The sequence below is a fragment of a genome, unplaced genomic scaffold, assembly GCF_019419815.1.
Source record: "Pyrus x bretschneideri cultivar Hongxiangsu unplaced genomic scaffold, Pyrus_bretschneideri_v1 Contig8, whole genome shotgun sequence".
NCBI classification, from domain to species: Eukaryota; Viridiplantae; Streptophyta; class Magnoliopsida; order Rosales; family Rosaceae; genus Pyrus; species Pyrus x bretschneideri.
Window position 1 is genome coordinate 539,291 of NW_025999820.1, and position 72,089 is coordinate 611,379.

Below are 72,089 nucleotides of genomic sequence, written 5' to 3' on the forward strand. Positions count from 1 at the left end.
TCCATGGAAACAGCTATTATAGATGAATAAAAAGAATTGAACAAATGATTGGTCTATGTTTACCTTGAATTTGACATATTCAATGAATTGACTGTGAGTAAGAATTTTATGCCATTCAAAATCAGTTGTTATGAAAATATTCTTCATAATAAAAATAATGAATTCAAAATAATGATGCAAATATAATTTGAAAATAAGTTTTATTGCAAAACTTACACTGGAACTTACAATTGATTTACTAATGATTGAGTCAACAAATAAGAAAATGACTGATGAAAAAGATATTGGTGCATGCAGGCATCCTTAACATTTGAAAATTAAAAGTGTTTACAATTTTTGATTTTTTTGGGTACAGTGTGAACTCAAAGAAAGCTTTTACAGAAATTGTGGAAATTCCAAACTTGAAACTTTCTTCCTCCAGAGTCCACTTCTTAAAGACTTGGAAAAAGGACTAAAATGATGACTTGCTTTTACTATTGATGAATGATGACTTGCTTTCACTATTGATGAACAGTGAAATTTGTTGGAATAATTACTACTTTTACTGTAAAACATGGATGATTGAATGACTCCAAGCTTTGTTAGAATCATTGATGCGAATAATTTCTGAATGCTTCACATGGTGTCTTGGAAGGAAGGCTGAATTTTCACATGGCAAATGACTTTGTTCACATGGTAACAGAAGTTTTCACATGACTCTATGCAAATGGGTCATGGGAATCTTGATAGTCGACCCACTTAGCTGATTGTGTTTTTTGGCTTGTTTAGTTAGATGGTTGCTATGAAGATGCGTCTGAAGATTCGGAGTCCGCGACTTCTTCTTCAGTATGGAGCATCGCTGCTTTTGCAAGTAATTGTTGTGCTAAATCTTCGAGCTGAGTGGCTTTATTTTTCTTTGAGCTTGACGATTTGGAAGACTTGACTGTTCCTTTAAACGAAGTGTTTGAAGATTTAGAGTTTGCGACTTCTTCTTCTTCAGTATAGAGCATCGTTGCTTTTGCAAGTAATTGTTATGCTAAATCTTCTAGCTGAGTGGCTTCATTTTTCTTTGAGCCTGGCTATTTGGAAGACTTGACTATTTCTTTGAGGGATGAAAATGGACTAATGTTTGATAATGATTGTACCGAGATGACTGGATGTGATGGCTGTGCTGGTTGTGCCGGAATGATTAGAAGTGGAGTAATTGGAAATTCGGTGAGGACCTGACTGATGGTCTTTTGATGGTTGAATTTATCCCACCACTTGACTGATCTGACTCTGTAGACTTCACTGTTTCAACTTCATAATTCCACTTCATGATCTATGAGACTTTATATTTGGCCAAGAAAATTGGGAGAAGTGTACTTCTGTAGTTGAATCGTCTTCTATCACATTTATGTTGGAAACTGGTAGAGAGGACCTGCATAAGTTCTTTTGGTAGGAGACAGGCTGTTGGGCCATGAATTGACCACCATAAATGACTAAAATCTTTTGTTTGATGGAGAAAGATGTTTTGTCAAAATTAATAAACCATAAATGACTACATAAGTGTACTTCTGTAGTTGAAACTCTTGTCAAAATTAATAAACCATAAATGACTAAAATCTTTTGTTTGATGGAGAAAGATGTTAGTCCATGCATCAATGTAATCAAAGTAATTGTACTGGTTATTGGGAATGTGGACAGACTGAGTATGAAAAGGTTTGGTTTTGTAAAGGGGAATTCCCCAATCTGATTCCATTAAGAACTGGCCAATGTAAAGAGAATGGTAAAGAATTTTGTTTCCATGGGTTTTGCTGTAGAGACGTTTGATTGTATAGACTCTGTTTCACCGAGAATGGCTTCATAATATTTCAAGGTTTTGTGTGACTCTGTGGGGTGATAATGAAAGTTGGGTGGAAAGATGGTTTTGACTAATTTTTGTGGTGCTTGTTCTTGATTGAGATTGAAAGGGATATTGAAATGATATTCACTAGGGTTTTTCTTGACATATGGTGATGTTTTGGTATAACTGACTGGTTGGGATGTTGATGATTGATATGTTGGGGTTAAATAAGGATCATATTGACTGACTAATGTTGTTTGATAATTGGGACGAAGTGATTGGTAGTTTGGCCTAAGGTTTCCTATTGTGGAACCTAAGGGAGTGAAACGGTTAGTAATGGCTAAAGCCGATGAAGAATCTGGGCTTGATTCTTGTTTGATTGGTGGTGGTGGTAGAGTGGCTGGAAGCCTCCTCTGATCAAGTCTTTTTGCTATCATTCTTCTCTTGCAGAAATTCTTTGCTTAGGAAATCAGGGATTCAATTTTGACTACCTTTGATGTATTCGATTTCAAAATAAAAAATACTTAATATAGTTTGCGATCGTGTAAAAATCTGTTTTGATGCAATGTTTTGAACATCTTTTTGTAAAACTTGTTTTTGTAGATTTGCAATCAACTCTGATTAAAACCTTCTGATTTGATAAATCATCTTTGAAATTTACTAATACATAATACTATAGATAATATTTCTTTCTTAATAGTACTATAATTACTTTGTGCTGGATTTCATACTCCTGAATGAAAATAAACAATTTGTTCAGGAGATTCGGAAGAAATTGACTGTTTGAGAATACCTTCATAACCAATTTCAGAGGCATTAATTTCAACAATTTTGAAGGAATTAGGAATTGAAATGCCAAGACAGGGCAAAGTCTTAACATGTGATTTGATTTGCTTGACTATGGAAGTATGAGTATTGAACCATGATGAGGGATTTTCTTTTAGACAATCAAACAAGAGTTTGCATTGTTGTCTAAGATGTGGATAAAATTCTGCAACATAATTTAAAGATCCTAGAAATCTATGTAATTAGGTTTTGTCAGTGATTTCATCTGGAAACTTATCTGTAAATTGAATTACTCTATCTATTGGTTGAATGCTCGATTGTTGGATATTGTATCCTAAAAACCTAATTTTGGTTTGGAATAACTTAATTTTGGTTGTTGAGACAACTAATCCATTTGACTTAATTATCCTAGCAAACATGTTTAAGTGTTTCCAATGCTCATCTGTCGATTTGGAATAAATAACAACAGTGTCAATATGAACAATTGAGAGATGACTGTATTGATTAAATATTTCGTTCATGATATTCTGAAACTCACTAGGTGCATTCTTAAGGCCGAATGACATTACCTTCCATTCATAATTGCCAAAAGGAGTTACAAATGCTGTTTTTTATTTATCATCCTCATGAATTTGAATCTGCCATAATCCAAATTTCATGTCAAATTTTGAGAAGATTACAACTTGACTAAGTCTCTTAATTAAATCTCTTTTGTTGGGAATTGGATACCGTACCCAGTCCAAGACTTCATAAAGAGGTTTGTAATTAATGACTAACCTAGGTGTTCCTCTTTCTAATTCAGCGTTTTTTCTAGATATTAAAAGCAGGACAAGACCAGGTTGATTTACTTTTCCTAAGTTCTTGAATTTCTACTTTGCAAAATTCCATAACTTCTTGACTCATTTGAATCGGTCTGGCTTTTGTTGGGATTTTCTTTTCATTAAATTCCTTATTGTATGGAAGTTTAACAATGTGTTGTTTTCTATGCCAGAAAGCATTGGGAATGTCAGAATAAATTTCATTAACAAGTTTAGTTTGAAAGTTGTCAATGGTTTGTAACAAAGATTTGTTTGTTAATTGTTCTTCGATTCTTTTGTAATTAATTTCTTCTTTTAAGAAATTAATTTGTTGTGATTTTTTTGTAACTAGATTGATGGTTTTTGAGATGCTATCTTTTTGTAATTATTTTAATTTTTTGAGATATGTTTATGTGCAAAACTCAAATGTGATTTTTTGTCCTAACATTATGGTGGTTATATGATTATGGTGTACCTTAAAAGGATATAGGAGAGCTATGAAAGGGAGACCTAAAATGACTGAGTCTGAAATTTTTTTTTTTTTTTTATCAAAACAAATAAGGTTTTAAAACAAACATTGTTTTCACAAACATGAACTTTTGGGATTTCATATTTTAATTGCATTGGTGACTAGTTTGCGGCACTAAGAATTTCTGTTGATTTATGAAAATACTTAGTGGGAATTAAACCTTCTTGAATACAACTCAAGTCTGCACTTGAGTCAATTAAGGCAATTGTTTCTAACTGGAAGTCTTCAATTATTATTTTTATTTTAGAATACCATTTCTGGATCCTAATTTTTTGTAGTAACCCTAAAACTAGCTTTTCTGTTGGATTTTCTATAAACTTGGATTCTAATTCTTGGTCTGAGGAAGAACTATTGTGCTCCATCATTATTGCTAAGGAGTGCTTGTGTTTGGATACTACTAAGATGTGAGTGAATTTGTATGTTTTCTGATTTTAAGGACTTAATTTCTTCCTTAATTTTGTTGTCTTCTCTTTGTAAATCTTTGACCGTAATTTCTTTCTTAGCCATATTAAACATTTCCAGGGGAGGAGGATGCCAAAGCCACAAAAAGGGTAGCACCACCCTTGTCGCAGTCTTCTAAGGCTCCTACGCCATCCCATTCAGGTAAAGTTGTTCCAAATTCAATTCTTCCTAACCCCATTCCACCAAATGTCCCGATTCCATGCAGGTTCATGATTTCCAAGGAAGAAGAGAGTGAAAAAGACATCTTGGAAGCCCTTCCAAAGGTGCAAAGAAATCAAGTTCCAGAATGTGTTGAATTGTCCAAAGAACTCTGTACAACAAGAAGAATGATTCAAGAGAAAGAAGTGGCTGGGGAAGTTTGATATACTCTTTGGTTTATGCTTAGTTGTAGTTGTTATTTACGAATTCACATATAATCACAAAAGAAAAAAAATCAGTTTTTGTAACATGTTTGAAGGAAGAAGCTCAACTAATGCTACAACCCTAAGAGACTTGAGCCTAAACTTTATTTGGAGAGCTATTAATCTTGATGTTTTTGTTTTCTAAATTCGTTGCATGATCTCATTATTTCTTTGCTTGGTTGTTACTTAGAATGCGTTTCATCACTATAGTTCCAAATACTAGAACTCATGCCGTTTCATTCAAAGCATAAAATTGAGTGCATAACATATAACAAGATGAAGTTGTTTAGTTAAAATTAGAGCCAAAAAGCCTTACCCTTTGCATATGTATATTGTAGGTTTAAACCCTTTGAGCCTTATTTTCCTAATTTTCTTTGTTAGCCCACATTATCCGTACCTAGCCTAGAATAGGACTATCCATACCCTTGTTCTTAAAGGATAGTGAAGCAAGTATTAGAGGGAATTCCTTTTAATCCACAATTTGCAGGAAAAAAAGTGTGGGGGAAGGTTTTTCGTTGGAATTCCATGAAGTTGTACGTTTGTGTGCCAAAGAAAGAGAAAGAGCACGGGGAAAAAAAAAAGGTGAAAAAGAAAAATAAAAGGTGAAAAGGAAAAAAAAAGAAGAAGAAGAAAAAGTTGAAGAAAAGAAAGAAAAAGAGTTGAAAATAAGTGAGAATGAACTCACAAGTATTGGTTGTTGAAGAAAGGGTTCAAAAGTTTGAATCTGGCCCTAAGTGATGAGTGAATCTTCCTTTTGTGTTTAAATTTGGTTTTTGCATTCAAAAGTGAATTCTAAGTGTTTATTTCATTACTTTGCTTACTATTGCTTTAAGAACTGTTGTTTATACTTAACCTTTCTTTGTTAGCCAATACCTTAGCCCCGTTACAACCCTTAGACTTCTATCTTGATTGTTATGTGTTTCAATATGTGGAGTTTAAAATTCGTATGCGCATATGGTATCCCTGGTTCTCACGTCTAAGTAGTGGCATTCCATTCATGAGATCATATACATGTTAATAATTCTAGAAAGTGCCTTCTTTGATTATACATATGTGAGTGCTAGTCTACATGTTTACATCAATCTTCTCACATGTACCTAGTCTAGGGAGTGTAGTCAGAAAATCTGTGTGAAAATAGAGAGTATATCCAGTGAGGAATTGAGGGATTCTTTAAGGCATGTTACTACAATCAAAATGTTGTTTTAATTGATTAAATACGAGCTAGTGAGTGATGACTACGGTTAAGTATATGCCCAAGGGTAGGGATAGCTAAAATCTGTGGGAGTAGTGATTTTTAACATGTCATGTTACATTGAAAATCCCTGAGGCAATTGTTGGAAGGTTTAGGTTATGTTTTGTTTTCTTTGTTTTGCTCGGGGACTAGCAAAAGCTAAGTGTGGGGGAATTTGATAGGAGCATATTTATGCGATTTTGTTAGCCTGTTTCTTTGCATTTAGTAAGTTAGTTTCTATTTATTATAGTGATTTAAGCTATTTTCGTGTGTTTGTAGGTTTAAATGACAAAGTTGGCAAGAAAGTGCAATTTGGAGCTATTTGGAGCAGTTTTGGCCTTAGAATGGATTGCATATGCATGGAGCAAGGTGGATGGATGAAATTGAAGATCAAAAGAGGCTAGGAATGTGCTTAATATCTGGAAGAATTAAATCAAAGACTTGGAGGATAAGGAATCAACCATGTAGAAGGAAACATTATCCAAATTACCTTATCTTATCCAAACCTTATCCAACCTTATCTTATCTTATCCTAACCTAATCTTATTCTACCTTAATTCTAGCTGCAAAGAGGACTCATTTTCACACTAAATAACCTAAATATCAGGTTCTAGAAGCCCTATTATCGTGCCCTAAGTTTATGCCACATATTTCATCCCTTTCCTTCTAGAAATCTGCCACAATACCCTTTCTAGAAGGCCTATTCCTTGTTGCAGGTTTTGAATCCCTTTCCTCCTTGGTCTCTGCTATGTAACCCTAGTCATTTTCCCTAGGATTGTGCAATCCTTTTCCCTTCAGAAATTGGAGCCGTGCTTGCCATTCAAGACGTTGGATTGTTGAAGCGTTTCTAGGTGTATTCTATCTTTGTTTTCAATGTTTAAATTTAGTTTTCTTTGTTTAATTGTGAACATGAGGAGCTAAATTCGTTTTAGCTAGAGGAGACTTTGAAACCATGATTATATTTGCAATATAAATTGATTACCTCCAGTTGTGATTTCATAAATTGTGAATGCAATTTACTTAACTGCTTGATTGATAACTTATTCTTGTATGTTGATTAAGGAGGCCTACTTAGTTTGCATGCAGAATTTGATGCTAGAATATAAGGGAGTTTCACCTAATCATTATGAACTTATATTCATAAGTAGTGGAGGTTGCTAGTCACGATCGTGTTAAGTAAATTCCTGGCAGGAGTATCATGTTGTTCATAGTTATGAATGCCTTCACAATGCTTATGATTTTCACAAAGCTTAATGATCTTTGATTGTATCTCTATTATGTTGTTCATGTAGGGAACTATTGAAGAATAATTTGGTTGCCGATGCGTATCCTATCCAATTCAATGGCCTAAGGAAAATCTGAGGGTTAATCAATGTTGTTCACGGTTAATCTGGGGCGTTGAGGTTCATGGTTTATAGGAATAATAATTGGAAATCAATTTGTGTGCAGGTGTATCATGTGTGGAGAAGGACCCTCTAGCTAGCCTATCACCCATCAATTCACCCCAATTTCGTGCCACTTAGTTTAAGTTTACAATCTACTTGTTTTTACATTAATTTCGTCCAAAGCAATCCTCCCTTTAATTAAGTATGTTAGATTAGTTAGAAACGTGTTTGAATCTGTCCAATTTAGTTTTTTGAGTCTTACTGGTCAAAAATTCGTCCAAATAACTCCTTAGAGTCTATTTTGAGTCTATTTGCTAGTATTGTGCAGTTTAGAGTCTGTTTAGTGTGTTTTAAGTTTTTAGTTTCTAGTTGAGTGTTTCTAAGTCTAGTTTTCTGTTATTGAGTCTAGTTTAGTGATTTAGAGTTTAAATTGAGTAGATTAGCATCCCTTCTAATACCCGGCCTAAAATGATCCCTACTTTCATATACTACAATTATAGGATTTTAATTTGAGTGTTAGAACATTTCAAATCAACTAGCTTAACTTCTGCATGTTCTTTTGGAAGTTTGAAAGGAGTGGCTGGCATTTGTGTTTTTGCAATTGTACTTAAAATTGTTTCTTATGGAGGGTGACTAGAAGAGACTATGGTTTTGTTTTCTTAAACCCAATTTTCTTTGGTGATGACTTCTAACTTCTTTTCACTCTCATAATATTTTTCAACGAAATCTAAGAATAATACTTCAAATATGTGCTTTTTCATGAAATTGGTCTAGTTATTGTAAATGTGCAATTTTTGTTCCTTTGTATATTTATTTCCAAAAATATTCCTTCTGGGAATATTTTTTGTTGCTTCGATGTCAGCATTGAGTTTCTTCCATTGAAATTTGAATGGTTTGTTCAGTACGAGTAATTGGTGGTTGATTTGACTTGCTTCAAAGTCGGATTCTGTTAGAGAGGTTTGTTCTCCTTGGTTCTGAGTATTGGGATGATATATTGGGTGAGTCACCTGAGAAGCTGTTTCTATTGACTTTAGTTTTATGATAATCAGGTCATTGATTAATTCTTGTTGGGTGACCTTAGTTTTATGATAATTTTTTATTGACTAAGGAATTGAATAAATCTTGGTCTCAACGCACCATATCAGTTGTTGTGGATCCAGAAGAAGAGTTCTGACTTGGTTCTAAAGATTTGTGCGACTGGGCTAACTCATGTAAGTGGACACTAGATTTTCTAGCTGGACGGTCAAAGTTGATTTTAACTATTCCGTCAAAATATTGTTCTATGTTGTCTAGGTTCACCAAACTATTTTGGATACTAACTGGCTTACTTTTATTAATCAAACACCAACTGATATCTGACCACCTAATGGTTCTAGGTATTTTAATGTTGGTATTTTCTTGATTGCAAAATTTGATGCGATACGAATGTGACACATAAATTAAACCCTATTTGTGACAATTGTAGTAATGATGTAAGTAGGGATCGTTCTAACCGGGGATTAACTAGGGGTGCTAAACACTTGACTCAAATAAATAAAACTAATCTTTAAACACTTAATTCACTTAACGAAAACTCAAAATAAGTCCACAAGACTCCAAATACTTAAAAACACAAAATAAGATAGATTAAGACTAAACAAAATATGGGGGGGGGGGGATGAGGTTTTGACGAAATTGAACTAAAATGCAAAGATTGTAATTAAGGGCAAAATGTAAATATGAATGTGATGAAAATATGGATGAATGCTAGCTAGAAGGTTCTTCTCCACACATGTTACACTTGCATACAAGATGATTTTCGGTTGGTCTTTCGATGAATTATGAAACTCAACACCCCGGGTTAATTAGGTCCGCTTAAATTAACCATCAAGTTTTCCTTAAGTTAATGAATTGAATGATTGCATGCGACAACCCAAAGCATTCCCCACAAGTTCCCTACATGAATTACATAATAGAGATACAAGCAAGAATCATTAAGCATCATGAAAACTATAAGTGTTGACGAGGCATTCGTTACTATGAATTGCATGAAACTTATGCCAAGAATTTACTTAACGCGATTGTTTATAAGCAACCTCCACTACTTGTGAATATAAGTTCATAACTATTAGGTGAAACTCACTTATATTCTAGCGTCATATTCATGCATGAAAATTAAGCGTGCACTCTCAATAAACATACATAAATAGGTTATCAATCAAATAGTTAAACAAATTGAATCCACAACTCAAGAAATTCCAACCAAAGGTAATCAATTCATATTGCAAGCGTAAACATGGTTTCGAATCACCCCCTAGCTATGGGGGGTTTAGTTCCTCATACGTACAAAACAAAGATACGTAAATTTAATCATTGAAATCAAGGAAAATAAAACACCTAAAAATTCCAACAACTCAAACTTGAATTGTATGAACGTTTAGGCCCTTCTCCTCCTATTTGTTGCGGCACAAGGTCTAAGGATAGGTTTTGGATTGGTGTTTGTATGGAGGAATGGTTGGATAGTGTTTTGGAGGGTTGGGGAGTGGTGGAAATAGAAGAGAAGAATGCTGGAAATGGAATGGGGTGCACGGCAAGCTTGTTTCAGGATGTGTTTTTGTGTTGAAGTGTGTATGAATGGAGGTGTGGAATTGAATGACAATTGAATGAATGTTTTGTGGCTGCAATGGATGCTTATTTATAGGTGGATGAATGATGAAAAGAGGGAATATGACAGCTAGGAGAAAATGTGGCTGCCATCATGAAGAGTGAAGCTGGAAATGCATGTGAAAGCTGGAAATGGGATGGGTAGCCACGGAAAAGGGTGTGGATGTGCTGGAAATGCATGTGAAGATGCTGGAATTGTAAGGCTAGGGTGAATGATGATGAATGCATGTGGATTAAAGAGGGAATATGGAAGAGTGTGGCTGCAATGATGGTGTGGAATGCTGGAAATGCATGGGAAGATGCTGGAATTGTAAGGGGGGACACGACAATGAATTGTTTTGGGTGATGGGTGCATGTGTTGGTTGAATTCTTTGTTGGGAAAGCATGTGAGGGAATGATTATGGTGAATGATGATGAATGCATGTGGAAGTGTAGCTGAAATGAAGGAGTGTGAAGGCTGGAAATGCATGGGAAGGCACGGCAAGGGATGAATTTGTGTGTGTATGGGAATTTCTGGTTCTAAGGCTTTGTTTGATTGGGCTAGGCCCTTTGTTTTATGTCCTAAAGTGCATACAAGGCTTCAATTTCGTCCAACACTTTGGCTCCAAGCATAAGCTATCCATTCTAAGCCCAATTTTGCTCCAAATTGCACCTTTTTGCTTCCTTAGCCGTATGAACCTAGAAACACACGAAAATGGCATAAAGGACTAAAATAACTAAAGAAACACAACGTAAATGCATGAGAACAGGCCAATTAAGTCGCATAAATATGCTCCTATCAGTTTGTATCAAGAATGTGTGGTCTCGAGGAGATTTAACTAAAGCTTGGAAATTTATGTTTGTTCCTATGACTTTATAGTAGACTCTAAAAATTAAAGCTAATGATTGGACTCCTTCAAGGACTACACACACATACACACACACACACACACACACACACACACACACACACACACACACACATACATACATACATACATTCATATATATATATATATATATACACATACATACATACATACATACATACACACACACACACATACACACACACATACACACACACACACACACACACACACTCAGATAGTGGCAGATATGCACTACCAAAATTTAAATAAGGGCAAAATTAGAATAACACTGTTCTTGTTGAAGAAAGTAGAGGTTCTATTATAAAACCAATTGGCAATATGGGGTGTAGCCCAACTTACTTATAAGCCAATACAAGGTCAATCCTCCAGTTAATGTGAGATTCATTCTCGACACACCCCATTTACGTGTGGCATATTTTCAAGCCTAGCATGTGGACAACACAATCAAGCGTCATGGAGCACATATGGCCATTGGGCTTCACACATGGGACAAACTGCTTTAATATCATGAAGAAAGTTGACACTTCACTAGAAAACCAATTGACAATATGAGAAGTAGCCCAAGTTTCTTTGTATGCCATAAAAAGTCCCTCATCCCACAAAAAATGACCAGCCTAAAAACACAGAAAAAGCCCAACCAAAGGTTGAGCCCAAACCAGAAAAAATCGAGAACAACCTAGAACTTTGATGCAGCCTTTTCCACACCAGAAAATCTTGTCCAGCCTGATTCCACACTTCCGACGAAACATCCCTACTCTGATCGCCTCCATCAACTGAGAACGACTTTTCAATTGTAACCACAAGCAAGCAAAAACTAGCCATGAAGCTTATGGAGATCCACATGCAATGCTGCTAAAAGGAGAGAGAGAAGGTGGTGGTGTAGATAACACTCGAATCAGTGAGAACACTCGAATTCGATACACTAACTCGATAAATCGCAATGAATCGCTATGAAAAGTGGCTTAGATCGAATTGGAAATGACCCAAAAAAAAGGATGTAAAAAGATTGTAGGGAACAGACTAGAAAAAGGGAAAACACATCAGAAAAACACAAAGGAAAAAGTAGAACAAAAAGGGAAGAAACTGCCATCAACCGTAGTCGAAGCTAGAGACTGTGACAAAAAAAATTGACGAAATTGCAACTACTCGCACAAGACAGTGAGAAAGGCTCTCAAGCAGAGAGAAAGGAGGACCTTAGGCCATTTTCAACCGAGTTGGCCAAATGGTTATAAGGAAAAACATAGCTCGTTTTGATACAAAACCTATCTCCAACGGAGAGCTGAACTAAAAAAATTTGGGACCCACAGGGCCAAAATATAGCCAAATGGTCGGATGGCTGGGCAAACATAGCCAACTAGCCCTAAAAGTTGGGCCCAGCTGTGCTGCTAATTGATGTCATGTAGCTTTTTTTTTCGAAGACGAAATTAAAAAAAAAATTTAGAATTCTAATTTATTTTTCCCTATAAATACCTAAACCATTTCTACACCATTTTTCACATCATTTTCACTCTTCTATATTGTCTTACCTCATTTTAATGTCTAAGTTGTTAACATGCAAGTAAAATTAAAATATTTAATAACATGAAACTTAAAACAACATTTAGCGACAAGTGACCCTCAAAATATGTCTGGAAACCTTATTTTAATATGATAGTTTAATTCAATTAACCGATAAAATTAAAGAACAAACTTAGAATAATAAATTATTGAGGGGGCTAAAAAAATAGCCCTACTCGGTTGGAGATTGTATATAGATCTGGCCTCGAACTGTTCATTAAAAAATAATTTCTTGCAGGGCTATAATCTGCCTGGGGGATAAACGTAGCCCCTTCGCTGGCTATAGGGCCATAGGCCTAAGGATAACCCTTTTTGACACGAAAACCATCTCCAATAGAGGTCTAGGCCAAAAAATCTTAGGACTCACCAGGCCAAAATCCAGCCATATGGCCAGCAGGTTGGCCATATGGCTAGATTTAGCCAGCCAGCTCATTCAGTTGGGTCCAGCTAGATTTTTATTTTAAGATGAAATTTAAAAAAAATATATTTAAATTCTAATTTTTTTCTATAAATATGCAAGACATTTCTACACAATCTCATATCTTTTTCAGTCTTCCATACTATCTTACCTCATTTTATTTCAATTTTTTTACATTCTATTCACCTCAAACACTCTTTTCATACACACCCCTCTCTTACCTCTTCCAACAATCTTGTCTTTAATTTTTTCAATAATTTTCAATGGCTACATCTTCAAGTAGCACTCAAAATATGTTCGGAGGCTTATTAATTTAGCGACAAGTGACACTCAAAATATGTCCGGAAATCTTATTTAATATAGTAGTTTAATTCAATTAACCAATAAAATTTGGGGTGTGCTATCTACACACCCCTTTTTACTTCCTACACACCCTCTTAATTTGCAAATATCAGATCGACTGAATTAAAGAAGATAAAAGGACAAAAATTAACAAGGGATGTGTGAGAAGTAAAAAGAGGTGTGTGGATAGCACACCCTTAAAATTAATGACCAAACTTAAAATAATAAATTATTGAGGGAGCTAAAAAAATAGCCCATTTTGGTTAGAAATGGTGTATAAATATGGTTCTAAACACATCTCCTTCATTAAAAAATAATTACTTGCAAGGTATAATCTAAATGGAGACTAAACATAGCCTATTCAGTTGGAAAAGGTCTTAAGCTTCATAGTTTTGGCCCTAGCACTTGGTGTTTCGGTGTTTGTCATTTTATGTAATGCCAAAGTTTAGTGGAGGATGTGGGATATGCTTAAAAGCAAAGATCGACAGAACAAGGTCAAGGATTAGGATGCTAATCATTTATAGTGGAAAAGGAAGTCTTTAGTGCTTTGCTATTGCTGAGGTGTGTAATCTCCAATTACCAGCTCTTTCTTTGACCAACTGTAACAACCCATTACCTACCCTACCATATATTGCCCATATCTTCACCAACCAAAATATTGTCCCCCTTACATGCTTCTCTCTAAGTCAAAGCTTTCTAACCTACTACTGAAGGGTTATCTTGGATATATAACCTACCCAAGAGAAAAAGGTTTTTTTGGATGATTTTGCATGGGAGTTTCTTCCAAATATCACCATTGTGCTCGTGTTTGGGTTAGTGGTTCATCTTTGTTCTTTTAGGTTATACTTTCATAACCGTGGGATCATTATTTTTTGAACAAACGGTATAAATCTACACTAAGGGGTGAGATAGTAAGTTAAGTCTCACAACGAGTTAGCAATAATATTGTGGTTCAAATTCGTCTTTGGCAAGAATCGAACCTAGACCTCTTACTTACAAGTAAAGAGGAATATCACCAGACCGCAGTATTAAGTAACTACTCCAATTATACACTTAAATGTTCATTGATCGACATCACACCGTGGGCACTTCAACTCTTTGATGGTTTCTTCATTGTTTTACATGTTACTTTGGTCATTCTAGAAGTCATTACAAGTTGTGCTAAAACAATCACAACTATTAATTTGTGTTCGTATCGGACATAAGTTTACATCTAGATGAAATCTTTGGAAAAGCTTTGAATTAATTTCTTAGATTCTTTCACTATCATACCAGTGGGATGTTAAAGAATATGAATTAAGGGTATGGGAGTCGAATTTTTACCTGTTCTTTATAAGTAAAAGAAAGGGTAAATTACAAAAAACTACCTCAACTATTGGTCTCACGACACTATCATACCTCATCTTTAGAATTTGGTCCAATGTTATACCTTTCGTTAGCTTGGCCTTGAATTTCTCTGTTAAATGTTGACATGGCTTGATTCGGGACCCACTTCCTATTAATAAAACTCAAACACCCATCTTCCCTGACCCCTTCCCTTACCTACAACCCAACTCCAAAACCTCGATCCCTTCTCCTTCCCCTTCCCTGCAACCCCCGACCTCTTCCCCATCCACGCCAACATCTCCCCCCCAGACCCACCTCTCCCCGTCCTTCCTGCAACCTCACTGTCCTTCAGCTCCTCCCCTCCTTCATCTCTCTGTTCCTCATGACGTCCTTTTCTCTCCACGAACACGACTGGCTCGACTTTCCAGGCTTCGAACGGGAAGTTAAGGATCTCTTTGGCGCCTCGGAGCTTGAACGTTCCTCAATTGTAAGCCTTGGTTGCTTCAATCGTCATGTCGAAGGTCCCTAACGATACCCGGGAGCCTTTGCGGTTCAGATCCCGGATCTCCGCCGCGTACTTGCCCCACAGTCTTTGTTGGGCCCTTCGGTAGTGCTTCTTTTTCTCTTCGTTCGAACTCACTTTCTGAACCGCCACCGGCTTCATGGTGGCTTAGTCCGAGTTGGCGAACTGGATACACTCAGTTTTGTTGGGAAGCGAGATTGTGAGTGCGAGCTTTCAGACCGGGTTGGCGGGTTTAGGTTGTAGAGAAGGCGGGGAGAAGTGGGTTTGGGAGGGAGATGTCGGCGTGGGTGGGGAAGGGGTCGGGGGTTGCAGGGAAGGGAAAGGAGAATGGATGGGAAGATGGGTGTTTGGGTTTATTTTATTTTTTTAAATTTTTTTTAAGGATAAATTATTATTTTTATTATTTTATTAATCTTTTAATAGAAAGTGGGAAATTCACAACCAAGCTAACGGAAGGTATAACATTGGACCAAATTCTAAAGATGAGGTATGACATTGTCAATTTTAAAAGATGAGGTATGATAGTGTCGTAAAACCAATAATTGATGTAGTTTTTTGTCATTTACTCTAAAAGAAAATATTACTAAATTGCAATGCTAATGATGTACTTGATTAAGGTAAAGCCTTCAAACTCTAATAAGTTTATGATTCTTCTACAACTTTGATCTCTTGAGTCAGCTAAGACCAAATCCATTTTTTTTGTCCAATTATGTACAATCTAATATCTATTTAATTTACTACGCCACCTTATCTATTGCATTTAGATTGAGCTCATCTAATACATTTATACGTCAATTAGGCTTCATTTTAACATGTTGCCAATAATATATTCAAGACCAACCACTACAGGGTAACTTAGTGGTTAAGGACGAATTGCTGGCTCGTATTCCACATGCAAATTTTGAGTTCAATTCATGACATTGATAAATCGCACGATGATGAGCAGGAAAAAACTGAAATGCCTTTTTAAGGAGACAAAAAAAAAAAAAAAAATATATATATATATATATATATATATATATTCAAGACCATGTCTATGCTCATTTTCATTTGAGTGCACTGGTTATTGTTCATAACTCTATTTATCATTATTGAATGGTTTTAAATTTTAAAATTTCTATTTATTAAGTATATAAAATTTAAAATTTAAAATCATAAAACGATAATAAATAGTATATCAAGGATCGTGATTAAGTGAGGTCGGTAAGAAAAAAATATTCCGTTTCCATTTGTAGCCGAAATAAAGAATGGGAACCCACTAAATCTTGTCCGTCAAAAGCACAGCAAACACACAAAGGTAACATAAAAGCTATAATGATTGCCTTCCTAAAGAGAGACGAGAGAGTAGAGGCTAGGAAACTTGCAAGACATGCAATGTCACTAAATAGTGTCTTTTCATCATTACAGCAGTGAAAGTTTGATCCCCTACATTGTACAAGATACCATCGCAATGACAACAATACCAACCTTTTCTTCTTTTTCTCTTTTTTCTTTTTCATGTAAAGCCATTCACCTACCATGTCATAAAAGTAAATATAATTTCGTTCATAATTAAAGTCTTGAAAAAAAATATTTTTAAATGAACAATGACAGATTATATTTATATATTATTTTCAACTGAAATGATCAAACATTACCTATTTAATAATTTATTAGTTTTAAATTTATAATTTAGATTTATTAGTTTTTGAACTTTTATTCATCTTCATTGGAGATGACTTTAACAACGTAAAGTATAGTGAAAGACCAGCCCAGAATTTATGCTGCCTAATCTTTATCGATGATGGGGTCATCTTGAATTCATATTTAAACCCACACACTTGTTGAAAAGTTGGAAAAGCAATGGTTTCTCGAGCCATGGAAGCAGTTGATTTCGGAAAATAATTTATGCAGACTTTTTGTTCATTTTGTACACCACCCTTTAAAATTGTCCGTTAATTTTCTTTCGGTTTATTTGAGCTATTAGTAGAGAATAAATTGGTATTGTATAAGAGGTGTACTATTTATACATAATTTTTTACTTTATACATACTTTTTGAATTTGTGGCAGTTGAATCGATTGAATTAAAGAAGATTAAACTACAGAAATTAACAGGGAATGTGTGAGAAGTAAAAAATGATATGTGGATAGCACATTCGTTGTATAAAAATTTAGGGAAAAAAAAAGCATGATAATCATTTTCCTTAATGCAAAAACATACTACTAGCAATGTTAGTGAGAAGAATATCAGTAAATTTACATTTTTTTTATTCACACATGTTTGTTTACTCCTTTAAACTTGATCTTTGGCTTAATTAATTAACTTGTTATGATTTTCTTTAGGTGTATATAGGACGAGAGTTTTATGTCTACAAAACATAAAGTGGTATATCACGTGTTATTATATAAGTAGAAAGAAGATAAACTTTCATTGTCTTTCTATTTGTATTATAACACGTAATGTATCGCTTTGTATTCCAAATACACTAAAAAAATCTCCCAATGAAAGTAACAAATGGATCACATTCCTGAATCCCTAGGGTGAGTCACATGATGGACCATATTTGTATCAATTGAACAACGTAGAAGTTATGTGCTTAATTAATATTTAGGGTTCACCATCCTCATTTCAAATCACATATGATCTACAAATCCCAACAAACACTCCCTTCTATGATTGCTTGGATTTACCAAGTGCACGTAGCCTCTTCCCAAATTGTGCATAATTAACCATAGTGCGAATATTAATGCGATCAATTTCCCTAGCACAATCGTATCATAAAGAAGAAGTTCGACTCATAACTTACTAGATTTACTTACTAGTTGCGAGATGCAGCAATCATATAATGCTTTTGGGATTTGAATTGAAAATATGCGTCAAACATTAGATAATAAAGATTCGACTGAAATTCCGTCACCTAATTTTTATGCGAGAAATGATTTTTTTTTTTAAGAGAGAAACCAAACACAAATGTAATTGACAGTCAATAACATTGAATCTACATGATTTAGTGAAATCTTTTTGTTTCATGGTGACAAAAAAATGAAGAAAATAATGGATGCAGCCAAAGTGTCAACTCTCCAACTTCTCCACCTGATCCAAAGTCCAAACATCACCATTGGTCCGTCGTTGACCAAACTACCCCGCAAGTTATGCTATTCACCGTCGCGTTTGTTACCGTTGCCGTTACCAAAATCTGAAAAGTCAGCATAACTAGGAGATCTAGCAAGGAGCATGAAAAATAAACATTTTATTATAACAAAAACAAACCCAGAAAACTGTAGCAATAGTCGTTTTGGTCAACTTCAACGAAATTCTATCAGAATGACTCATATTGGAAGGATCATTGTTACAATTGGGTTAAAGTTGATGGATCATTGTTACAATTGGATTAAAATTGAGAGATCATTTCTCTAATTGGGTTAAAATTGAGAGACCATTACTATACTTTTTTCATTTAATTTTTTATATTTGCCCTTTAATTCAGCATCACGTGACACGTGATTCATTTTGATAGAAGTTTTAATGGAGTTGACAAAAAGAATTATAACAAAATGTTTTAATAAGTCAAGAAACCAAGGATCATAAATTTTTAGTTAATTGACTATTGCTTTAATTGAAGTTAATGAACTATTGCTACAATTCTATCTGAAAATTGATGGACATTGAAATTAAACAGAAAAATTAACAAAAAATGAAATGATAATAAATAATAAAAAAGCAGTAGAGCACCAAACCACAGCACGCTCGCACATACCTTCCTTCCAAGACATTCAAAGCACTTCCACACCACAGCACGCTCTCACTCTCTCTGAATTATTTGCTTGCAGAATATTGAAACTTTCGATTCAATTTTATCTGAAATCAAGCAACCAACAAACAGAGAGAAGAGAAAAAATGCCTGAAATGGACGACGGCACGTCGAAGCCTCCACAAATCTCCGAAATGTTTCAGAAATTCGCTCTGGCTTTCAAGACCAAGACGTTCGAGTTCTTCGCCGAGGAGGAAGCCGACGACGCCGACAGCTTCGCGCTGCTCGACTCTGCCGAAGAGGTCATCACGGACCAGAAGGTCGTCGTTATTAAACCGGACACGGCGGCGGCGAACTGCAACGCTCCGGAGATAGAGTTGACGCCGGAAAAGCCGATTTCGAGCGAGACCCAGCTGAAAAAACCGGAGGTTTTGGCGGTTTCGAAACCTTTGAGCCGGACCCGGATACGACCCATGAATACCCAGATGACCCAGACTCTGATTTCGTCCATTTTTGCCACTGTTTCGTCGTTTGAAGCTTCTTACCTGCAATTGCAGACTGCCCATGTGCCCTTTGTGGAAGAAAATGTGACGGCGGCTGATCGAGCTCTCGTCTCTCACCTCCAGAGGCTCTCGGAATTCAAGCAGTTTTACAGAGATTTTTGTACGAGTTGGGATTCGAGTTCTAATTTGCCAATCGGGTCCTGCTTGGAAGCTCAGGTGCAGGAGAATCAGAGCAAGCTCAGGACTTTGGGAACAATGTCGAACAGGTTGCAGACAGAGATAGATCAAAAGGACAATGAAGTTACGGACCTGCGGAAAAAATTGGGTGAGATTCAAAAGTCTAATGTGAAATTGTCTAAGAGGTTATCCGCTACTTTGAATTCGTCTTGTGAAGTTTTGTTGTCAGTTAGAGTTTTCGATTCATTTTTGCATGATGCTTGTAGATTAACACGCAGATTTACTAAGATTTTGATAACTTTGATGGAGAAAGCTGAGTGGGATTTAGATTTGGCTGCTAATTTGGTTCATCCGGATGTTGATTATGTTAAAAGAGCGCATAATCGGTACACTTTCTTGTCATATGTTTATTTGGGAATGTTCAAAGGTTTCGATTCGAAAGGTTTTGGTTTGGATGAGGAAGAAGTTTCGTGTAATGGGCACGGTCTGGATGTGGATATGAATAATGCTTCTCTGAAGCAGTTGCTTGAGCATGCGTCGAGCAATCCAATGGAGTTGTTAAGTAGGAATCAAAATTGTAAGTTTTCCAGATTTTGTGAGAGCAAGTATCAAGAGATCATCCACCCCACTATGGAATCTTCAATCTTTAGTAATCTGGATCAAAACCAAGTTGTGTTGAGTTCATGGAGGTCTTTGAGTGTATTCTATGAATCATTCATTAGCATGGCGAGTTCCATATGGATGCTCCAAAAGTTGGCGTATTCTTTTGATCCGGCAGTTGAGATATTCCAAGTGGAAAGAGGCGTAGATTTTTCAATGGTTTATATGGAAGATGTCACTAGGAGATTGTTGTTACCAGGTAAAGCCAGGACGAAAGTTGGGTTTACAGTGGTTCCGGGTTTTAAGATTGGGAGGACAGTAATTCAATCCCAGGTATATTTAACTGGGTTAAAATGTAGAGAGTAGTTGCAAGTCAAGCTCTGCTGTTTATGATAATGATATAGGCAAGACAGGAGGTGACCAGGATTAGTGTGTTGATCTTACATGCTTGGATTGTCGGGTGGAATTCGAAATATGTAAGTTGGAGGTAAATTGAAGGATGTATCGGTTACTATGCTCAGGACGGAAACTCTGTAATATGCATACGATGAAGATGCTGTTGTCTTGTATGATACTGAACCTCTTTCCACAGATACGTGTTACCTGGTTTGTGACTTTGATTTTTCTTTGTATATGGTTTTCTACGTAGAATCAACTGTATAGAACCTTTGTCTCTCTTTTTTCGTTAATTCCGACACAAATACACTGGCAAGTTGTCAATCCAAATTCAATCCAAATTCCTAATTAGTTCTGTTATTATTGGAAAAAAAAAAAAAAAAAAAGAAATTCCTGACATTTCAACTACAATGTTATCTCACAAATACATTATCTTGTTCCCTGATGTCATTTAGGTATACTTTTGCAATGTAAATGTAAGGATAATTGTGCTTATGTTTTTCTTGTGCGTTGTCTAATGAATGTTGTGTATCCACCCTAAGCCGCAGGAGAGAAACTGACCTGATGCGGTTTCATTACCCGCTTTCTCTCTGCCTATCTCATCACGTGTTACTGGTTTCTTTGCACTTTTCTCTCTGCCTACCTCATGCAAGCGTGGTAGGACAAAGAGCAAGGGGCAATGAAACCGTGACATGCAAGTCTTTTGATTGCTTTTAAACTCTTAGTCATGGCTTAGAAAGTTGTTACCTAGACACACAATGTCCATTGGACTATTGGATAGGATTCTTAAAACCCCCTATTTGAACGATCATGGTTAAACCCTATGCCCTTCCATCAGGGTAATGGCTAAAACATTGTTCAAAAATATTTTTCAAAAAGCCTTCCTGGGACCTTATCCAAAGCAACCTCAGTTTGCACTAAACGGAAAAAAGGTCCAATTTTCCGAAGCTACATAGATAATTAAAATCACTCCTAAATTCTGACCTACCAGTCCTACAATTCCACACAATACACTTGATTAATCTAGTTCTTCCAGGTACTGGGACCAGCCTCTTTGCAGCATCCTCCTCACGGACCCTCTTCCACTTGGGGACCACCGTGGTCCAGCCCTCCTCCTCCGTTCTTTGACCTGGTTCCTCAGTTTCATTAAACTCATCCTCCTTTTGAAGATTAGCCTTAATATCCTCATCCACCACTATGTCTTCAGGAAAGACAATAGGCTCATCCTCAAAGGCTCTATCTATCATGAAGCAACCATCATCCGCATCCACCTCAAGACAAACATGCCCCTCCAGCCTCCTTATACCACAGTGAAAACACATTTTCAACAACTTTTCATAATCGACTAGGATATGGTTGTCTTCTTCATGGTTCACTGTCAGAACCCTCTTCAACAAGATCTAAGATCCACCTTAAGCAACACCTTCACAAACTTGTCTTAAGGACAAAGTGTCCAACATTTACCTTGACCGAATTTTCAGGTTTTTCTAATCCATTATGTAATGTTCATTTCAAGTTGGTAACTCATGTGCATGCATTACTTTGATATATAATTGTATGAATTATTTCTTGATTTTATAGCTGTGTGATTTAATATAGCAATTAAACCCTAATTTTTCCAACAACGTCCACCTTGTAATCTCCAAATAGTAAGAAATAACCATGTTTAGTCATCTGCCAACGCTCAGCAAATTTTCAACAATTCCATGAACTAACATAACTTCCCTTATGTACCTTTTTCCTTTCATTGTTTCAATTACCAGTGAGCCTTTTCTAATGACCTCTACAAGTATTCCAGTGCCTACTTGCACTTTAGCTTTAATATTTCTGTTTATATCCACCAGCAAATCCTCTCTAGGGGTCAAACGATTGTTGCACCCACTATCTATATACCATACATCACTCTTATTCTTTGCAGCAGTAGCATGACTTGCATAAAACAGGTTTCCTGTCTCTTCTGCCTGATTAGAAAAATTCACTTGTTGCACAGACTTGTTGAGATTGCAGTCTTTAGCAATATGGCCAAATTTACTGCACTTGTGACATTTGGGCTTTTCCCTTGTTCCAGCACTTTCCATAGTATAGCGTATCACAACTTTTATAAGGCACCTTAGCAACATTGTTACCTTGCCATTGCTTCACAGGAGCATTGGTCTTGTTAGGCCACTGCGTCCCCTTGGTTTTAAAATTCTTCTGAAACTTTGCATTACTAGCTTGATCATCAAACCTGCCAGTTTGCTTACATGCGATGTCCATGATAGAAAATGCCTTTTCTGTGTTATTCTTACTATGCCTACTCAACCTTTGTTCATATCCTTTTAGTATAGCCACAACATCCCGTGCGTCCATAGTCTCCAAATCTTTGGTGTTTTCAATCACAGAAGTTATGCTATCATAAGACTTAGGAAAATTTATCAACAATTATTGCACAACTCATTGATGACTTATTTCTTCACCGTTACCCTTCATTTGGTCAATCAAATCAAACAGTTAAACCAAGTACACATGAAGAGATTCATCCTCACCCGTACGTGTGTATTCAAATTCACATCTAAGGCCTTGTAATTTAACTAACCTCACTTGCTTATCTCCAATGAATTCTTGCTTCAAGATGTCCTTGATTAACTTGGCAGTTTCCTGATTGGCAATTCTGGAAAAATTCATCTGAAACGGCTCCTTGAATGATACCAACTGCTCTTGCATCTTTGACAGTATTCTCTCGCATCAGCTTCTTCTCCTCAGCCGAGAGATTTCCTTCCTTCAATTTCAAAACCCTTTTCAACCAAATTCTAGAATTCATGAGACCTGAAGATGGTTTTCATCTTGGTCTTACAGAAATTGAAGTTATCTCCAAAAAAAAATTGGTAGCTCGTAGCTCACTCCCACCAGATCCAGCCATGCTAGATTTGAATCTCGTCGAATCAAAGCTCGAATCAACGAACAATTGCTTCAAAAATGGGATGAGCGCGTCTTGTGCATGATGTGCGTTATTTCATAAATGGGATGAGCGCGTCATGTGCATGATGTGCGTTATGCACCTTACGTTATTAGCCATATGAGTTCCAATAATGGTTGCATGGATTTGTCCATTTGTACAATTGCTTCGTTCGTCTTCCAATTTTCTAGAAGATTTAATGATTTCCTCTGAATCAAAATGAATTGGGCATCTAAAATTCTGAAAATATTGAACCCATGTTTTTTTTTTTAGTTTTTGCAACTCGTGGGAGCTTGGATAAGTGAAATCATGATGGTTAGAGTGGTTGAAAAGGATTTGGCGAGAGAGATTAAGAAAGGAGTCGATGAGAGTTTGAGAGAAAAGATGGTATTTGTTGTTGGACATACGTATACACGCCCATTAACCTGTTTATATTGTAGTTAAATTATATGCTTAGGATTTTACTGTGTTCCCCTCCCCACCCCCACACCGCGCGCCTATCTCTATTAAATCTCTTGCAACTGATAATCTGGATGGATCGAAGTGATACCGGCAATGAAGCTAAGTGAAGTCACCTTTTTCATAGCAAACTGTATTATTGTCTTCCGCATTGAAAACCCTCCGTGGAAGCCTTTTTGTATTGAAATTTATGCTTCGCCTTCCAATTTATTTCATGTGGTTCAAGGTTGCATTAGAAATTTCTTTTCGTCTAGGTATCCTTTTAAAAGGAGGCGTGTCTCTATTAGCTTGTAGTTCTTGTTGCAAGCCAAAAAGAGGAACGTGGTTTGTGGTGTAGTCTCTTCTTCCTCTCTGGCTTTGATTGGTTTTGTCACATGTTCTTTAGCGATAATATTCAATTGCTAAAATCCTCTAAGAAAGCTTCAGTTTGAAGGGGTTCAATATGCTCCTTTTTCTACAGTTCTTTTCAGTGGAGTATAATTAAGATCTCTTTTTTTCAGCATAATAACAATCTTAAGGCGTCGATGATCTCTAGTACTGGGGAGGTTGTCATAATATCTTTGCACTCCAAGTTTTGATTACTTTATTCATGCTTGGTCTCTTCCCAATGGAGTTATTTCCGCTCTTCTTCATCTTTCGAAAAACATTCAAAAAATTTACTCCCTGGATATGGCATATGAATGATTCTTATTTTGGACACGTCCAATATTGTTTAGCTGAAGATTCTTTATCATTGTTTCTCATGTCATGCCTTATGTAGAAAATGGTTGAACAGCTTGTAATGGGCGGTTGTTGACCGACAATTTGTTGCAGCTTTGGATGTGGCATTAGCTTCATATTGAGCTTTTGTCATAGTGTTGGGAAATTTTGTGATCATCTTCTTCTACACTTCAATCAAACTGCAGCTTTACAAAAGCGGATATTCCTTCTTTTTCACAAATCTTATCCTATTGGCATTCAATTTAAGATACGTTCATGATTCTTTGGCCTCATTTTTGTTAATAGTATCAATATCACATCTGGTAATGAAGATACTTTACATGCGCTTATAAGAAATTTAGTTACTTCTCATATTGCTAATTGATTTTTTTAATGAAAAATAAATAAATTGATACTTAAACCTCTGCTCGCACTTAGGAAAGGGGAGAGCCATGGTGGGTCCTCCTCCATCCAAGAGACAAAATCAACAGAGATTGTAAAGAATTTTGTTCAGTTCTCAATTTTTTTTTTAATGTATATTTTGCAAATATGGTGCTTGGTTTTTTGTAATTTAATTTGGGGGGGTTTGCAATGAAAGAATCAAATAAAAATTTGAAATTTTTTTAGTGTTATTTCAGTTCAACCTCATTTATAAAGCATTGGAGGGAATCTTACGATATTACCTAATTTTCTAGGTTCATTGAGTGTGCTGATTTCCTACTTTTGTTTGTGCTAGGATTTTAGGTCTAAATATGATACTTGGCATTTGAGTTATTGTTTGAGCCTGAAATTCACATTTTCGGCCAATTTGAAGTCAGCCTAGAAAGGTGGCTACAAACCTAGGCCCAATAGAGAATTACTCGATCTAGTAGCAAGATGTTGATGGCTTGGTCAAGTTCCAGATGGGATAGGATTATTGGAGAGTCAAGATGGGTTTTGATAACATTCGAATAGAATTATTCTAAGGATGAAAACTTGTGGCTGACTGGACAAAGAATGAATTAGTCACATAATAAGTCTATGTTTAGAGTTCTAGTCAAAGGGGTGAGACTTGGCAATGATAGAGTTTCAACCGAGAATAATTCTGAGCAAATTCAGAGAATGTTACAAGGAATTGGAATATTATTAAAATTTTGCAACTCGGCAAACAGGACCATTAAGAATTTTTTTTTCCTCTAAGTACATGTGGATTTGCGATGTAGAAAGCCCTTTCAACTCAAAACACAAACACAAACGCTCTACACGAAATCTTCCACAACCTCGAGAAAGTTATCCTAACACCTCTGTCCACACATATTCAGTTTGGTTAAATATCACTAGGTTGACAAACCGGCAACATATTCAATTCGGTGGAACATCACTGCAGCCGTAGTACTAATCGGCTTAGGAGTACTTTCAGTTTGGTTAAACAAAACTAATTGGCCGTATAACTAATCCAAGTCTCAACCAGCGAAGAATTTTTTATTCTTTCATCGAAAGAGGTCACTTCATTAGCTTCCTTTGTAAAATAAGGTGTTCTATGAGGGGTTACTCGCAATTATATTACAGAGTTTGGCATTCAGACGGTCGAAAGACATTCACTACAAAGGCACTCATCTCCTTTGAGTATTTTTGGGCCTACAGCCTAATACTATTTGGCGTAATTATATTCTCACGAATATGGTTGAAGCAATTGAACTTGATGTAGAAGATCCTGAACTTCGCAATGAACTAAGTAACCTTGTCTTCGAGTTCTAAAACCCTAGGCCGAGAGTGTTCATTCCTCGACTGTAATCGATAAATAAAGAAGTCAGCACGTAGCCCATTTGACAACACCACCACATCTACTTTACTCTCCCGACCAACCTCGGTCGTGAATTGTCACACCAACATTCACGAAAAAGACATAGTTACTTCAATAGTTGCTCAGCCTACGCGCCACGTAAGCTTTGTAATTTTTTGGATAACATTTTGCACACTCAGTGTGACCACATTGCTAAAAATTGTGAAGTTCAAATAATGTTTCAATGTTCCAATTTGGCTCAATTCAGCTAACTGGACAAGATTAAAGTTCAACTAGAAAGGCACATGCAAAAGAGAGAAGATTTTTTATGGACATGAAGAGATGAGGAAATCCTTCTTTGAGATGTTAGAAATGAAAGCTCACATTACCTCATAAGACCAATGGATAAAAAAACATAGAACCCATTTTAATCATGGTTAGATGATGAGCACTTTCCTTTTGTTCTTGGGTATAAATCAATTCCATTTGGAGTATAGTTAGATCAAAAGGATGGGGGGACAATTTTCTGCTTTGCCCTAATCAAGCTTCGGCTCAAGAAGATTGTCAATTTGACCAAAGAAGAAGTTAGGCTGTTTATTCGCTTGGTTGAGGCGGAACAGTTGTCTAGCTTAGAAGAAAAAGATAGGTCTCCTTTTCTTTTGTTCGAAACTAAAAACTTGGTTGGTTTAGAAGAAAAAGTTTCTGAAACGAATTTAGAATTTGGCTTAGAAGCTGATTTGTCAAACATGGCCTCAGACACAAAAACCATGCCAATTGATATGATTATTGGAGATAAAGCTGCTATGAAGCGATCCTGTTCGTATGAGTTGTTCAAATTAAAAGCCTCGATCAAGTAATTATGCTCGGGAGAGGAGGCATACTAGTTCAACGCATTTGGCGGCGAAGAATCGAAAATATTTGGCCGAGTCAAGAATATTTGGAGATGATTCTTTACTCTGCTTGTAGCAAAATAAAAAAAAGTTGAAAACGTTGGTATCGAAAGATCTCAACTCGAAATCAAATGATCTTGACTCGACATCGAACGATCTTGGCTCAGAATAAAGCATTGTTGGCCTCCTCTTCATTATGGTTTGGCCATTTTTGTTTTCATTTGCGAGGAAAATAATAACTTTTATTTTCTTAACAATTCGGCTATTCATGCCGATGCATAAGAAAATCAGGGGGGCACATAGCATGTTTTCTGGCAGAAAAAAAGTGTGCAATTTTAATGGTCACCCATTTTAGTTGGTAGGCTGTTATGTGGACTAGTTAGTTACTTCGGCTGAAAAAGTTCATATTATTGTCTCGTCTAGAATCAATAAATGTCATTTGGCTGCACAAGCCGATACTCCAAGAAATATAGTTAAAGCTGCCAAACCTAGTGCAGAAGATCCTGAACTTCCCAATGAATTAAGTAACCTTGTCTTCAAGTTCTAGAACCATAGGGCAAAAGTGTTCCTTTCTCGGTCGTAATCGATAAGTTAAGAAGTTAGCAGTGGGTTTGACACCACCAACACATCTACTCTACTCGCTGCACCAATCTCTACCATGAGTTGGCACGCCTGCATTCACAAGAAAGATCTCAATAGTTACTCGGCATGCGCGCCACATAAGCTTTGTACATTTTAGGGACAACAATTATACATCATCTTACTTTGAAGAGCTAATATCGTTTTTTTTTTCTGTTTTTTTTTTTTTTTTGAGATAAATATATAAATAGCTAAAAAATTTCAAAGATGTTTGAGGCTTGGCCCATTTTTTATCAGTAGCTGCATACGTAGTTGGTGAAGCCTATATGCATAGCATGCTCATATCAAGGGCAAGCTAATTTACTAATCGCCATGAGTTTGGGTACCCAATATCCGTGTCCAGCTGCCCTATGCCCTTGGGATGGAAGCAATATACTATGGGTAGTGAAATTCACACACATTTTTACTTCTCACACATTCTTGTTAATTTTTGCTTATTAATCTTTTTCAATTTATTCAATTTAACGGCCGAAAATTGAATGATGTGTGTGAGAGGTAAAACTGGGTGTGTTGATAACACTCTATATATACCCTGTAAGATAATAAAGACACATACATCTCATTATTTTTGAAGATTCTAAGCAGAGTAAGCCTATGGTAATTAGAAGGTACAACAATATGTATAGTGCCAAAGCCTCATAACACCATCTTTCTTTTTCATTTTTAATTTGAAGCCTCATAGCACTTAGGCTTCAAATGAAACAAAAGAGAGAACAACATTGGAAAAGAAATTCGGAAATACTGGGTGTCCAACTTGATGAAGTGTATGTCTGTAATTGAAATCCAAATTTTGTCTGTTTCATAGTGGACTTGAAAATGCTTATAAACAGTAATTATAAAAATGGGTATAGATATATACTTTTTCTCTTGTTACAAGGAGGTCAGAAAAACTAAACATTTCATGTATATAACCAAAAGTGTCATTGGAGCAGGAGTTTGTAAAAGAACCTAGCTATTTCTATTGCCAATTGGTATAGGATAGATGTTCACATTCTTCATGTACTCAAAGCACGTAGTTATTTATGTGTAGAGCCTAAAAGATCACGGGGCTCTCATATCATCCAATATATGTCCACTTCTCAAGTGAGAAGATGTGTTGAAAGTATAAATTCCGTATTAAAAACTAAAGAACCTTGCAAGCACTTATAATGAACTGGATCAGTCCACCCATTTTCAGTTGGTTTTACAGTGTTCCTAAAGTTTTCGTCACTCATTAACATTTCAACATGGGTCTTTGAACAGAATTGATTCTTGAGATATATATCTTCATTAAAAACCGGTCCATTTTCAATTTTCTTATGGGGTTTTTACCATTAACATATAGATTTCAAATTCTTCAATCGACGACTAGCTAGTAATATAACCATGCACAACCCAAATTTTTAGAAATTAATAATTAGAAAGCTCAGGATATGAATAAGATTCCCTAGTACTATATAAAGTTGAGAGGCACGAAATAAGATAAACCCTGATCCTTTTAGTAGGGGAAGACACCCACATTGGCAGGAGTACTGAAAAATCCATCTTTCATGAGGACGTCATCTCCTTCCTGCAAAAACTCATTATACAAATTCATAAATTTCCAATTGAAACACCCTTCGAAACTTGTTTTTTCATGTGCATTAATTTTCGTTGCAAGTGAATGAAAGAGGCGTAATAGCACTAGTTCAGTCACTAGGGTTTCCATGTAAGAAGCTCAGATCGATTAGGGTTGAGGTATACCTGCTGGCGGATGTTAGTTTTCTTCACGGGTTGATCAGGCAGAAGTCCGAAGTGGATGTGAGGGAAGTGGGCCCACTGAGAGAAAACAAAACAAATATACCCACAAAATTAACAAGTAACAAAAACATTCAAAACCTTTAAAAGTCAAAAGAACAACACAACCACTCTCATTTGTTAAAAAGAACCCTAAATGGCTTAGCTGGCTAGTTATCTGCACATATGGTAGCTATGAAAAGTGAAACCCTAGCTGGTTAAAGTTGAAACCGAAGCTTATTAAAAGCTTACATTCTTTGCAGCAGCACTGAAGGCCTCTCTGTGGCTTATATCAGGATTTCCAGCTTTAATACGTTGTATCTCCTCCCTGCAAAATATAAACAATTTCATGGTTATGCTTCGAAAGAAAGAGTGTGTGTGTGTGTGTGTGTGTGTGTGTCTAGAGAGAGAGAGAAAGAGAGAGAGAGCTAAGTAATTACAGCATAGACATTTATATATATAGAAAGCAATTAAGTATAACTGTGTATTAGTTTATGTATAATCACTCACTTGATAAAGCGGTTGTAGGCAGATGGCACTCTCTGTCTCTTCTCCGGAGCTGGACATCCAATGTAGACATTTCGCAGAGAGACAAAAGCAGACAGATGTACATTATAATCACTTCGCTGGCCTTTGTTTTTTCTTTGTGTTTCCTTTAATAGACAAGTATGTGATACTACGTTTTAAAATTTTGTTCCTCTCATATCACCACTTCCATTAATTCTGTACATTAGAATTAAGAACAAGATAAAAGCAAGATGATCGAAGAAATATATATTTCTATATATAGTGTTCATCTGAGGGTCTCTACATGGACCCTGATCAGATTTGAAATAGTCAAAACTGTTTGAAGAATGCTAGAAAAGAAGAAATGTACGTATAGTTGTGGATCTGAAGTGAGCATTAGTAGCGGCCACTAGACTGAGAACTAAGTCTGGAACAACATGAAAGGAGAAATGCACATGAAATAAATGTGTGCTAAAGATTCTTGCCTCTCTTTCGATCTCATACACACAAAACTAATTGCTAGAGACATTGGGAACTGTTAAAGAGTAAGCCCAAACATTCAAAAGTTAGCTTGGCTTTTCTTTTGGAACTTTTTCTTGATTCGCAAAGAGTCTGCTCTTTACGAAAAAGACCTTAATCAAAGTGATAGGGATTCAGAAAGAAGGGGAAAAAGATGTTCTACTACGCTAAAAGAGACTTAAACTAAAACATGAAAAGGTAGTGGTGTGCTTATAGTACAAAAAGAAGAAAAATATCACTCACGTCTATTGACAACTACAGGAGGCTTAGGTATCTCCTGATGATGATCAAAGCCTCCTCCTCGGATTGGCATGGCTGATTCATTTGTATAATTTGGCTGGTGATTCGTGATTGTGTTTGATGGGGTGTTCCGGATCTCCTCCTGCTTTATATATATATACATGATCCCATTAGAACATCAATATTTATAATACTTTTTCCGTGAGCAAAATGAAAATATTTGAGAATTTATTTGAATAGCAGCTGCCTAACAAATTCTTACAAAATGTGAGCATGAATTATACTACTATGCAAATGTACAATTAGAACGAATCATATTTATATACATGTAATGAACCAGAAAAGAAAACCTACAAGGAGATTGTGAGGAGTGGAGAAGAAAGGATGTGGAAGGTGAAGTTGGTTATTATTATTAGGAGGCGAGAGAAGAAGGGCACGCATGTTGACGGAAAGAAGGTTGCTGCAGTGGCCACATCGAACAGTCACAGTCTTAAACAAACTGCTGCAAGGAACGCTCACCTACATACATAAACAAATATATACACTTTTTAATACATTTAAAACCCAGGAAATTGATTGTTAAAGTAAGGTAAGAGTAAGATGAGTACGTACAGCAAGGACGGTGTCACAGAAGTTGCAATGGACATAACAGAGCTGATCGGTGGGAGAGAGGAGGTGTTGTTGTTGGTCCGGTGAATTAAAGACAGTGGATGAGGTTGCAGCTGAAGACATTCTTTCTTTCTAATTTCAAATGATGATGATGATGATGATGATATTGATTTTGTGATTTGATTGATGGGATTTTGACTGATCGATCTATCAGTGGGATTTTGATGATGTGTTGTAGACAGATTTTGGATCTGATCTCACTGCTTGAGAATTGTCGATGATGAGTTACTATTAAGGAACGAGAAGAAAGAGAAAATAAAGAGAGAGATGGCACTAATTATATAGTTGGGTTGGGGACCGGGTATATGGAACATCTACAGACTTAGAGAGTGTTGTTTTATTTAAGAAGTCATTCATCACTTAGTTTTTTTTGCATGTAAGAAGTCTGTAGATCAATTCGATTATGACAAGTTTGTATAAACTTTGCATTTAGTAATTTGCATGAGATATTTTGATATAGGGTTGGATTATTACTTAACTATTGATTAACGTACTTATTTTCTATTGGTGACACATCACATGATAAACAAATGTAATCTAAAAAGGTGATCTACTTAGCATTACTCATATATTGTCGTTAGATTTATTACTCATGTTATTATTTACTATGTGGATATATATCAGCTATAGCTGATCATGTACATGTTTTTGGGTTCATACAAGTTGTTAAGCAAGTAGGCCGCTGTACCAAGATGTTTTTATTTTTCATGATCATATTTATAAAGATAAATAAATAAAAGATGAGAAAATTGTTTGGTTATCATTCCCAAAGGATGTGTGTGTGATAGAGAAAGAGACGGTGCAGAAGCGGCAGAGGTGGGGGAGAGAGGAATAGAGAAAGGGACTTGTGCATGGGAGCGATTAGCTTTGGCTCATTCATCTGTTGTTTTCACACTTAAATATTTAAGAGAGAGAGGTTGTGATCAATTCACGGCCTTTAATTTGTCTCTCCTACTCCTCGGTTCTCTACAATTCCATATATTAATTTCCATTCTATCTATCAAATCAAATCTTATATTTTTCCGTCGACTGTACATGTTGTGTTAAAGTGTTAACTCTTTGGTTACCAAGCACCTTCCTCTGCACCTATTTTAATTGGCTTTGTTTCTGTTCTCTCCTTGAAGGTCCAATCTAAGATTGCCAACTCAGAATTCGTTGGGATTGCAGTCTTCTCCTTGATATTGTTGGAATTTTATTCGGTCCACTGGGTACGTGTTCTATTTTAGAAACCGCTTTCCTCAGACTATTTATCCGTAATTTGTATAAAATTATGTCAATTTCAAAGCTAGAAAACATGCGTGGTATGATAGTGCCCTCGTACCAAATCTATAGTCAAGCAGCACTTAACAGTTCTGAAACCCTATCGCGGATGAGATTATGGGATTTGATTGAAAAATAGACAAGGATGAGAGATTATAACATGTATACATGAGGTAATAATTTGTACATTTATCATCTGACATTGTATCTAATATCTGATCTGTACATAAATGCCTCTTGGCATGGAGAAAACATTTCTACTAATGACCACCTTGGTTTTGTAAATTGTACCAATGTGCCACCTCTGTCAACTTCGAGAATTTATCATATGGCTAAATTTACCTTTTAATTTTACAAATGTTAGTTTATATAAAAACTATCAACTATTTCCAACATTTCACTTTAATAGACTTCAATACCTCCAAAGTTAATAACAACATAACCCTCAATCCAAATACTATTAGATAAAATTATCGCAATTCCATCGGTTTATAAAAGAACCTGAATTCATTTCCATGAAAACATGATGTTTGACAATACTATCGTACACCTCACAGCCTCATCCCCACCTCCCCAAGAAATCATAAATATTTTTTTGTCATGTTTATGTTTATGTTTATGTTTTTGCAATAAAAAACTAGAATTTGTTTGTTTACACACAATTATGATGGCCTTTTGATAAAAGTTAGAGCTCCTGATAATTAGAGAACGGGTGACAACATGCCGCCGTCTTTCCCAATTAGCCAAACCCTCCTTCAACTTTGCCAATATATATCCTTTTGATTTGTTAGGTTTACAGCGCATACCGAAAGTATAATACCAAAAATTAATTTATTTTTTTATTTTTTTAATTGAAAATTTCAACACAATGTGAAGGAGAAAGGATAACCACATGCCAGAGGGAAAAGGGTTGTGGTGGTGAGCGGTCCGGTGACATGTAAGCAGTCTTGTTGTGAGTTTGAATGAAAAGGATTTTTAATGATTTTAGGTGCAGTGTATTTTATTTAAATTTTTAGAGCAGTTTAGGGCAGTTTGGTCTATTTAAGCGTGTTTTTGTCTATAATTGATAGTTTTTTATAAAACCTGACATCTATGAAATTAGAGGGTAATATTTTAACTATATATGAGAAATTCTCGTCAACTTCCATCTATTATTTTGCTAAAACATTTTCTCCAGGTGAGGGCCATGTGATAGGATTTAACAGAATAATAGACAGAATTTGACGAAAGTTTCATATTGCTACAAAAGTCAAAATTAATCATGTGGTTATTAGTAAAAATGTTTTCTTCATGTAGTATGCGCAAATAGATAAAAAGTCAGGTGATAAATGTGAAAATTTCTCACACATAAACAGTAAAAGCGAACATATTATAAATAGAATATATAAATTCATAACATCACATACGAAATTTATAAAGATACTTAAATAGGTTCGAATTTATATGGACAAGATATATTAGTACCTTTTCATAGTTGTTTTTTAGGACAGTATATGGTCTTGTTTAGTCTATGTTAAACATTAGTGTAATGCAGTACTTGATACTTTGTATTGGTGCAACACACTTCATATCTTCCTTCATTTGGGTGAGATCAATGTATGCTACTTTTTAAAAATTGTAAAAGGTTTACAATTTAACTACTTGTAGACTATTATAATTGTTGTATATACCAACTAATGTATTAGCATAGAACAAAGCCATTTATGGGACGGAATAACTATCATTGTACATTTTTACAGCGTTTCATTTTTCTACTATTTGTTCACTGACATCAAATATAAAACACTATACAAGCAAAATAGTGGCACTTTAAAAATGTTGTCCTTTCCATCTATATAATAGCATTCATGTACGTTATAATACATCAGTTTTTTATAGTGTTTCAAAAATGCTGTGGAAGAGCCTGAGCTTGTATACTCACTTGTGATAGCGTTTTCGATAACGCTAGCTAGCTGTTATAGAGTTTTTAGCCGTGTAGTGTGGTTCAAAAAGAAAAGGTTGAAGTACACCGATATTTGATAAAAAGTTTCTTAATGGTTTTGAGTTCAGTTTTGGTTGCCTTCTTTTAGCTTTTCCTCTCTTCAAATCAATAAAGTATTTGGTTTATGACATTTTTTTCAAGAAGTTAAGGTTCTACTGTAAAATCAGTAAAAAAAACAAGGGAAGTAACGAAACTTTATATAAGTACTTCAAGATTCCTGAATTGCTTGATGTAAAATTTACTCTCAACATAATTAACTAACTTGTGTTATGGCATCATGAAATCTTAAGATCTATATTGTAAGTTGTGAAGTCTAGTAACTCAAATCCTTATTTATATAAAAGTGACGAAATGCTTCGGGGAGTTGAAAATAAGCGTAGATCCGGAGATTCCCGAATAGGTTAACCTTTCGAACTGCTGCTTAATCCATGGGCAGGCAAGAGACAACCTGGCGAACTGAAACATCTTAGTAGCCAGAGGAAAAGAAAGCAAAAGCGATTCCCGTAGTAGCGGCGAGCGAAATGGGAGCAGCCTAAACCGTGAAAACGGGGTTGTGGGAGAGCAATACAAGCGTCGTGCTGCTAGGCGAAGCGGTGGAGTGCCGCACCCTAGATGGCGAGAGTCCAGTAGCCGAAAGCATCACTAGCTTGCGCTCTGACCCGATATATATATATATATATATATATATATATGCCCTTTATGTAAAGCGATCCCTATTTTTTTCAAAAAATGAGGATTAGGTGTGGGGCTCATTCCACATCGAACTTCAACGATCCGAACCGTCTATACACACACACACACACGCATGTAGGTAATGAATATATGTGTGTGTGTGTGTATATATATATATCCTTTGGTGCTAATCTCTAGTTATGTCCAAAACTAGTTTATTGTAGACTTTCATTTGATTATTTTTCAATATAATTCTTAAACACTTAACTCTTAAACCCAAAATTCTCGAAAACAACGTCTTTTGACAAGACCGATATTGTCCCCACTTAACCACCTGCACAATCCTCAGGTGTGGGGTTTTATCACAAAATGCCTCGATTTTAGTTAGAGTGGAGTATTTCTATTTAAAGTGCTTTCTTTCTTCCCTCCTAGCCGATGTGGGACACTATGGTTCCAACAAAAAAGATATGTAGAGGTCCTTATAAGCACATGTAAGGTCCTTCTTCCCCTGATGTGAAATTAATTCTCAACATATAATTTCTTCCACTTCTACTCTCAAAATTAACCACAAGCTACCTTAATCCTTCTAGCATAATTGTAACTAGCTAATTAAAATTTTACTAACTAGCTAGGGTTATGAATGAAAACCAACTCGTGAACTAGACAAACGCCTAGCCGCCTAGGCGCTAAGCCCTAACCTGCCACTCGACTAGCGTCTAACGTCTTTTAGAACCTTGCGTATATCCATATCCTGATATCCATCCACCTTGTTGTGACTTTGTCTAGGAGTCCTTGGACGCTAATACACCAACAAATTATTATCGCAATAATAACACAATCACACAAAAGGCATTAAAGCTTTTGCATTTCCGATTTGACCACTCACTCCATATGTTTCTCTCTCATATATATGAACACAGGGATACGTAGTTGTCAGTGACATGGTCACAGGAACACAGAACTTCCTTTTTTATTTTTTCTAAACATCTTATTTTGATTAGTGCATTTATCCTTTTCTTCTCATCAATTAACTAATTAATTAAAATATGTACTTGTTCTTTTGGGCATTGCCGAAAAAAGACGGCTGTAATTTCTCTTACACGTTTGAAATTTATCAAAATCCACCTTCATGCACCCAATTGGGGTTTTGATATTCTCAGTTCCCCCATATCGAAATTTACACTTAAAGAGGTAAAATCTTTGGCCACACAGTTACAAATCACCTCGAGGCCTCTTACCTCCAATCTCTCATATATCTCTGTCTGCATGTCCTCAAGGTTATGTACATAGTCCTAGGGTTAATTAAGACCGTGTCTGGTAACCACGTGCAACCAAGAAAAATTACTTTTGGCCACCAGAAATAGCATCAAAAGTAGTTTGCGGATCTCAAAAACTCAGATTGGCTCATTCAAGCATTATTTACTCTTTATTTTTAGTGCAATATGCAGAATTAATTTACAATAGAAGCTAGTGAGTCCCCCAAATTTAGCCAAAGCATTTTAATCTAGGAGACATTAGCTTAGGGACCTATAGAAGATGAAAGTAGAAGGCATTTTCTTTCCTTTTGAATATTATTTTTGCCATTGAATTATGAATGTACCCAATTATATAGTTTGGACAATTGCTGACTTTTAATTTTAGTAGTGGATTGAAAGGAAATCTATAGGCTTGTATGTTTTTCGTTTAACTATGAAAATATTCTCGAAGATATAAATAATAAACATTGGTTTCATGATAAACCTAAATTAATTCTTAGTTAAATGTTATTTCTCATCAGTGGTGGACTCGGATTCCAGACACAGGGGGGTTTTTCACAAAATATAAATCTTTATTGTTTAACTTTAATATACCAAAAACATCATATAGATTTTCTTTTACAAACCCTAAGTATAACTAACTCATAGTTGGAGGGAAATTATAAATCATAGTGTCATCTATAGTCTAAGCTAGAAAGAGGTAAAGAATGTAAAGAGAAAGAAGTAAATAATGGTGGACTAGATGTTCAAACCAACAAACAAAAGAAGAAATAAACGAAAACAAAGATAGTTTTTGGTTTAATTACTAAATCCGATTCTCCTCAACCTATTGACAAAAAGTAAATGGTTTATTATTAATTGCACCGAGGTCCCTTAGGTCTAACTTCACTTAGAGTAATGAACCTCAATGATTAAGTTAGCTAGGAACAATATCAGTTAACGAAACTTAATAATGAACACTAACAGATTGAGCTTATGACGCAACAAATAGTTCGAGTTCTTTTTCCTCTCTTTTTTTCTCTCCCCTATTTTCATTTTTTTAGTTCAGAAGATAGAAATTCCAACGTGAAATCATTTCAATCAAAGTGAAGAAATATATTATCGCGTTCCATTATTTCAAGTTATCACAATCTTGAGGTCTATTTAAAACATTCCATTCATTCTTTTATAAGAAATCATCTTCAATTTTCTCTGTCAAAAAAAAATGCACTGCGAAATGGCTATAGGTAACTCCTTAAATTTACAATCCTGAAGAATTCAACTCTCTCTCTCTCCCCCGGTGAGTGGTGTAGAAATCCAATAAAGAAGATATTTATACAGCTCAATTAGCAGAGAGGGGCAGATGCAGAAGGAGCAGCAGCAGCAGCAGGTATAGGCTTTGCACAGTTTCATTGTCAAAAAAAAAAAAAAAAACCAAATCCGTACTATCATGAGTTAACAATAAAGCCATAGATCCACTGTTTTCAATACTACAATTCTACTGTGGCCTCTAGGCTTGTTGCGAAAGACATGGAAATACGATCCTTTTCTTGTTTGCTTATGCACAGCTCTCTGCTACGTGTACTATCTCCCCCCCTTAAAATGGTATCAAGGTCTACCGTCTTGTTGGGTTCATTTCCAGGTTAGAGAGCTAACCCCACTACTTTTTACCACATGCACATCAAAACAAAAAATATATCAACAAATTAAATAATTAACTAATTATTAATCTTTCTTTCTCGGGGGCAAGAAACGAATTGTACTTTTTTTCATGTAAATTTCCTGGTTTTAACGTGAGAGGTGAAGCCCAAACCACATCTAATTAGTTTGGGTGGTAATTTTCACACATATTTTTTAGCTTCTCACACACCTTTTATTTTAGTCTACTCTTGTTCTAAGTTTCTCAAAATAAAAAATCATTCTCTTCCTCCTCAATACCTTGCTTTTAGCGATTTTCCATTTCAATCCAATCGTCTATATACCAGAGGAGACCTTAGATGTACTGTCTTAAAAACTATGTTAAGTTAGCAGTGTAATGTTAGATTTTGAATTTTATTGGGAAATATACATATGAATCATTGGTTCAACATAGTCCCACGTTTACCGGTGTGACGTTGATAAATACAATTAGGAAGCCTTCTTTAATGCACCAAAACGTTTGAATTCAAAATCTTATATTTGGGCAAGTGGTCCTTTACCATAGTGATGGAAAGGTATTGAGCTATTGCATGACGGCGTGAGTTAAAATCCCGTTGGTGGTTAATCTAACAAAATCTATCGTTTGACAAAAAAAAAAAAAAACAAAAAACAAAAATAAATAAATAACAAAACAAAATTCTTATATTTGGCGTCAAACATAACTTTTTCTCCACTCCAATGCATTGGCATTGAAATTTATATTTTGGGTTTAAAGTTTTTTTTTTCTTCTCTAAAGGCTATATATAAAGTTTGTTGTGAAATCAACGATATGTGTGCAATGAAATATAAAGTAAATAAGACATAATATTTACGAGATTCGACAAGTGTATCTGCGTCCTCGGGGCAGTAGCAATGGTCTCTCTCATTATCAAACTAAAATTACAAAGGCAATCAAAACAATAGATCAGGTATCTTCTTTTCTATAATATTTGTGAGCTAATAGGCCTTTATATATGGAACCATATAGTTCTATGCTAAGACTAAGGACTGTGAAAGTAGCACATGCTAACCTTCAACATTTATTGGCTGACAAGAAGCCGTGGGATGATGCCTATTTCTTTAGGTGGGTCATCTAGTTTTATGACACTCCCCATTGGATGACCACAAGTCTTTGATTGACTATCTTATTAAAATTTCTTCAGTAATAGCTCATGAGATGAATGGATAAAGGAAACAAAAATACTTTTTCTGACCAATGTAGCATACTCTTAGATACTCCCCTTGATGATAATAAGCTTGGATTAACTAACTTGTCATCAAGTCGATGCATGTCGATGCAATTCTCGAATTTCTGAAGTGAAAAGTCTGGCAGGTAGTTGGTGAGGTTGTGTACCATATTAGTTTTGGACGCATTAATATCTCCTTCTTCCATTAATTCTTTTTGTGGGCGATTTTTATACATGCTAGAGGGATATTCAGATTTTACTTGCCTGATAAGACCATGACTATTAGCAAGTTTATTGAAATAGAACAAGAACATGTCTATAATTTCCCAAAAATTTCAATAGGTAAGCTTCGTTTCATTCCAATACCAATATGTTGGTATTGTGCTTCACAGGAAATAAGGATGAATGATAAATACAGTAAGATACATATTTCACTAAGATATGGTACTTCTGGACCAAGTATCAATTCATCGTATCTCTTATGAGTGATTAAGGCAATTTATATTATTCATTAGTATTGAGTACATACTTTGTGATTTACCTTTTCTGGGATTTTCTACACTTCACACACATTCTCCCTTGGAATTTATACAGAGCAATTTGCTCATACGCACACTTAAGGGATTTACTTATGGCCATATGCTTCGGGAATTTCATAAGCCTTCATATAATATATATAATTATCCAGTGAAATGAACAAGTTTCATAATGGAAAATCATGTTTCCAAGAGTGTATTACAATTCTAATTTTAACTAGGAATCTTGTGTCATACCATGTGAGTGCATTTCCCTATATTACAAATGCCCATATGTATATAACCTTCTTGGTTCAACATCATTTGGTGATTTGCACTATAGGTCCATTTTTCCACGTTCTTACTAAATTGTAATGGACTTGCTTATCTCCATTTTGGCTAATAATTTTTATTTTTGTCAACGAACAAAAGAACATGGCTCAATATCAGCACAACTAATTGATGAATCTAGTAGCTACTATAAAACCAAAATTAACATTGTTTATCATGTGCATGTGTATGCATAGTTTTTAAGCACTCCATTGTTTTGGATATCCTTGCCTCTTCTAGAGATATACATTGTGTCTCTTCTAGGACAGTCATCTCTTATTAGATAAATTATCTGGAGAATTTGAATCATAACCTCCTCTAGAGTGTTACAGAGCTTGGATTTTTATCTCTACTTCTAGGGAGTTGACTCATTGGAACTTTACGTCCATCATGCTTCAAGCATCATACATAGTTAAATTGCCATGTCCACTGATTGTCCTTTTGGGACTTGAATCCATACGGTGACTGTCATGCTACGGGCATGCAACAGTTTAGTAGTGTCAAGTCCATGGATTGTCTTATTAAGACTTCAATTCATATGGCATCTCTGTAACTTGTTAATGCATTTGGTAACTTATTAGTAATCGCCAAGATTTGTATTAACTTTTGTACATCATTGAAATGATATAAAATGATGAGACAGAATAATAGTTGAAGTCTTTCTTGCCCTTTGGTCGTCATAGACTCAAGTAGAGTTTGCTGAAGTTGTTAGTAGGATTCCTATCATTGAACTTTGGTCTTAAATTCACTTAGTCAGCCACTCATGTTCTCCCTTTGAACTTTTGTGGGTTTATCATTGATCATTTTGCTCCATCTTCAAGCACAACAGAAGTGGTACACAACTTTTTGCCTGTGAATGATCCTTCAAAACCTCACTTATGGGTGACTCATTCATGCTTAGCATCTTTAGTGTAAAAAGTCAACATCATATAAACTGTTTTGAGGTGTTGGTTACCCACACCAACAATAGTTGAAGATGATTACTCGAGAGCAATGCAAGATAAGCAATCAGGTGAGATTCTAGGTAATCAGTTCCAGGCTGAAAGTTTGATTTCAAATTCCAACTACTGCCTTATTTCCCCTTATCTTATAGGCAAAAGCAAGGGCAAACAAAAAGACAAGGCATGATATGTGATACTTTTGCTCTCGTCCCTGATAATATGAGATACTTTTGCTCTTGAAGAAAAACAGTAAAAGAATTTGACAGTGATGTAAAACTTCTCAATCAAAAATATTTTCTTGCTGAGGAAATGAGTTTGGCATTTTGAATGACCTGGTTAAAGAGGCATTCTCAGAGAGAAAGAAAGCTGAGTATTTTGAAAGGTTTGGTTGAAAATGCATTCTCAGCAAGGAAGAGGAGTTGGGCATTGCCTTGCCATAGAGGACGGAGGTCAACATCAATATGTTTTTCCAATAGCAGATGGCGGTGCCGTTGGATCATGGCATTTTTGCACGCGTTTAAATGTTATAAGAGATATTTTGGCAAAGTTGTCCTTGATATCCGGAAAGTTAAGATTGCATCTGAGAAATGCAAGCGAACTTTATTTTGGGAAAATCCGGGCTTTTGAAATTCAGAGAGAGGTGTCCTCCTTTCAATTTTTTAACAAGTTGCCCTACTGCCTCTGCTTTTATAGAGGCATCAATTGTATCCAAAATGCAGGCTCGGAAAGTTGCCCAAATGTGGAAGTTACCTCTGTTGTATTTCTGAGATTTCAATTTATCTAACTTCTTTTTCTTTGAGCTTGCCCATATGATTGTTGTTTTGATTTGAATATTGCAAAAGATGAACAGGCGTCCATCCTTCTTATCCTCTTATGGTCCTCTTATAATTGGAGACTCTGTGACAAAGAATGATATAACCGCCACGGTAATAGCTAGGAACTTTCTTACTCTCAAATATAAAAGATTACTTTCAAAACTATTCGATAAATTGACTGTTCAAGGCTATTTGGCTTTAAGTGTGCGAGTTCTATATCCAACATGGACCAACGTATACTTGCTCGAACTCACCAAGTTAAATCATTAATACCTAAGTAGTAAATCTTCAACAAGAGATTAGAGGACTCAAGCGTAAGAGTAGAGAGTTGCACATACTTGCAAACAAGGCCGATCCCGAGTCTTTTGAGGTCCTGGGCAACACCAAAAAATATGGCCTATCATAACTTCACATAAGATAACTATTTGTCTTAGTATTTGTATGTAGTCGATCGAATACTAAAGAAAGTAGACTTTTTCACATTATGGACCTTTTTGACAAATGATAGGATCATCTACATTAAATTCATCAAAACTATGGTGAGGAAGTTCGAACATGAGACCTTGTGTGCGAACGTGAACCCTCTTAACTAATTAATTTACAAGCCACTTGCACATTATGAGACCTTTGAATTGTTTATATTTAAAATCTCTAATTTTTTTTTTTTGCCACTCAATACTACGGTCTGATAGTATTCCTCTTCATTTGGAAGTGAGAGGTCTTAGGTTCGAATCTCGTGGATGACAAATTTGATGCCAAATTAGGTTGCCCATTGTGTGACTTAGCCGAACTCCCCCTAGTGTAAAAGTATCGATGTACTAAAAAAAAAATCTCTAATTTTTATACGTCAATAAACGAAAAGGAAAAAATGCTACTACCAAAGATCACATATATATTGTAATTCAACTTTATTTTCTTTTTCGATCTCTTAGAAAGGTTGCATTTCATTCCAAATATATAAAATCATAAGGGAAAAATTATACACATAAGTGTAGGATGATATTTTTGGACTATCAATAACAAAATTTATTCAATAAAAAAGAATGGGAATTGTTATTGGCACTCCAAAATTCTCATTTCCACTCCAAACTTTCTATATTCAAAAAGAAAAATACAATTGTGAGGAGGGCAAAATGAGATTTTTTGAGTGCCAATAACAGTTCCCTTAAAGAATAACAACACTTTATTACTTAAACATGAAAAATTGCCAATAGATTAAAAAATAAAAAAAACCCTAATTTATATTTAGACAAACTTGAACCTGAGTTTGCAAATAAACTTAAACTAATAACAAAAAACCACTACTAGAAATGCCACATTTAATAACCCAATTACTGTTTCTTTGTTGTTTAAAGTAGACATGGAAAAAAAAAAGAAGGAAAATTACCCCCTTTATGGCGAGATAAGGAATTGAACTTGGGATGGACAGGAAAAAAAAAAATTCATTCAATACCACTCTGGCATCTCAAATATACTGCTATTATGAGCGTTTATTTATAGATAAACAAAACTAAACAAAACAAAACCTATATATATAAATACAAACCAACATAGTTTATTTTAGTGCCCCTTGTTTTTTTGGGCCTCGAGCGGTCATCCTAGTTGCATTGGGCCAAGATTGATCTGCTTGCAAATAATTACTTGATGAACATAAAAAGAAAGCTCGATCAACTGCAAAAATTTGAAAGTCGGTTTCAAGTGACCACCAGAGGTTCGTGGCTATATTTTGAAGGTATCCAGTGCCTCCCTTTTCAAGAGTTTTGTCAAGTACTAAGGCTTCACATGATCAATGTTTATAAAAAGTCTTTTCTTTTTTTCCTTTTATTGTTGTAGTTGTAACTTATGTGTATGCATGGTATGTATAGAAAAGTTCTCTCGTTTTTGGTTTTATACATGCCTGAAACTTCTAGTTCAGCTTGTTAGACATAGGAAACAATAGGAAACTATGTAAACTTTTGGTTCCATTATTATGAATCAGTGAACCTTTAAACAAAGATATTTCCTAATATCGTATGTTTCCACATGAATTCTCGGGCATCATGAAACCATGAAAGTATTTCTTGCATGCCTAAGATGTCGATGGTAACAAAATCGAGTTTTGCTAAGTTCACCATTTTCTTATTCCCAAATGGAGGTATGACAGAACTTGCGATAATTAATTCATTCCATATATACACATGTCCACATGAGGTGTTAGAACTTCAAGTTCTTTATATTTTGAACTTCAGGTCTATTGGGGGGTTTGTGTTGAAGACTTTGATGAGCTTGTGTTGTAAAGAGACGAGCCAAAACCTTCATGTCCCCCATTTCTGAGTTAGTAAGAACTACGAACAAAGCATCCCAAAGGAAAAACAAGTCCTAAGGAATTCTTTGTTCTTCTTCCAGCAGCTCATGGAAGCTTGGTCTTGTGTTATGTTAAGTGCTTCCACTGCTAAAATGCTTCTAGTGCTGATGAAATGGTTCCCTCAGTGCTGGTTCCCTCAGTGCTGATAGAGTGTTTCCCTAGATGCCGATAGAGTGTTTCCCTAGACGTCGATAGAGTGTTTCCCTGGGCGCTGACGGAGTGTTTTCCTTGGCATTGATGGAGTGTTTTTTCAAGCACTGACAAAGTGTCTCCCTAGGCACTGATTGAGTGTTTCTGAGTGCACTAACGAGTGCTTCGTGTGCTAATCCTGGTGGCTTTAAGGAGTTTTTCTATTTTTTATTTTTTTTTTTTTGAGTAAACGACATTATCTACACTAAGGGCGAAGGGGTGGGCTTAGCCTCACAATAGGCTACCAATAATGTGGTTCAAATTCGCCTTTGGTGAAAATTGAACATAAGATCCCTCACTCACATGTGAAGAGTAGTACCACTAGAACGTAGTACTAGATGACTGAGGAGTATTTGTTAAACTAACAAATACTGAGAATGACTAACTAATCACAATAAATTACGACTTGCACGAATGATGCATGGTGTGGAAGTTAAAAGCCCACTAGTTTGGCATGAGAGAGAGGTGATTCTTGGCTGTATGGTATCAAAATAGCTAATCTAGGGTTTCTTATAGTTTTGGTGGTTTTGCAAGAGTTAAGGAAGATTATTGGAAGGCTCAGGATGAAAGGAAGGCTTATCTCTAAAGAACTAGGGTTTCTTGCACTTAAAGGAAGCTTGCTCTGCGTGGTGCATTCTTGCCCTTGTCTCTCTTCTTTCCTCACATGGTTCTCCCTCATCCTTTTGTAAGTGAAGCGTTCTTCTCCAGGCTTCAAAAGGATGTCCTTTATGGCTTGGGCTTCCCCTTCCTTTCTCCCTAGCTCTCATACTATTTCCCTTTTGGTGTAAGTTAGATGTACTGTTGAAACCTGCATTCTGTTTCTTCCTGAGGCGTAACTTTTCTAGGCCAACCTTTCATAGGCATTACTTCAGGTAAGTACCTCATGGCTTTCACGCATTGGTTGTCTGTGCAAGCTAAGAAGGGAAAGTCAGCATTAAATGCCTAACTAAGAGGGTTGGCTTGCTAGGGAAAGAGGCAAACAAGGCTAGTTCTCTCTCAAACTTACCCAAGTGGAATACAAAGGTTATGGGCTTGGACTTTTGGGCTCCCAAGTAACCCAAAGTCTTCCACAATCTTTGACTCCACGTAGGCCTAATGAACTTACGTAATCATTCACACCACAATTCACTTAACAAGCCCTGGGCATGTCCCTTGGGCTTATCTTAGCATGACTAGTGATTAGCGTGATAAATAAGCATGGTGTGATCTAGTCTAATTACTGTAGCATGGTATGTACTTGGGCTTCAATAGAGGCTTGCATGACAATTGCGCTTCGATGCTTGGTTGGGCTTGCGTGTGACATTTTTGAACCTCAGCAAAGTCAAAACATTATACATATGTACTCAAGACTTATTCTCGATATTGACAATATTGTTAAAACCTTTAGGTTCATACATTTGGAATTTATGCCATACTTGGTCTGTAAATGGATTAAGGAACTTATGGTCCTTATTTACATGAATCAAAGAACTTTGGTCCTCATTTACTGGTATGTGGCTAAGACGCTTATGGTCGTCATTTCAATGAAATTGAGGAACTACTGCTCTCTCAATTGATTCAAAAAAACTTCAAGTTTTAAATTTGATCAAGGAACTTCAGGTCCAATTTTTATATGATGAGGATCAAGGAACTTCAGACTCTAATTTGATCAAGAAACTTTGGGTCCTAGTATATACACATCATAACAAAATGTAGTACAATAGGTAAATTAAAGCAAAGGGTGGTAGTTCCAGGCACTATAAATAAATTGCTTTAAATAAGAATGATTGTGACAAGGGCTTTAATTCAGCACCATTCCCATAAATACCAAACTTAAAGATAATGACCATTATTATGAAAAGGGGGATAATGCCACACCATTCATATACACACACACACACACACACACACACACACATATATATATACACACACACATATATATATAAGTGTGTGTTAATATAAGAATGGCGATGAATTCGCACCATTCATATTATAATATAGGATGAACGATTATACTACACCAATCATATTAATAACAAAATAAATGAAAGTAAGGAGCACGCGATGAAGTACATGTAGAGCCTCACTGTGTTGCACCGAATACCAATTGCTATATTTTATTTGGAGATCCTGTTCTTTACGTGGTACGATCATTCCTTACCACTTCGAATACCTTTTTTTTTTTTTTTTTTTTTTTTTTTTTTTTTTTTTTTTTTTTTTTTTTTTGTTCTTACATATGGATATGGATGCAACCAAAAGCCGCATAACTCCAAAACTCCAACCTTTTTCTATGCAATACCAGAGCCACATCTCCTCCCATTAACTCCCCCTCTTATTTTTGGCATATTTGTCGATTTATCTCTTGAACTTGTATGGAGCTGCCAATTCCTCATCTGAACTTTAATTTTAGCCGATTACCCCCTTAACCTTTTATATTTAGGCAATTTCCCCCTTGAACTATAATTTTAGCCAATTACCCTCTTAAACTTTTATAAATAGCCAATTTCCCCCTAGTGTTGGATTTTAAAATTTTTCATCCAATTTTCTATCCATTTTGATCACAGAAACAATACATGACAACTGTATGAGAGCAAAAGGGATGAAAAATAGGATGGATGAAAAACTTAATGAAATTTTTTCAAAATCTAACGTCAGAGGGGGAATTGGCTATTTATAAAAGTTCAACGGCGAGTCACAGAAGTAATGCTTCAGGTGCTAGATGTCAACGGCGAGTCACAGAAGTGAGGATGAAGAAAACATTGGCATCCACTAATGGACTGTAACACAATCAAAAAGACAACGACCATGTGCGCAAGGCTGAGTAGCTCAAAGCTTAAAGCTAGCGTCGCTGTGAGTCTTCGAGATATGTTGAGAACAACTCGATCCGGGTATCCAAATCTAATGAGATTCTTCTGGATCTTTGGAAACCAGTTGTCAGATACGAGTTTTCTCATCTTGTAACGACTACAGGTTGCTAGAAATCTCAATTCTCACTAGAATTCGATGAGGTACTTCTAGCGCGATAGGAAGCAAAAAATAAATGGAAAAGAAAAAAGAACGATACTCGAGAACAACGTTGTTTTGAACCATTGTTTAAAGGTGGGGTCCCACTTATAACTCTAAAGTTATACCCAAAGTGAAATATGACTTTGCATATGGCACACTCATATATGAATCCATTTTTTCCGGTGCATTGGACGGGGATGTTGAGAAAAATTTTAGAGTCAAATATAACTTTTGACTCTAAATTTTCCATTCCATTGAAGATAGCCTAGCTAATGCATAAACTGTTAAAACTAGATCAAATTTGAGTTTTGACTCCAATATTTTTTTCTTCAATGCACAAACTCAAATGTTAATACTCAAATTTGTGTTTAACATTAGGGTATGCATTGGAGAAGAAAACAGACAATTTAATTCACTACCACTTTCACCGCATGAACTTTTAAAAATATCCAATTATCTCTCCATGGTTAAATTACTCAATAGCATTCAAATTCTATCCATACTTGTGACATGGACCACATGCGAGCCACTTAAAAGAGTAAAACGTCATTTCGCACTTGAACGAGTCGTTACTATACAAAATGTGATAGATCATGCCTGAACCACATGGAAGGATAGTAGAAGTTGTTTGCCGATATGGGTTTTAGTGAGGGGAGAAAAGTCAAGCGGTCCTCTAAATGGTTTACGGGTTGTCCACTTGACAAATATGGACAGAATAACATATCAAAAGTTTTAAAATCTGACGCTGAGGAGGAAATTTACTGGTTGATAAAATTTATTGATTAAAATAAGCCGATAATGAAACCAGTAGACTTACAAGTTCATACGATATATCCGTCAATGTATCGTATTAGTTTTGCATTGCGGATGACCTAACAGGTCGCATTATATATAAGAGTAGAGTAACTATTTGAAATACATGTTGACAGTGTTTGCTGTGTTGAAATTGTTTCCCTAATGTTCAATTTGCCCTAAATTCGATTTGTTTGGTTAGTCATTTATCACTTTTGCCGCCACACTCCAACATTCACATGGTCTATCATCACTTAGTATCACGGTCTAGTAGTATCCTTCTTTACTTGTAAGTGAGAGGTCTTAGGTTCGATTTTCGTTAAAAACAAATTTGAATCACATTATTGCTAACCTATTGTGAGGCTAAGCCCACCCCTCTCCACCTTGTTGCAGATAATATCGTTTGTTCCCAAAAAAAGAAAAAAAAAAAAAAAAACACATGGTCCGCCATTGTTCCTCATCTTGGTGTCTAAAATTCAAAACTTGACCTAATTTACCTGCCCAGCATCCAAACATGTTTTTTTGCATGTGGGGTTTGGAGAATTAATTTTGCTTTCAATTCATCCAACTTTGTTGGCCCTTTACATTTTTATTCATTCATTAGTTAATGTTTTCATCAATAAAATCCTCTCTTATTGACTCTCAACAAAACATGTCCCAAAATCACTCCAACATTTGGAATAAATTGTTTTGATTTTGCATGCTGTAACAGCTCCATCAAAATGTAGATTTGATTAGGCTTTTTTCCACAGCACTTTTGGACTGCTTCTGGACTAAGACCCCAGATGGACCATTCACCCAAGGAACCAATCGACCAAAAGTCATATCACTTCACATGATGCACCACCAAGTCCCATGTTAAGACATAGAAAATGTGTCTTTAGGTATGACAGAAAAAAAAAACAAATAATGCCAGTGTGCGGTTGCAGGATTTAGTTTGATTAGTTCAGATTTTGATATCTAATTTCAAACAATGATAACTTACTTGTAACGGGTTCATGCCCATTCTCTCTAGTCCTCGCCTGACATGTCACGTATCACACGAGGGAGGGGACATGGCAGAAGAGAGGGACAGAGAGTAAGGATATGAACCCGTGAAGTTTTTCTTGAGCTCCATTTTTTGAACAGTTAGTCTGTATAGAAGCATAAATATAATTCACTGAAATGGCACCACAGAAAAGGTACCACAAACTTTTGAAACATGTAAACAATTTGTCCCAAGAAATTACAGAAGCAAAAATCCCTAGAGAGGTACCGTCGTTTATAACTTTCTATATCGACAAATCTCACTCATACAATTATTTTGAAAGCCAGTAGATAATAAGAAACAAGGTACAAGCTGCAATGATTGCAGACAAAATAAGTGTGTCTCTTGATCGCCGCCTTCGAATTGAACCTGCGAAGAAAAAAGTGAACAGAAGATGGATATAAAGTCACATCAGAAGATGGAAATGAATAGCGTAAATTGTTTCAAAAAGTACCGAGTAGGCCACGGACTATAGGGAACTTGTCACTTAGATTTTTCACTTTCCCTTGAACATCTCCAAACAGAGCCCTTTGAGAGCCCAAGACTGCTCTTGTTGTTTGAGCTTGACTAATCACCTCATCTATCTGCACAGACATGAACATATGTATCAAAGAATATTTTATTTTATTTTATAAAGATAAACAGGACTTCTCATGACTGCGGTTAGAAGATGCGATTACGAGACAGAGGCTCAGGAACAAGGGGGTAAAGGAAGACCTAGGAAGACTTGGACAAAGACTCTAAGAAAATAATTAGATTACTTGGATCTACCGGGAGACATGACACAAAACCGAGTGCAATAGCGTTGTTGGATTCATATAGTGGACTCCACTTAGTGGGATAAGGCTTTGTTGTTGTTGTTGTAAACAGGACTTCCAACGACCGACTTTCAATTGAAGGCAGAAACTGAGTCCAATATTTACCATAGGAGAAAAAGTTAAATCCAAGTGCAGCGAACCAATACGTAGAAATATAGAGTGCTTCAAAAAAAGTGTCCTGAGTGTTGCTTTGATGCAAAGGAAGCATCATGCCAAAATTGGGGGAGCTTAAAGCACTACTTTTCCGATCTTGGTACAATCATCCACCATGTATGACCTTCTACCTTAGATTTATGGGACCAACCATAGTTGATAACTAGGTAGCAAATCACCATACTAAAACAAAATTGGTTGGATAGGAAAGTTCCATCTTTTCCTTCTTATTTTTCCGGGCCCGAACTTTACGGTCTAATATGTAAGGTTTCATGCAGATTCCTAAATACTTACTCCATTTAATGGCTAGGATCAAATATGTTCTTCCTCTTTCTAAATTTCAAAGCAACAGTGGGTGGTTCTCTATGACTTTGATATACATTGTTGGAAAGTGGAAACCAGTTGAGCATACTCAGTGCCACTGGCAAAGGTTAGGGAAACTTTCTGTTTCACTTTACTTCTATGTGGAAAACCCATCCATTTCTAACAGGATGTATAAGAGGGGAAAATATCAACATAAAACAAATTCTAGACCTGCAAGTCTCAGAACACCAACCACAAATTGACTGTAGTAAATTTGCAGGATGGAGGGCAGCTAAAATATGGGGTTTCTGAAAATAAGATTACACAAAGGCAATTCACAACCTTCAATGTCATCCTATTCCTACTCCCGTAAATATTCCACTTCAAATAAGCACGTACTGCTAAGAAAGAGAAACTATTTCACAGTAGAAAACCACCCACCAGAAAGTGCAAAAAAAAAAAATCTACCACCAATGTCAGAATCACCCGGCCAAGCACATCCTACTTGTAACTCCAATACCATCCACTTGGGGGATTATCTAAGACAAGAAAATTGGCATAAGGAATGGATCACAAGCATTACGTAGCCAGATATTCGACCCAAGGAAAATTTGTGGGCACACTTTCAATCTGTAGTATCCTGACTGGTGAACAGTTTGTTATTCAACTTTGAGTTCCCCTCAACACTTCAATATTCACATTTGTTAATTTGCAGTAAATTACAGCCTGTTTGAAGGTGTAAAATCTGTATACTAAGGGTTTGTGGAATGGAAGGGAGGTACTCCAAATGTGTAGCCCGTAGACTCGATAAGCCTTAGTTAAACCCAACTTTAGAAAGAAAAGGGGGAAGTGTTCCATGGGAAATGCACAAAATGCAATTGTGTTGGTTCATAACCTAACATGTGATTTATCCCCAAATAGCACTTAAACTTACATGCGATACACTTCCATGGATGGCAGCTCTTTCCCGTAGTATCTGCATTCTTGGTGACATAATCCCAGATGCCTGCATGAAGAGAGGTAAAACAAACCTGATTTTAGAAAAAAAGAGCATACAGAAATCAAGACAAAAAGACAAAAAAGTATAAAAAAAAAAAAGGGAAAAACAACATGCAAACTATAATAATTATCAGAGTTCTAACCATGCTCACCTTGTACTCGCTGATATCGTCCCTGACTGAAGTCAGAAGCTCCGCATGTTCCCTCAATGAATTTATGTTCCCCTTGATTCTTCTAAACTCCTAAAGAGACGATCACCGTTTTCACAACGGAAAAGATTTCAATCAGATGGTAAAATGCTAATTACAGAAGTAAATATATCAATGTCAAACAAAACAAAGCTAAAAACAAAATTCTCTTTTATAAATACAAATAGTGGGAGAAGGAGGGGGTGATTCTAGCATTCCAAGTGACCACAAGATGATTCACGCATGTTCCAGCAAAAGTATCCATTTGAATGATGGGAAAATCGAGTTCAAATGTCTTACCAAAGCCAGATTATTAAATCCTCATCAAAAGTTAAAATTGACATATACGGAACCTAATTTAACTTCAGGTTAAGGTTACAATTCAACCAGACCTCAATCTTCAAGAACAAGATTAAAGAATCAAAACCATTACCCTTTGAACCAGACCTCCATGAATATGACGATCATTTTTGTCATGGCTTGTAGCTCTAACATTAATTTACTCCCTCACCCCAAAAACCGGAGGATATATAGAAGAAAAATTTCACTCAAAGCTGCAAATTGGACAGCCTCAACTCACAAAGTGCTTATCGGAGTCAAAATGCAAGATTTACTTTAGATATCTATAATCAGGGCCTGATGAAGTTTGCAACTAGGTTTCACACCTTCAATAATATTAAGGATGAACCTAAGATACATGTGGCTGTGCCAAAAACACAAATTGAGAAAGGATTCTTTAAGAGGCACCTTGCTCCATTCAAAATGATTACAAGAGTTTCAAACTCAAGGTCAAGTCAGATTCAGGATTGAAACTCCAAAATGATAAATTATATCATTCCACCAGTACACAAGTATTACCATTCAATTATTTATTAATCAAATATGAAACTTGTGTAAGGTTTGGGACCATTGATGACATGTAAGATCATTTTAGAATATGGTACTATTTGACACTAGTTTTTTCATGCAATTATATCATATATTGTAACAATTGTAAAACGATCTAGCATATCCTAGCCACAACAATGCAAAGATTATTAATCTCCATGTACTATCATGCACCAAAGCTAGCTATAAGTTGCAGCAGAGGAGAAAACACAAAACAAGACGCTAGAAATTTGAAATCCAAAAGTAGAAGGTCCAAGAAAGGTAAACCTGGGTAAACTCATGAAGTATGTCTCTGTGCCTTGCTAGCTTCTGAGTTACAGAAGTAGCTGGTGTAGCAGATGCAGCACATCGACTCATTGAATCATTTGTTTCCAAAAGTTTCTCAAGCAACGACTGGATCTCCATTTCCATGGACTTCCATGACCTGCTAGAACTAACAGATGGTGACCCAGATTCCACATAACCTGATTTCAAAATGTATATTGTTATAAAGGCGGTTAATTCATTGATAATAAGTATGCTTTCAATAGTAAATATTCAAAAATAGGGCCATAATGTTTAGCAGGAGCTAAAAGTTACAGCATTAGGAAAGAAAACATCATGCAACAATTTCTTTCATGTCAAGCGATAACCAGGAAACTCAATTCCCTCCTTTATTATTAGCTTATTTACTTCTGCACAAACACTTAAGAAGGGTCTAGTTAACAAAAAAAGAAACTGAAAGCTCCACAAGAAGACAGCCTTTGATTTCTAAATTAACAAAATTCCTGAGATGCACACTGCAACCTACTTAAAATCTTAACAGTTCTTAGTATCAACCAACTAATACAATCCCTCTTATAGAAAAACTTATCTATTTGGTCGTCAAAAATCCCATTTGTAATGCGATGAACTTATCATTAACAAACATATCAAAGAAAAAGCATTGAAAAAAACATTATAACACAACTTCATTCATAACAGAAAACAAAGTTTAAGAAAATGTTTAGAACTTGAAGAAGGATCACGAAAGCTTCTAATAAAGAACGCAAATGCCGAAAGATGTGAAACTCAGTCGCCCTACACATAAGTCCAAAGAATGATCACAACAATGCTTACCCTTTAAAATAGTTAAATATATAACAAAAGATCTCAGTTTGACTAGAAGGAAACTAAAATTCTCTCATTCATAAAAACTCAAGAAACCTCTGCCATTCTCTATAACCAAACTTCACAATTACAAATTAACGATACCGATCAAACTAAACTTTTACTATTCAGATAAACAGAAAGTAAAAACATACATTAGCTCCCTTTCCTCCAAATTTTAGCAACTAAGCCACCCCCATTATTCCTAACTAGCACAATAAACAAAGCTTCCTACAAATTGAATTTTCATAGCACTACCATTCGTGTAACTACCACAACCCACCAATCCAAAACCTTCCATAACCAAAATGCGATGCACAAATCACAGAAATGACGAAACCCAAAACACATAATTAAGCAATTAACAACTTCCATTGAAAAACTAATCACATTAAGATCACAGTTGGAAGAAATGAACCACCTTGTGTGAACCTAGCACCAAGCTTAGCGTAAGAAGAGAGATTCACATCAAGATCTCCCTCAATCTTCCTGGCCTCTCTCCTCAGCTCCTCCCAACCCGATTCCTGCAACTCCAGATTCGAATCCGTCATTTGGACCTCCCAATTTCGGATCCAGATTCGGCAACCCTTTTGCCCAATTCGTCTTCCGTGACTGTTTCGTGATACAACTGTTGCTTTCTACTGATTCAGTTATTTACAGTTAAAAAACATCTTCATGTTCTTCACAGTCTGCATTTTGCTTTCTCTTTTTACTTCCCACAGAGAGAGGGATGAAGGGTCGGGATGTTTATATTTTACTATATACTTTACATTAGGAGGAGTGAAGAAATCGGCTAAGTCACAAGTATCAAATCCATCGTCCATCAGATTCGAACTAAATTTAGGTCGTCTACGTAGTAGAGTTCTCCGAATTGGACACACTTAATTAATGTGTGGGTTCCACATCCTATGATTGAGGATACATGGAAAATTGTGAAAAAAAACGTTTGTGGGACTAGCGTTGTTAGGCTGGAAATGGGTGAATTAGTGTCGACAAGTCGACTTCCTCAACTTCTACATGATGCTGAATCTACTTTGAGTATTTACACACTCAAGATGAGTGTTGTAAACTTTCTTAGTTTAAGTGTGATTATGTAAATCCTAGATTATATTTAATTCTAGTTATTCTTTCCTATATGAACTTGTATTCCTTGGTGATGACGAATTTCTTCTCCCTCTTATTACTATAAATAAAGGCACTATGTAGGGGGAATAACACATACATTCCTCTACACAATTCTACAAACACATCTTTATCTCTTCTCCCTTTACCGTCGGCCCTCTTCCCTTTATCAGATAAAATAGGTCACAACAAAATTTAATTTTTTGTTCAAATTTTAGTTAATAATATTACAATATATATAAGTATGTAATATTATATTATCTTATTAATACTGGTTCGATACAGTATTGCAATTGGTAATGATTTTGAATACCATTACCTTATCGGAAATGTATGATTTGGACAATTATTGTACCATTGCCATTTGGTACAAAATTTTAGTACAAATTTGATATGTATGGTTGGTAATTCGGTTGGCATGGTATACCAACCGTACCATCTGGTTGTTTGCAAACACCTCCCTTGTCCCTATGGATTGGGCTTAGTTAAATTTGTAAAAACCCAAGCTCTCCTTGAATTCACTAATCCAACCTAAACATTTTTTAAACCGAGTTTAGTGCATTACTATATCTTGCCAAAAGATTTACAATGAAGGAGATGTCAAGTTTAGTGCATTGAGCTAAGTACAATAAAGTGATGCGAACTAAGTAAGCACACAAATTAAAACCCTCTTGTGACAATTGTAGTATATAAATAAGTAGGGATCGTTCTTAACCGGGGATTAGGAGGGATTGCAAAATCACTTGGAAACTGACTCAAAAACGTAAAATAAAGTTTGAAACACTAAACTAGACTCAAAGAATGCAAAACTAACAATAAAAACACTCAAACAAATCAAAAGACTCAAAGAATACAAAACACTTATAAACACAAATTAAGACCCTTTCTAACTAAATTAGACACTAAGGTAAAGGGGGATTGTGGTTTTGACGAAAATAAATTAAATGCATCGATTGTAATTTAAAGGCAGAATGTAAATATGAATGTGATGAAAATATGGATGAATGCTAGCTAGAAGGTTCTTCTCCACACATGTCACACTTGCATACAATTTGATTTTCAGTTGGTCTTTCGATGAATTATGAAACTCGACACTCCAAGTTAATTAGGTCCGCTTAAATTAACCTTCAAATTTCCCTAGAATCATTGAATTGGATGAATATGCATCGCAAACAAATTATTCCTAACAAGTTCTCTATATGAACAGCATGATAAAGATACAAGTTAGAATCATTACGTTCTTTGGAAATTATAAGCATCGACAAGGCATTTGTAACTATGAAAAGCATGATACTCTTGCCAGGAATTCAATTAACGCGATTGTTTATAAGCAACCTCCACTACTTGTGAATATAAGTTCATAACTATTAGGTGAAACTCACTTATATTCTAGCGTCAAATTCATGCATGAACATTAAGCGTGCACTCTCAATAAACATACACAAACAAGTTATCAATCAAACAGTTAAATGAATTGAATCCAACATTCATGAAATTCCAACCAAAAGTAATCAATTCATATTGCAAGTATAACCATGGTTTCGAATCACCCCCTAGCTAACTAGGGGGATTAGCCTCTCATATTCGCAAAAAGAGAAATACAATTGAATTTAAACATAAAGCACAAAGGAATGATTACACCTAAAACGCCCAACGAATCCACGTGAATTGGTGCGCGATTTAAATTCCTCTTCCTCCTTTCTTCTTACTGCGGCAGAGAAGGTAAAAATGGCTGGAATGTTTTGGGAAAAAGCACGGCTGGAAATGGAGGGCTATATGTTGCGGCTGCTAGAGGAGAATTAGGTTTAGGGTGGCTACGGATGATGGGGGAGAATGCACGGCCACGAATGGGAATTATGGAGAGAATAATGGGATTTTTTTTGAGATATGGCTGCACGGCTGATATAAAAATGAATGGGAGAATTGTGCACCGGTTTTTTGTTGGAAAAAAAGTGGCTTAATCATTTATGCGGCTGATTGGGTTTTTAGGTTATGGTGGTGGCGTGAAAATGGAATAAAATATGAGAGATTGGATGCTATATTTCTTGCGGCTTGTAGGTTTTAAAAATGTGGCTGCGTGAAGATGGATGAATTATGGGATTAGGTTGTGGTTTAATGGGAATGAATGGATACGGTTTATGGAATAATAATTAAAATGAGATGGTGGCTGCATGATGTGAGAAAAAGGATGGGGTTTTGCGGCTAGGGTTAGGAAAATGTATGATTTCAGAAAACTAACCCTAGCTTATTTAAAATTAAATCAAAGGCTTACGAAAATAGGAAATTAAAATATAAAGGTGCGGCTAGGAAGGGAAATAGGGCTAGGGCCTTGGTTTTGTGTCCTAAAGTGCCTATAAGGCCGTCAAAGTGGCTAGAAGATATGGACGTTTAAGATTAGGAAAGGTTACCAAAACGGGAAACTTAGGGTCAACTTTCCTAAAATAGGAAGCCTTGTTTGAGTAGGATTCTTCGTTTTGGTAAGAATTCATCGTTGGCGTAGGAATTCGTCGTTTCTTCAAGTCTTCAACTCATTCATTCCTCTTTCGCTCCAAAAGACTCCAATTTGCATCTTCTTGCACACTTTGGCCTTATAATCTGAAAATACACAAAAGTGGCCTTAAACACAGAAATAGATAAGTAAACACAACATAAATGCACGAGAACAAGCTAATTAAGTCGCATGAATATGCGCTTATCATAAAGCGCCTATCGCACTTAGATAAGGAACTTCAGGCTCCAAAATCTATTCATCATCCTCCTTCGAACGGAAGGGATCTCATTTTGCATCTAGCGATCGAACGACCATAGGAGTACTCGAAGGCTTTGTTTTATCTTTGTTAAAGCGGCACAACACCTTCTGGGTGTAGTTTGTTTGATGTACTAAGATTCTATCCAAACGATGCTCTATCTCGAGACCGAGACAGTATCGAGTCTTTTCTAGATCTTTCATTTCAAATTTCGACTTCAGATGCACGACAGTTCTTACAAGCTCTTCAATAAGGTTCATGTCATCGACATATACTGCAACTATCACAAAACCGGAATGTGACTTCTTAATGAACATACAAGGGCATAATTCGTTGTTCACATATCCCTAACTAGTCAAATATTCACTCAGATGGTTATACCACATTCTTTTGGATTGCTTCAAACCGTAGAGTTAACGCCTCAGCCAAATTGAAAGCATGTTCTGGGGTTTGGAAATATTTGATCCAGTCAATGTAAGTTATTCGGGAACTTTCATATAAATTTCTGTATCAAGATCCCCATAGAGATACGCAGCTACTACGTCCATCAGCTGGATACTCAGTTTTTCGAAAACTACTAAACTGATAAGGTAGCAAAAAGTAATCACATCTATAACAGGTGAATAAGTTTCATCATAGTCAATTTCGGGGGCGTTGTGAAAAGCCTTGTGCAACAAGACGACCTTTGTAACACACAATTTCGTTCTTCTCATTACGCTTCTGATCGAAAACCCACTTGTAGCCAACGGGCTTCACATGTGGAAGAGTAAGAGCTACAGGTCCAAACACTTTACATTTCGCAAGCGAATCGAGTTCGACTTGGATTGCTGGTTTCTGATTTGACCAATCGGTTCTACGTCGACATTCATCAACGGGATGGGTTTTAATGTCAATACTCAACATGATCTCAATAGCTACTGCATATGTCAATGCATCATCGACGATCATCTCATTTCTACACCACACATCATCTAAGCTAGCATAATAGATTGAAATCTCATGATTCTTGAGAGGTGGATTCGTCTCTTCAAGGACGCTTTCGTCATTTAGAATTTCCTTATGAGTTTGATAGAATAAGTAAGCAATAGTCAGATTCAAGGTAGGCTCTTCAAGGGGCCAATACCGTCTTCCAGGGGTGTGAATCTTTTGAACCAAAAGGTCTACCACGTTTTTGTGTAAGGGCAGATGATTGGCTAGCTGCTAATGTATATGGATCACCAAAGTTGGTGTCCCGAGCTTCTAGGAGGGAAGTCCGTCGTACATTTGGTGCATCCATCCTTCCAGGCACATTCACAGATGGAATATGTGATCTTGTCACTTGCACTAGATCAGTGAAAACATCTGACATGCTCTGAGCTATGCTCTGAAGATCTAATATATGCTGCACTTCAGTTTCAAACCCAGTGGTGTAGATATCTAAATGAGACAATGTGAGAGTCGTCCACGATAATTCGCGTCGTTCTTTAGGACTGTTAACGTTCTTATCTCCCCCTAACGACGGGAAGACTGTCTCATAGAAGTGACAATCTGTGAAACGAGCGGTAAATAGATCACTTGTCAAAGGTCCTAAGTAATGAATAATTGAAGGAGAATCATATTCGACATAGATTCTCATATTTTGATGAGGCCTTATTTTTGTACGTAAGGGCGGCGAACTCGGCACATAGACAACCAAAAACACGTAAATATGATATGTTGAGTTCGTATCCGATAATCAACTGAAAGACGTTATATGGTTGGATCGCAACAGGCCTCAGGCAGACCAACATGGATGCGTGCAATATTGCATAGCCCCAAGCAGTGAACGGGAGCTTAGTACGTATGACCAACGATCAAGCAATCATTTGTAAGCACTTAATGAATGCCTCTGCCAGGTCGTTTTGTGTGTGAACATGGGGTACTGAATGTTCAAGTTCAACCCCAATTGACATGCAATAGTCATCAAAAGTTTTTGATGTGAATTCTCCAGCATTATCTAATCGAATAGATTTTATCGAAAAATCAGGGTGGTGAGCCATGAGCTTGATAACCTGAGCCAATAGTTTGGAAAACGCAGTGTTTCTTGTGGACAACAAGCATACGTGTGACCAACATATGGAAGTGTCAACCAAAACCATAAAATATCTAAATGGTTTGCATGGAAGGCGAATCAGTCCACAAATGTCCCCTTGAATCCTTTGTAGAAAAATGGGAGGATTCGAGCGAATCTTGTCATAGGAAGGCTTAGTAATAAGCTTTCCTATTGAACATGTTTGACATGTGATTCATTGAATCGAATCTAAACTTCAGGTTAATAGATGCCCATGTAATGATTGAGGATACAACGTATCACTATTCGTCCATGGTATCCCAAACGATCATGCTAAAATGTAATGTCGTGCGCGATCCCAGAGGTAGGGCCAACCATATAGTGGCTCTTTATAGGGCGTATGATCGTAGTATACAGACCATTCGGAATACGCTTCATCTTCTCTAGAATACACTTCTAGCTATATTTGTAAGAAGTTATACACGAAAATTCAACTTCATTTTCTACATGGGTTTCAGTGTGGTAATTATTATCTCTGATGTCCTTAAAACTCAACAACGTTCTTCCAAAATGCGGAGAATGAAGTGCCTCATCAATGGTCAAAATTGTACCAATGGACAACATTATATGTGCCTTACCATATTCTTCAATCTGGTTGGATGGCCTTGAGAGGGTTGTCAGAGGTGCATTCTTAGGTATGAAGTTAGTGAAATAAATGCGTTCACACAAAATGGTGTGTGTGGTTGCATTATCTGCCAGACAATTAACTTCCCCACTAGTCATACCTAGAATGAAAAATTAATTTGAATCGGTCACATGCATAAAAGTTCTAAAAACAATATCCATTCAAAATAATTTGAAGTATTCAAGGACAGAAACTAATTAAAAACTTAATATCCAAAAGCAAATCACCAACAAATAATCCAAACATAAAGGAAAATTGTTCAAAATTAACCAAAAACACAAGGGAGGTTCGCCCACTAGGTGGAATTCAGCCCCATTGTCTAAATTTCAACTAGAAAAATAGTTTATGTCTAAGATTCTAATCTTTCATAGGGGTAACGACTTTTTGAAAGTCAGAAACCTCCATCTTGGTACTTTCCAGTTTGTCCACTTGCACAAAGTTTGATTCAAACTTCTTACGACGAGAATGATATTCAGCTACAACCTTCTAGAGAGCTCAGCAAACACGGGACCAATGGTCCTTTGAACCACAGCGATAGCACATGTCCGTATCCATGATTTCAGGTGATTTGCACTTATTGTTGAAGATTGGGGCCTTGGAAGTGAGGTTAGGGTGTTTCTGGGCTTTGTTTCCTCCCTTAGATGGGCCCTGGCTTTGTTAACCTTGACGGGGTGGCTTCTGGCCATCCATGCCACGCCTCTTTTTGCATTGGTTCGTGTTATAGTATGCTTCAGGCATAGCAGTCGCCCTAGTAGGTCGAGCTTGATGATTTGTCATCAACAACTGATTCTACTTTTCAGCGAGAAGTAAAATAGAGATCAAATCCAAGGACTTAGTGAACTTCTGAGCTCTATATTGTTGCTGCAGGACAATATTAGTAGCAGGGAAGGTTGAATTGGTCCTTTCGAGGAGATCTTCTTCGGTCAAAGTTTCGTTACAAAACTTGAGAAGTGATCGGATTTGACAAACTTCATAATTATATTCATTCACAAACTTAAAGTCTTGGAAGCGCAAATGCTGTCAGTCATGACTTAGAAGTGCAAAGCGACCAATAGTGCTCGTGGATCCTCCTTAGCAAGGTACTCGGTTTGCAGGGCGTCATAAATATGTCTTCAAATGAAGATCATGGTAGTGCCTTTCTTAGCTTCGCCAACCTGGTTGTCCGTCTCATCTTCAATGGCGTGACGCAAATTCTTTGCAGTGAGGTGAAGCTGTACATCTTGGACCCACTTAAGGTAGTTCCTTCCAGAGACCTCTAAAGCAGTGAAGTTGAGTTTGTTCAAATTCGACATGTTCCTATCACAAAATAGATGGACAAGATGTGGTTAGTGCAATGGAGAAAATATCAATCCATTCACATAGGAATAGAACATTCAGGCTCTAATAGACATGAATTGGTTAAAATTCGCATGAAAAAGTTTCGGGTTTTCATGGGTGATGTTTCTAAGGAAAACTTCAAGTTTTCAAACAAGGTATGTTTGTAGAAACTTCAAGTTTCGGAATAATTATGAACTTCAGGTTCATATGGTCCTGCAAACAAACGCAAATATATACACAGAAATATGCAACAAGGGAATAATTATGAACTTCATGTATATAATTATAATTGAATTAATTATTTGGACTTCGGGCCAAATTTAAAGTGTGGATGAAAAAATATAAAACCCAAATTATCTAAAAATAATAAACTATTTAAGCTTGGGGCCCAAAAATATAGGCCAAAGCCCATGGGTGGGTTGAGCAAATCTCTACCGTGAGGTCCAAGCCCAGATTGGGCTAGAATTGCCTCAAGTAGGCTGCAAGCCCAAGGCAAAAGAGGAAAAAGCAGGCCGGATCCAAGGAAGAGCCCATGAAAGGGTACAGATCCGGTGCGGCGCAGAGCAGTGCATTGATCCTCTAGCAATGAGCTGGGATCGTGTGCAACGCGAACAGATGAACCCAAGGGAGGATACAATCTAGTGCGTTGTAGGACACAGGGACACCAAAGCCCAATTGTGCTAACATCGCAAGTTGGCAAAAAGATAGGGCTTGCAACAACAAACCCAAAAACCAAATTTGGGTTTTGATTTGGGGCAAGAAGAGCCAAAGCCAAAAGGGCTTGGTTTTTTGGATCAGAAGAACAACCCAACCGTGTGCTGGGTGTGCTCGCCGGGGAAAAACACCGGACTTGTCTCTTCTGGCGGCAGTTTGGGGCTATGATTCACCGTAAAACCTATTCCCAGGTGACGGGGAGTTAAAACTCAACGTCAACGAACCAAGAAACCCTCAAGTTTGAGTTAGGGTTTTGAACTCTGACAAGATTTCAATAAAAAATAAAAATAAAAAAAAACTTCTCAGCCATGATTTCTACTAGGACAACTTCAGGTCGTCGGGAAAACAGCTGTGGTGGCTATGCATGGCTGCAATCCATGCTTATGTCAGACATCGGTGGTGACGCCGGTGATGGCGTCGGGTTCTGGGTTTGGAGACTTATGGGGCTCCAGGGTCTTGGCTTTGCCCTCAGGTTTGGGTCCAAACAAATCTAAATTTTTTTTTATTCAATTCAATTGCATGTATATTAATATATAATTCAATGCATGGATATATATTTGATGCAATTCATGGCAATATCAAATTCACATAATTCAACAATTATGAATATAATGCATACACAATTTATGTAGAATCTAAAATTCGAAAAACGTAAAGTTGGGTCATGCATTATGGTGAATGTTCATGCTATCAAGGCTGAAAAAATATCGAGATAAAAACCGTTGTTTTGGAAGAACCAAATTGCGTGATGATATGGATGAACTGGTTTGATGCAGAAATCTTCCACGTCAGATTCCTAAGCGCAATGGTAGAAGTGTGCTGATAACGTGTTGTGGCCTATTTTATCTAACAAATGGAAGAGGGCTGGCAACAAAGAGAGAAGAGAGAGAGAGAGAGAGAGAGAGATGTGTTTGTAGAATTGTGTAGAGGAATGTATGTGTTATTCCCCCTACATAGTGTCTTTATTTATGGTAATAAGAGGGAGAAAATCCTTCATCCCAAAGGAATATAAGTTTATATAAGAAAGAATAACTAGAATAAAATCTAATATAGGATTTACACAACCACAGTTAAACTAAAAAAGTTTACAACAAATTTCACTTTTTTCTTCTTTGTTTTTTTTTTTTTACTTGAAATTTTTAAGTAAATTTCACTTCTTTCTTACTCACTTACATTGTAACGTCTCATGTTTTGAAGTTTCTTTTAGATTTGAGCTTGTAGCTATTCTTGCACTAGTTGGTGGGGCCAACACATGTTTCTAGTAGAAAATTATGCATGAGGGACACATGTAAAATTGCCATGTAAATTAAAGACAAAACTTACCCATCCTAAACAATTTCATAAGATCGTTTTTTTTTTTTTTTTTTTTTTTGACTAAGAAATATCATGTTACAAAGGATCCCGAACGGCTGAAGGTCAAAATATTGTGTATTTTCTAGACGTAGGAAAATTAAATCGCATAGGAAAACTTGTTTTCACATAAACAAAGCAACCATGGAATGGAACGTGTTTGTTTCTTTGATTAAGAAATATCATGACCTATTACATCAACTAATCAATATCCTAACAATATAATTAAGCGTCTATGGAGTTGACAAAGTCTATCTTCTAGAGTGCTTAACGATTATTCAGTGTGAAGCCAAAGGTCATTTGTTAATCTAAATATTACGTCATCGGCTAGAACATTGCAAATCAAAACTTCGGAGTTAGTTCATCATATAATTAACAGTATGCATTGTCTTTAAAAATTATTATTATTTTTTTTTAGCACATTTGGTTTAAGTCAATAACCCAAAAGATTATAGTGTTCATTTATGTTATGAAAATAAATGACTTGTTGCTTAAGTGATTAAAAAGGTAACGGAACAAGAAAACTGCTTCGTAGTGGGGGCTACTTTGAAAAGTAAATTAAAGGTTTAACAAATCCAACGGCTAAATTAGTTTCATGTCAAACGAGGTTTTCTTTCCGCTGCCATCCCTTGCCTTTTCTCTCTTCCCCCTCAACCCTTCTCTTTCTCCCTCACTCCGATCACCCACCACCCCTGCATCTTCTCAATCTTCTTCAGCCCCAGCCTACCCCAAGTAATTTCCTTTTTTACTTTTGTATTCTTATTTCTGAGTCTTTCATGTAGAAAGAGGTATGTAGGCTAAAAAATATATTTGTTATTGATACGTGAATGTGGAAAAATGGAAGAGAATGTTTTTTTTCTCATTATCTTTCTCTACAAGATTACAAGGATATATATACATGATACAAGTGTGTAGGTAGGACAAGGTAGCCGTCCTAGTGTGTAGGTAGGACAAGGTAGGACGGCTGTAGGACGACTTGACGGCTGTAGGACGGCTAGTGTGTAGGTAGGACAAGGTAGGACGGCTGTAGGACGGGTTGACAGCTGTAGGACGGCTAGTGAATAATATTATATACAATTACACAAAGACTCCAACCATATTCCTTATTTGTCTAACACTCCCCCTCAAGTTGGAGAGTGAATGTCAAGAACTCCCAACTTGCATAACATACCCGAAAACTTTTCTTTCCCAAGAGGTTTGGTTAACAAGTCTGCCAACTGTTGTGCCGTACCCACATGCTTGGTCTCTATTGTGCCATCTACAATCTTATCTCGTATAAAGTGACAATCCATCTCAATGTGACGAGTTCGTTCATGAAAAACAGGATTGGCAGCTATATGTAACGCTGCTTGATTATCACAAAATAAAATGGAAGGACCATCCAAAGGAATGTTCAAATCCTTCAACAAAAAACGAAGCCAAACTATCTCGCAACAAGCACCTGCCATGGCCCTATATTCCGCCTCTGATGAAGAGAGCAAAACGGTTTTCTGTCGTTTCGTCCGCCAAGAAATCAAAGAACCGCCCAAGAATACACAATACCCAGTAGTCGAACGGCGAGTGATAGGGGAACCTGCCCAATCAGAATCACAAAACGCAGTTAACTTGGTCTGGTTGTCAGAACGAAATAATAAACCTTGACCTGGAGTAGCCTTCAAATAACGAACAATACGAAGCGCAGCATCCATATGAGATATCCTTGGCTCGTGCATAAAACGGCTTAGAACATGCACAGAATAGGTGATATCCGGCCGAGTGATAGTGAGATATATTAACCGACCTACTAATCGTCGATACTTTTCAGGATCCTTGAGAAGTTCTCCTTTATCAGATAATTTTGTGTCATCCATAGGAAAAGCAATGGGTCGTGCTCCCAAAAAACCATAGTCCTTGAGAATCTCTAATGCATACTTGCGTTGAGAAATATAAATCCCTTGTTTGGAACGAGAAACCTCAATACCCAAAAAATATTTTAAATCACCAAGGTCTTTTATCCGAAAATGATCACGGACAAAAGACTTCAGAGAATTAATGGCACTAGCATCATTGCCTGTAATCACAATATCATCCACATAAATGAGCAAAGCTGTGAAAGAAATACCAAATTTTTTAGTAAACAATGAATAGTCAGCTTTGGATTGTTGAAAACCAGCAGAAATGATGGCACTAGTGAATTTGGCAAACCATTGGCGAGAAGCCTGCTTAAGACCATAAAGTGACTTGTGAAGGCGACACACAAGATTCTCCCCCTGTCGCCGAAGACCAGGAGGAGGAGACATATAGATTTCTTCATGTAAGTCACCATGTAAGAAAGCATTATTAACATCAAGCTGATGAAGAGACCAAGACTGACTAGCAGCAAGAGCAAGAAGACAACGCACCGTAATCATCTTAGCAGAAGGAGAAAAAGTGTCATGATAATCAATACCTTCAGCCTGAGTGAAGCCTTTAGCAACCAAACGAGCTTTGTAGCGGTCAATAGAGCCGTCGGAATTGTGCTTGAGTTTGTACACCCACTTACAACCAATGGGAATTTTGCCAGGGGGCAAAGAAGTTAAAGTCCAAGTACCATTAGCATGTAAAGCTTGAAGCTCCTCAGTCATAGCACGTTGCCAATTGAGGTCAGTGGCAGCCTCGGCAAAGGAGGAAGGCTCCACAGTCCGACTGACAGAGTTAATGTAAGAAAAATGCCTGGGAGAGTAACGGTGATAAGAGAGAAAATTACAAAGTGGATATCGCGTACCTTGTGTAGAACCGGGTTGCGAAGTCGAAGATGGGTGGGATGGCAGAATCACCTGCGAGCAAACGTAGTATTTTAAATAGGATGGAGGTTTATGGGCACGGGAAGAGGTGCGGGGAAGGGGAGGATTGGTAGGTAGTGGGGGGGGTAGGGATGTCTGTGGGTAAAGGGGCATGGGGAGGAACGGGTAATGGGGCAGCAAGGGAATCTGTGGGAGGCGTGGAAGGGGAGGAAGGTGGAGGAGGGTGAGGCATCGGGGCAGGAAGGGGTGGGTTATATGTAAAGTCCAGAGGGGGTGGGATGGGTAGGGTAGACGAAGAGGATGGGATAAGAGGGTGAGAAACGGCATAAGGGAAAGTAGTTTCGTGAAAGATGACGTCTCGACTAGTGAAAATGCGGTGATTGTCGAGATCGTAAAGGGTATAGGCCTTTTGTCCATGAGGATAACCGAGAAAAATGCAACGATGAGCCCGAGGGGAAAATTTGGTGGTGGGAGTGACAGATGTGGCATATGCCAGACAACCAAAGACGCGGAAGTGGTCATAAGATGGGGTTTTCGAAAAGAGAACCTCAAATGGGGATTTATGATGGAGAAGACGGGTAGGGAGACGATTGATGAGATAAGTAGCGGTAAGAACACATTCCCCCCAAAACTTGATAGGAAGATGGGATTGAAAACGAAGGGCGCGAGCGGTTTCAAGAAGATGACGATGTTTTCTTTCAACAACACCATTTTGTTGGGGGGGGTATAAACACAAGAAGTTTGTAAAAGCACCCCATGATCAGAGAAAAAACTACGAAGAGATAAAAATTCACCACCATTGTCAGTACGAATGCATTGGATGGTAGTGCGGAATTGGGTAGTGACATAAGCAAAAAAATCCTTAATCAATTGTTGAGTGTCGGATTTATGTTTCATGAGGAAGACCCACGTAAAGCGAGAAAAATCATCCACAATGGTTAAGAAATAATGAGCACCAGAAAGAGAAGATTGACGATTCGGGCCCCAAATATCACAATGAATTAAAGCAAAAGGGAAAGTTGATGAAATTGAACTCAAAAGAAAAGGTTGACGAGTTTGTTTTGCCAACGGACAAACATCACAAATATGACTAGAATCAAAAGTACAATTAAGAGAGCTAGATGCTAAAGCTTGCAAACGAGTGGAGGAGGGGTGACCAAGATGCCTATGCCAGAGGGAGGAGGGGATGGTAATGATGTTGCAGAGAGGTTGACGGGTGGGGAGAGAAGAGGTAAGGGCCACAAGGTAATACAGATCGCCACGTCACTTACCCACACCAATCATCGCCTTCGAAACCAAGTCCTGCAAAACACACCAAGAAGGAAAGAAGGTTATGGAACACGATAATCCATCTGTAAGTTTACCAACCAATAAAAGGTCCACTCGGAAATTAGGGACACATAAAACATCCTTCAAAGTAACTGATGAATTTAAAGGAAGAGTGCCGGTAAAAGTAATGGGAGCGGAAGCACCACTAGGCAAAGAAACAGGTGGCAAATGTGAAGGAGAACGATTAACCAAACTTGAGGCTAAAGAAGTAATATGATCCGTAGTACCACTGTCAAGAATCCATTGACCATGACGAGAGGTGACAGGTAACAAACCTTGGGCAAAATCAGTAGTGAGCACGGCATTGGCCTGAGGAGGGGTGGTGGTGTCACGTAGAGTAGCTAGAACACGGGAGTGCTGCTCGGCAGAGAGGTCAGGCATGGCAAGCTGCAAGTCATGCAAAGTGGGCTGGGCCCCATGCACTTGGTGGGTCGCTGGAGTAGAAGAGGAGGCGGGGGCCTAGGTGCCTTGCACGTGATGGGCCTCTTGCACGTGATGGGCCTGGGTGAAATTATGGGGCCGGGAAGCAAAAAACCGTGGCTGCCGGGGAGGACTGGAAGGTGCATGGCTGCGGGAAGAACTGGAAGCAGTGGCACGGCGCGGTGGTCGCCACGGTTGGCCATGGAGGGGATGGCCAACAGGATAGCCATGAAGTTTATGGCAGGTGTCTCGGGTATGATAATCAAAATTGCAGTAGGTGCAGTGAAGGGGAGGACGAGCAGAGGAGGGACGGGACGGGCCACAAACAGCCATGGCAGCAGGTTAATCGACAGAGCGGAGGACGCCCAGGTAGCGTTGTTTTTCAGCTTGAGACACCGAGGAACAGGCCTGACGAACAGTGGGAAGGGGATTCATTAAAAGAATCTGGTCACGAACAGCAGCAAAGGATTCGTTGAGGCCCATTAAAAATTGCATGAGTTGTTGACGGTCATGTTTGGCGTTGCAAGAGCACGTGCAGCCATCATTATAAGAAGCAAGCTCATCCCAGAGAGCTTTCAGGCGAGTAAAATAGGCGGAGATAGAAGAAGAACCTTGAGAAATTGTAGCAAGTTCCCGGTTGAGTTGGAAGATGCGTGGAGCATTACTCTGAGAGAAGCGTTCGCAAAGATCATCCCATACAGCTTGGACAGAGGTGGAAAAAAGCACAGATTCTTGAAGGTTAGGTTCCAAGGAATGCAGAAGCCAAGAGAGAATCATGTCATTGCAACGACGCCAAGCCGCGTGAGCATCAGGGTCGTCGGAGGAAGAAGGTTCTTGGATATCGCCAGTGATGAAACCAAGTTTATTCTTGGCACTCAAGGAAAGTTGCATGCCACGGGCCCAGGATGTGTAGTTATCACCATTCAACTTCTTGGATACAAGGACAAGATTCGGGTGGTCGGAATGATGAAGGGAAAAAACACCATCGGAAGAAGAAGAGTCAGCCATGGGAACGGCAGAGAAAGCTGCCGAAAAAAAAATTAGGGCTAGGGTTATAAACCTGCTCTGATACCATATAGAAAAAGGTATGTAGGCTAAAAAATATATTTGTTATTGATACGTGAATGTGGAAAAATGGAAGAAAATGCTTTTTTTATCATTATCTTTCTCTACAAGATTACAAGGATATATATACATGATACAAGTGTGTAGGTAGGACAAGGTAACCATCCTAGTGTGTAGGTAGGACAAGGTAGCCGTCCTAGTGTGTAGGTAGGACAAGGTAGGACGGCTGTAGGACGACTTGACGGCTGTAGGACGGCTAGTGTGTAGGTAGGACAAGGTAGGACAAGGTAAGACGGCTGTAGGACGACTTGACGGTTGTAGGACGGCTAGTGTGTAGGTAGGACAAGGTAGGACGGCTGTAGGACGGCTAGTGAATAATATTATATACAATTACACAAGGACTCCAACCATATTCCTTATTTGTCTAACATTTCATACCAAGGTGCTTTTATCGTCTTCCATTACTTCTCGGTGTGCTACTTCCGAATCCGTCGAAGTCGAGGCGATGCTGCGGCGGGCAAGATTGCAATTGGTCTGCTGGGTGGTGGTCTAATTCATTAGGGTCAACAAAAGGTTGAAATTGGAGGTTGAAATTGGGGGTTGAAAATTGGTAGGTGGTGGGTGTCTTGATAAAATTGGAGGATGAAATTGGTTTTGTTGTGGGATATATAGGACGGTATCCATGTTGGCAGCATCTGATAATAGGGAAGAGGTTGCGGTGGTAGGAAGGGGCTGTACTTCTGGCGAGAGGCAATGGGTCAAGGAGAGGGGGCATGGAAAAAATTGAAGAGAATGTGTTAGACGAGAGATTTAAGAGTTTTTATTTATTTTTGTACACATTGTAAGGATTTTAGAGTTATTTATAGAAGATAAGTTTGATTTTTTGTTTTTATTTTTATCTTTACTTGCGCGCCGGGCTATATTTTTCTGCAAACCCTGGGTTTGGGGCGTGACAGAATGGTATCAGAGCTCCAGAGATTAGATACCTTTATGAGATGTTGTGGAGCCAGTTAGATAGGTTGAATTGAAATGAGCTAGTGACATAGAATTTTAAGAGTAAACTTTCGGAGTAAGGTTTAGTAAATTTCGAGGACGAGATTTTTTTTAAAGAGGGTAGATTGTGAGAACCCGTATTTTAATACTATACACGTTTCATGGCAAAGTAGAACCTTCTTAATTATAAACCTATCCATTGCTATCATTATATTCAAGATTGGGTTATGGAAATGCAACTATATTTTGTGTGGTTGAGTTCGACTCTCATATGGACCAGCAAGGGTGGCAAAAATGAAATTATAGAAATGGTATGAAATAGTGGGGATTCTAGAGACCAAGAGAAGAACATGATGACCACCAAAATGGGAAATTTGGGTTGATTGAGTTACGGGAGTCAGTTTATATAATAGAGCATTTGGACCACCTCTTTAGTGGTAAAATGCATGGTATGGAACATGCAGGTCCATGTGTTTTATTATATAAGTTAACAAGCTGGGTGGTTGAAGTTAAGCTACATTCATGATGAATAATATCTATGTTTGATGACATGTTATAATTGATTTATGTGAGCATGACACTTGGTTTAGCCATGACAATAATCCTTGATAAGATTGATGTCCCTATTGAGATGTGGTTTCGGTCACCCTATACATTTTAGACCTTGCAGGTTCCTACAAGTTTAAAGAAGGGTAGGCTAGCTGAGATTGTGTTAGATGAGAGATCTAAGAGTTTTTAATTATTTTTGTACACCATGTAAGGATTTTGGAGTTATTTATAGAAGAGAAGTTTGAATTTTTTTTTTTTTTATTTTTACTCTCGTGGCGGGCGCGGGGTCATATTTTTTCGCCGACCTCGAGTCTCGAGCGTGACAGTCTAACTCTGACCTACCTCTATACTCTAACTCAGAGCTTTAACATGCATACTTTAACACAAACATGTGCTACAATGAGCTTTGACAACTCACCACTCTTATCACCAATAGGGCAATCAAGGGCACAACCCGTATTCTAATAAACAATTTTGTCATTCAACAACTTGCCACTCTTTCCACCAATCAAGTGATGAAGGAACTCACTTTCGTATCACCAATCAAGTGATGAAGAGTACAAACCATACTCTAATAAACAATTTTGTCCTTTGGCAACTTGCCACTCTTTACACTAACTAGGTGATGAAGGAACTCGTATTTGTGTCACCAACCAGATGATAGAGGGTACATCTAGTACTTTAATAAACATTTTTGCCTCAGCAACTCGCTATTCTTTCCACCAACTAGGTGACGAACTGTACAACCTGCACCTGTGAACTCGTAGCATTCAAAAATAATCGAAAACTCTCAAGCTTTACAACTCAAAAAGGGTATAAGCAAGCTTAACTTAACCCAACTAAGGTAACACTTAAACCAACAAAGGTTACAGTCAACAACAAAGTCTTATTACAAGTCAATAAGGGTGCCAACATTATGTGATGCTTCAACAAGCCAACAAAAGCTTCAAGGCATGTCTAATGCTTTGACCTCAAATTTTCTACAGGTCTATCTCACAAGTTTGAAGCTTTATTAACCC

At 36.9% G+C, this 72,089-nt stretch overlaps 4 protein-coding genes across 6 annotated transcripts; 1 reads left to right on the forward strand and 3 right to left on the reverse strand.

Moving 5' to 3' along the window:
- Nucleotides 1-14,725: 14,725 nt before the first annotated feature.
- LOC125473133 (ethylene-responsive transcription factor 5-like) lies at nucleotides 14,726-15,217 on the reverse strand. The gene is made up of 2 exons (XM_048575535.1): nucleotides 15,089-15,217; nucleotides 14,726-15,022 (listed from the first exon to the last, which is right to left on the reverse strand). The coding sequence occupies exons 1-2, from the start codon at nucleotides 15,215-15,217 to the stop codon at nucleotides 14,726-14,728; spliced, it is 426 nt and encodes a 141-aa protein (XP_048431492.1).
- A 3,567-nt stretch (nucleotides 15,218-18,784) lies between these two features.
- Nucleotides 18,785-20,979, forward strand: LOC103938284 (protein GRAVITROPIC IN THE LIGHT 1-like). The gene has a single exon (XM_009348288.3). It carries the CDS (start codon nucleotides 18,955-18,957, stop codon nucleotides 20,452-20,454), a length of 1,500 nt encoding a protein of 499 aa, XP_009346563.2. The 5' UTR covers nucleotides 18,785-18,954; the 3' UTR covers nucleotides 20,455-20,979.
- Nucleotides 20,980-29,133: 8,154 nt separating this feature from the next.
- Nucleotides 29,134-31,923, reverse strand: LOC103938283 (axial regulator YABBY 1). Of its 2 annotated transcripts, none has more exons than XM_048575261.1 (7): nucleotides 31,502-31,923; nucleotides 31,244-31,408; nucleotides 30,893-31,034; nucleotides 30,134-30,182; nucleotides 29,876-29,951; nucleotides 29,591-29,665; nucleotides 29,134-29,417 (listed from the first exon to the last, which is right to left on the reverse strand). In XM_048575261.1, the coding sequence occupies exons 1-7, from the start codon at nucleotides 31,619-31,621 to the stop codon at nucleotides 29,346-29,348; spliced, it is 699 nt and encodes a 232-aa protein (XP_048431218.1). In that variant the 5' UTR covers nucleotides 31,622-31,923; the 3' UTR covers nucleotides 29,134-29,345. The 2 variants fall into 2 exon arrangements, with proteins under 2 accessions (XP_048431218.1, XP_009346562.2); XM_009348287.3 differs by having other exon boundaries at nucleotides 30,893-31,031; nucleotides 31,502-31,921.
- A 17,697-nt stretch (nucleotides 31,924-49,620) lies between these two features.
- Nucleotides 49,621-54,540, reverse strand: LOC103938282 (Golgi SNAP receptor complex member 1-2-like). 2 transcript variants are annotated; one of them, XM_009348286.3, is made up of 6 exons: nucleotides 54,410-54,540; nucleotides 53,128-53,324; nucleotides 51,937-52,026; nucleotides 51,720-51,791; nucleotides 49,966-50,095; nucleotides 49,621-49,880 (listed from the first exon to the last, which is right to left on the reverse strand). In XM_009348286.3, exons 1-6 carry the CDS (start codon nucleotides 54,537-54,539, stop codon nucleotides 49,783-49,785), a joined length of 717 nt encoding a protein of 238 aa, XP_009346561.2. In that variant the 5' UTR covers nucleotide 54,540; the 3' UTR covers nucleotides 49,621-49,782. The 2 variants fall into 2 exon arrangements, with proteins under 2 accessions (XP_009346561.2, XP_048431326.1); XM_048575369.1 differs by having other exon boundaries at nucleotides 51,928-52,026.
- Between the last annotated feature and the right edge of the window lie 17,549 nt (nucleotides 54,541-72,089).

Coding starts and splice junctions, on each gene's coding strand:
- LOC125473133 (XM_048575535.1), bottom strand. CDS start 15,217: ATGAAGCCGGTGGCGGTTCAGAAAGTGAGTTCGAACGAAGAGAAAAAG. Junction 15,023..15,088: donor TGAACCGCAAAGGCTCCCGG/GTATCGTTAGGG, acceptor GGAACGTTCAAG/CTCCGAGGCGCCAAAGAGAT.
- LOC103938282 (XM_048575369.1), bottom strand. CDS start 54,539: ATGACGGATTCGAATCTGGAGTTGCAGGAATCGGGTTGGGAGGAGCTG. Junction 52,027..53,127: donor TACTTCATGAGTTTACCCAG/GTTTACCTTTCT, acceptor TCGTCTCTTTAG/GAGTTTAGAAGAATCAAGGG. Junction 51,792..51,927: donor GCGAGTACAAGGTGAGCATG/GTTAGAACTCTG, acceptor CTCTTCATGCAG/GCATCTGGGATTATGTCACC.
- LOC103938284 (XM_009348288.3), top strand. CDS start 18,955: ATGCCTGAAATGGACGACGGCACGTCGAAGCCTCCACAAATCTCCGAA.
- LOC103938283 (XM_048575261.1), bottom strand. CDS start 31,621: ATGTCTTCAGCTGCAACCTCATCCACTGTCTTTAATTCACCGGACCAA. Junction 31,409..31,501: donor TCTGTGACACCGTCCTTGCT/GTACGTACTCAT, acceptor TTATGTATGTAG/GTGAGCGTTCCTTGCAGCAG. Junction 29,418..29,590: donor AAACTAACATCCGCCAGCAG/GTATACCTCAAC, acceptor GAGTTTTTGCAG/GAAGGAGATGACGTCCTCAT.